Source organism: Aspergillus ambiguus (assembly GCF_047715705.1).
Source record: "Aspergillus ambiguus strain CBS 117.58 unplaced genomic scaffold BDV59scaffold_59, whole genome shotgun sequence".
Taxonomy (NCBI): domain Eukaryota; kingdom Fungi; phylum Ascomycota; class Eurotiomycetes; order Eurotiales; family Aspergillaceae; genus Aspergillus; species Aspergillus ambiguus.
The window spans coordinates 1-67,780 of record NW_027395572.1 but is presented as its reverse complement, the minus strand read 5'-3'; the positions used below and the strand labels follow the sequence as shown (position 1 = coordinate 67,780).

General features: G+C 47.5%; 17 protein-coding genes across 17 annotated transcripts; 10 read left to right on the top strand and 7 right to left on the bottom strand.

Moving 5' to 3' along the window:
* Nucleotides 1–797: 797 nt before the first annotated feature.
* BDV59DRAFT_211240 (glutamate--cysteine ligase) lies at nt 798–3,237 on the top strand (the record flags this gene model as incomplete). Its single annotated transcript, XM_073695759.1, has 7 exons — nt 798–827; nt 1,000–1,065; nt 1,127–1,239; nt 1,295–1,422; nt 1,482–1,597; nt 1,709–2,068; nt 2,134–3,237. 7 exons carry the CDS (start codon nt 798–800, stop codon nt 3,052–3,054), a joined length of 1,734 nt encoding a protein of 577 aa, XP_073543036.1. The 3' UTR covers nt 3,055–3,237.
* Nucleotides 3,238–4,216: 979 nt separating this feature from the next.
* On the bottom strand, nt 4,217–5,110 carry BDV59DRAFT_188889 (uncharacterized protein). The gene has a single exon (XM_073691523.1). The coding sequence runs from the start codon at nt 4,894–4,896 to the stop codon at nt 4,492–4,494; it is 405 nt and encodes a 134-aa protein (XP_073543035.1). The 5' UTR covers nt 4,897–5,110; the 3' UTR covers nt 4,217–4,491.
* Nucleotides 5,111–8,100: 2,990 nt separating this feature from the next.
* BDV59DRAFT_188885 (uncharacterized protein) lies at nt 8,101–9,122 on the top strand. Its single transcript, XM_073691522.1, has 2 exons — nt 8,101–8,225; nt 8,303–9,122. Exons 1-2 carry the CDS (start codon nt 8,166–8,168, stop codon nt 8,759–8,761), a joined length of 519 nt encoding a protein of 172 aa, XP_073543034.1. The 5' UTR covers nt 8,101–8,165; the 3' UTR covers nt 8,762–9,122.
* A 6,764-nt stretch (nt 9,123–15,886) lies between these two features.
* BDV59DRAFT_206257 (NAD(P)-binding protein) lies at nt 15,887–16,944 on the top strand (the record flags this gene model as incomplete). The annotated part of the gene is made up of 4 exons (XM_073694769.1): nt 15,887–15,956; nt 16,017–16,204; nt 16,253–16,575; nt 16,632–16,944. The coding sequence occupies 4 exons, from the start codon at nt 15,887–15,889 to the stop codon at nt 16,942–16,944; spliced, it is 894 nt and encodes a 297-aa protein (XP_073543033.1).
* A 2,923-nt stretch (nt 16,945–19,867) lies between these two features.
* On the top strand, nt 19,868–21,306 carry BDV59DRAFT_188862 (Zn(II)2Cys6 transcription factor domain-containing protein). Its single transcript, XM_073691521.1, has 2 exons — nt 19,868–20,208; nt 20,357–21,306. The coding sequence occupies exons 1-2, from the start codon at nt 20,041–20,043 to the stop codon at nt 20,678–20,680; spliced, it is 492 nt and encodes a 163-aa protein (XP_073543032.1). The 5' UTR covers nt 19,868–20,040; the 3' UTR covers nt 20,681–21,306.
* A 20-nt stretch (nt 21,307–21,326) lies between these two features.
* Nucleotides 21,327–22,194, bottom strand: BDV59DRAFT_188860 (uncharacterized protein). Its single transcript, XM_073691520.1, has one exon. The coding sequence runs from the start codon at nt 22,076–22,078 to the stop codon at nt 21,689–21,691; it is 390 nt and encodes a 129-aa protein (XP_073543031.1). The 5' UTR covers nt 22,079–22,194; the 3' UTR covers nt 21,327–21,688.
* A 2,557-nt stretch (nt 22,195–24,751) lies between these two features.
* On the bottom strand, nt 24,752–25,734 carry BDV59DRAFT_188859 (uncharacterized protein). Its single transcript, XM_073691519.1, has one exon. The coding sequence runs from the start codon at nt 25,637–25,639 to the stop codon at nt 24,896–24,898; it is 744 nt and encodes a 247-aa protein (XP_073543030.1). The 5' UTR covers nt 25,640–25,734; the 3' UTR covers nt 24,752–24,895.
* Nucleotides 25,735–29,210: 3,476 nt separating this feature from the next.
* On the top strand, nt 29,211–29,820 carry BDV59DRAFT_206255 (lysozyme; the record flags this gene model as incomplete). The annotated part of the gene is made up of 2 exons (XM_073694768.1): nt 29,211–29,468; nt 29,527–29,820. 2 exons carry the CDS (start codon nt 29,211–29,213, stop codon nt 29,818–29,820), a joined length of 552 nt encoding a protein of 183 aa, XP_073543029.1.
* A 2,186-nt stretch (nt 29,821–32,006) lies between these two features.
* On the top strand, nt 32,007–32,628 carry BDV59DRAFT_141010 (uncharacterized protein). The gene has a single exon (XM_073687176.1). It carries the CDS (start codon nt 32,110–32,112, stop codon nt 32,464–32,466), a length of 357 nt encoding a protein of 118 aa, XP_073543028.1. The 5' UTR covers nt 32,007–32,109; the 3' UTR covers nt 32,467–32,628.
* Nucleotides 32,629–32,956: 328 nt separating this feature from the next.
* BDV59DRAFT_196607 (uncharacterized protein) lies at nt 32,957–34,331 on the bottom strand (the record flags this gene model as incomplete). Its single annotated transcript, XM_073692739.1, has 3 exons — nt 32,957–33,023; nt 33,056–33,978; nt 34,026–34,331. 3 exons carry the CDS (start codon nt 34,329–34,331, stop codon nt 32,957–32,959), a joined length of 1,296 nt encoding a protein of 431 aa, XP_073543027.1.
* A 5,032-nt stretch (nt 34,332–39,363) lies between these two features.
* BDV59DRAFT_211238 (uncharacterized protein) lies at nt 39,364–40,651 on the bottom strand (the record flags this gene model as incomplete). Its single annotated transcript, XM_073695758.1, has 3 exons — nt 39,364–39,924; nt 40,015–40,497; nt 40,573–40,651. The coding sequence occupies 3 exons, from the start codon at nt 40,649–40,651 to the stop codon at nt 39,521–39,523; spliced, it is 966 nt and encodes a 321-aa protein (XP_073543026.1). The 3' UTR covers nt 39,364–39,520.
* Nucleotides 40,652–47,298: 6,647 nt separating this feature from the next.
* Nucleotides 47,299–48,860, top strand: BDV59DRAFT_211236 (FAD-binding oxidoreductase; the record flags this gene model as incomplete). Its single annotated transcript, XM_073695757.1, has 2 exons — nt 47,299–48,065; nt 48,111–48,860. Exons 1-2 carry the CDS (start codon nt 47,457–47,459, stop codon nt 48,858–48,860), a joined length of 1,359 nt encoding a protein of 452 aa, XP_073543025.1. The 5' UTR covers nt 47,299–47,456.
* A 1,141-nt stretch (nt 48,861–50,001) lies between these two features.
* Nucleotides 50,002–51,041, bottom strand: BDV59DRAFT_196604 (alpha/beta hydrolase; the record flags this gene model as incomplete). The annotated part of the gene is made up of 3 exons (XM_073692738.1): nt 50,002–50,254; nt 50,323–50,479; nt 50,534–51,041. 3 exons carry the CDS (start codon nt 51,039–51,041, stop codon nt 50,002–50,004), a joined length of 918 nt encoding a protein of 305 aa, XP_073543024.1.
* A 1,495-nt stretch (nt 51,042–52,536) lies between these two features.
* On the bottom strand, nt 52,537–54,220 carry BDV59DRAFT_211229 (FAD-binding oxidoreductase; the record flags this gene model as incomplete). Its single annotated transcript, XM_073695756.1, has 6 exons — nt 53,972–54,220; nt 53,739–53,896; nt 53,573–53,677; nt 53,073–53,517; nt 52,616–53,019; nt 52,537–52,559 (listed from the first exon to the last, which is right to left on the bottom strand). Exons 1-6 carry the CDS (start codon nt 54,196–54,198, stop codon nt 52,537–52,539), a joined length of 1,362 nt encoding a protein of 453 aa, XP_073543023.1. The 5' UTR covers nt 54,199–54,220.
* Nucleotides 54,221–56,714: 2,494 nt separating this feature from the next.
* Nucleotides 56,715–57,408, top strand: BDV59DRAFT_188850 (uncharacterized protein; the record flags this gene model as incomplete). The annotated part of the gene is made up of 3 exons (XM_073691518.1): nt 56,715–56,910; nt 57,066–57,147; nt 57,209–57,408. Coding segments are annotated over exons 1-2 (257 nt in total), but the record flags the coding sequence as incomplete, so codon positions are not given.
* A 1,335-nt stretch (nt 57,409–58,743) lies between these two features.
* BDV59DRAFT_211227 (Alpha/Beta hydrolase protein) lies at nt 58,744–59,838 on the top strand (the record flags this gene model as incomplete). The annotated part of the gene is made up of 2 exons (XM_073695755.1): nt 58,744–59,738; nt 59,813–59,838. Exons 1-2 carry the CDS (start codon nt 58,829–58,831, stop codon nt 59,836–59,838), a joined length of 936 nt encoding a protein of 311 aa, XP_073543021.1. The 5' UTR covers nt 58,744–58,828.
* Nucleotides 59,839–60,487: 649 nt separating this feature from the next.
* Nucleotides 60,488–61,813, top strand: BDV59DRAFT_211225 (phenylacetaldoxime dehydratase family protein). Its single transcript, XM_073695754.1, has one exon. It carries the CDS (start codon nt 60,633–60,635, stop codon nt 61,662–61,664), a length of 1,032 nt encoding a protein of 343 aa, XP_073543020.1. The 5' UTR covers nt 60,488–60,632; the 3' UTR covers nt 61,665–61,813.
* The last annotated feature ends 5,967 nt before the right edge of the window (nt 61,814–67,780 follow it).

Sequence of the window (67,780 nt, the reverse complement as noted above, 5' to 3'; positions counted from 1 at the left end):
ATCTGGTTATTATTGACGTAATTTCGAATTAAACTGTGCCCTTCACCCAGCCCTGGAGCTGAGAAGTACTCGAGCGGCTTTGACGTAAGGGAAGAACACGAGACAAGAAAGCTGACCACCTCCGCCTCTGATAATCATCAAAACCCTGTGGCATATTATGGATGAGTCCTCACGTGGTGTTTCGTTCCCTGCAGTCGGATCTATTTGGAGGTCCGTAGCGCTCGGATGGGCCGGAAACAACCCGTGGCTCATTTGGTAGAGGATTTGAGTATCGATGTCACTGTGCAACTCCACTGGGCCAGGACTCAGACGTAGTTGTGACGCATCGGCCTGGATCGATGACACGTATTTAGCGGTTCCTAAAGGATCTCCTAGGTCACCAATTATGTTGGTCATAGTAGGAGCTAACATTTTTATTCCCGACTATATTGTTCGTGTTATGACACACTGTCTATTTTAGCACAAGTAGCCTATGGTCGTTGGAAATGGGTGGAATGAAAGTATCACATTTAATATGGTGTTTTGAGATGGCTGGCTCGCCTGGGAAGTACGTTAATCATTGCGAATGCGGAAACCCCACCACTGGGAGACATGCGAATGTGTTCGGGCCCACTCTTGGCTGTTTCGGGTCGGCACGGGCCGTAGTCCATTTATAGGACGATCTTGTTCACTCGACATTTGCTCTCTTTTTACTTACCCACCAAGCTACACTTACGCTATATTAACCTTTTCTCATCTCCTGCTCCAATTCACTCGCCCTGTATAGTTTTGCGGGATGGGCCCCAGGTAGGGACTGCATGCTTCCAATACAGCATCGGTTTCTGATGGTTATTTTCGCACAGGGTAAACGGAAGCCCCTTGCCTTGGCATGAAACTCAATGCGTCGCCGAGCGAGTAAGGCAATGTGCTTCAGAGGTTTGTCGCTTATCTCTTAACTACTATCTTCTCAACCACAAATTAGAAACTTGCAGCTTACCAATGATATCGTGGGGCGATTAGCGGCTGTTGAACCTGTGGAGAAGGGAGAAAAAGAGGCAGGACTTTGACGCTTTGTGGGGCGATGAGGTAAGACCAAAATTGTCTCACCTGATTATATCTTTACTATAATCTGATTCGCTGTGATAAGGTCGAATATACGTTGATATCATTGGATCCCGATACTGGTCGGGCGACTGTCCTACTGGACCAACCGAGAATATTGGGGGAGTGGGAAAGTCAAATTGGTTATGAGAATAAGATGTAGGTGTTTACTTGTCACTATGCCATTATCTAGTAGTTAAAGAGATTGAAATAGGCAGTCTCCTGGTAATCTGCCTATCCTGCACCCAGAGTGGGCAAGTTATATGATTGAAAGCACGCCGGCGAAACCATATAGTGAGAGACCCGCAGATTTGCTCGCTGTGGAGAAAGACATGAAGAGACGTGTGTACCGAATTCCGATTGAAAAGCAAGTAAATGAAAAGCGTAATGGCAGCTGATAGTTTCTAGACGCGAATTGATCAAACAACATCTACATCCAAATGAGCATGTGATGACTATTAGTATCTTTTCACATCTTGGCATCACTGCACCCTTCACGTCTCCCTCTTTTCAGCCTGTGATATCGGAAATATATTCACAGATGTTGCCACGGGAAATCTGTTCATCTCTTACCCGGTACAGGCTAATAGAGAAGAATATCTATGCTCGTCGTTAAAATCGAATTGAGGCCCGTATTCCCGTTTTCCGTGATGTGAAAACACCGTGGCCATTTCAGGACCCGGCCTGCCCTCAAAGTACGGGACCCAATGAGTTTGGAAATCCTTCGTCCAACACAAGGGAGAATTGCATCTATCTCGATGGTGTTGGCTTTGGGGCTGGGAGCTGTTGCTTACAGACAACCTTTCAGGCGGGGAGCGAGCATGAAGCACGACGATTATATGATCAACTGATTCCATTTGGCCCTATAATGCTGGCTTTAACCGCCGCCACGCCTATCTATAAAGGCTATTTGGCCGACACTGATGTGCGATGGAACTGCATCTCTTCGTGCCTCGATGATCGTATGCCAAATGACCCTCCTGAACTGGTGAGAAACAATACGCTTAGAGTAATCTGAAAAATCACCCCACTAACTTGAATTGGCTATCTCAGCGGGCTCGTTTTTCTTCCAACGTCACTTATGTCTCCAAAGATGAGCAGTATACTAATTGCTATATGGATTCGCAGTTACCAATCAGTCCAGGGAGTAAGCAACACCTTCTCGAGGGTGGAATGGACGATGTTCTCGCTAGCCATTTCTCCCACATTCTCTCTCGGGATCCAATTTATTTGACTCGGAAGGATATCGAAAATTTGGATTCTGAGGGAACCAACGTCTTCGAGTCCTTCCAAGGTGGTGTTTGGCAGCATGTCCGTCTCAAACCTCCACCTTCTCCCAGTGATGATATAGGCTGGCGCGTTGAATTCCGGCCTATGGAAGTACAACTCCGGGACGACGAGAACGCAGCATTCGCCGTTTTTATGTTTCTCCTTTCAAGGGCCATCACTATTTTTCATCTTGATTTTCGGATTCCTGTTACCAAAGTGACAGAATCTATGGAGCTCGCCCATAACCGGAATGCCGTGATAGGGGAGCGCTTTTGGTTCCGCAATCTTAACTGGTCCCCACGTGCGCTCACCTCTGCAAAAGAGACCCGGGCGGGACAGCCCCACCAGAACCTTCCAAAAGAGCCTCCAGGGGTCGAACATACTCCTACGGTGGTGAGCATGACGGTGGATGAAATTGTGAACGGCACAACGCTTGAATCTCCAGCTGAATTATCCCATTTTCCAGGCCTAATTTCTATTATTGAAGCCTATTTGGATTACTCCGGCGTTTCACTCGAGGAAAGGAGACAACTGCAGCATTATTTGGACTTCGTTAGCAAGAGAGCCAATGGAAAAGTACCAACAACAGCAAGTTGGATAAGATCATTTGTGACGGTGCATGAGGACTATCGAGGAAATAGCGCTGTGAGCCAGCGAGTTTGTTACGATCTGATGCAAAACATCGCAGCCTTAAATGATCCCTAAAAAGGAAAAGGAGCGGATGGATTACGTGTATCCGACTGGTGACACGTCGCGCGCCGCGCGTAGTCGGTTCGCCGTTTCCTTAGACCTTGGCAGCACCCTCGAACCAACCCTGGCCTACCCTTATGCGGGTGGCACTCAGCGGCCCTTATTTTCATAAAATTTCCATATTCCTTCCTAGTTTAGCCGAAAACATTTGATGATTCATCGCATTTAAAGTACAAATAACATAATTTTCTACTGTTTTGTGCTGTTTGACCACCCCGGGTCTCCCTCACGAGGGTCGTCCCTAGACTAGACCAGACCCGCGGATCCTAGAGCTAGACCCTCAAGCCTCACGACGAGGGTTTGAGCGTCCTGGGCCCACGGGTGAGGGAGAGCTCTACATATACTCAACACCATTATACCCAGGAGGAAACCTTCGCGTACCTAGGCTGAGTATATAGTTAAGAACAAATTCCTCTTCTAGTAGAGTAAGTTTTCGAGAACTGGACATAATATCCGCTTGAGGGATCCGACCATGGATGCGGTCATAGAATATTGGTGTTACGGTATCTAGTATACAGGGTAGAAGGCCTGTTGGTCAGGTAAAAAAAAGGGTACCAAGTTCAAGTTGTGATATAAGTTGATGATGTACTTTGCTGTCAAACTCATCGTGATTAGTGCTAGGATAGAATAGGCACTTTCAGGGGCAACTCCATGACAGATTCTCCTACAGATAACAGACCACAACTCAGCCATGGACAATTTATCATAGAGACCTGCAAAAGCAGGACTGCCAAGAATAGGCCCATTGCTCCCGAGAACTAGCACCGTGGTTTTCAAGCGTCTAAGGGCCTTCCCCGAATTGTTGTGATTCAGAGGAAGATTGATTGTTCTATTCACATCTGAAAACATGAGGGTTTATATACAAGATGAATATCAGATAGGGGTGGAAATCGAATATCGAATAGTCGAATATTCGAAAATAATTACAATTTCGAATTCGAATAATCTGCGAATTCCAGCTGACTAATATATTTTCGAATAAAAATGTGTCCATGACTCCATTCGAAAATTATTCGATAAATTCGAAAGTCTAGCACGTGCCCGCCATCAAACCCTCACTTTTATATATATTTCGCAAGAACACCAATCGTCGCATAGTCTCCCATGCAAGGAGTGTCTTCGCAAACCTAACGAATCCCTACCGCTATTAAAAAGCCTCTCTACCGCTCCCTCTGATGCTGAGATTGCTAAGTAATCTCTGGCGGCAGCGGCAACGCGGGGATACTTGTGATAATGATTCCTCCACCAAGAAAATAACCATTCCTTGTCTTATATCACGGGATCCTGAGCTATCACCACTCCATCGTCAAAATACCTGTCAATATCAGATAGCTGCTGTTTCGGTGGCTGCAGTTTTTGAAGAATGCGGGCCTCTATCGTTCTTCGTGCAGGCTAACCGGGGCCACTTGAGACCGTGGAGTCCACCTGCAGCGACGGATACTGCCCATGAGGGAATTCTTTTATATGTTTGATCACCTTGTGGGCACTGACTTTCCCAAGCTCCTTTTCTAACAGTATTTTCTTGAATCGTGGATCGAGAACTTGGGCCACGTAGTAGGCATCTTGTCCGTCCATGAGGTCATAGTATTTCTTGAATTTGTTCAGGCCGCGGGACACTGCAGAAGCAATATCTGGGCGAAGGCCGGAAAATTCCCCTTCTCTTGCGCTGGCATCACTCAGGATGTCGTGAAGTTCGTAGTAAATCGGTATGGCGAGGCTGATCTGGGGCTGCGGTGGGAAACGGTGAGCGTGAACTCCTCGACTTTGGCAAGAATGGTCTCGATTTGATGGAGACATTCCCAGTCCTCCTTCGTGAATGGTGGCAGGTAAGTCTGACTATCAATCCATTTTTTGATCTGCTGCTTGGCATGTAAGGCGTCTCTAATCATTCGAAATGTCGAGTTCCACCGGGTATCAACATCGTACTCGATAAACTTGTCATTTAGCCGATTCGTCTGGCAAATCAACTTCCACTGCTCTTTTCTCTGCGGCGTTCTTGCGATCCACAGACTCATGATTCGAAGGCGGGACAGGGCAGAATGCATCCCAATGTCTTTGTTCTCTTGCATAAGATCACATGCAGTCAGAGCCGTTTTGTGATCACCGGACTTCAAAGCGGAGAGTATGTCACTAACTATCAGGTTGAGGATGTGCGCAAGGCAGCGGATGTAGTTGTCAGCCCCCTGGGAACGCAAGGCGTCGGTCTCCCCAGCGCCGGGAAATTTCTCTTTCAAGCTGAAATATAGTTCGGACACCATGGATTCGTTATTGGTCGCATTGTCGGCTGTGATGGCGAGGATTTTGTGTCCAATTCCAAGCTCCTCAAGCCTTGAGTCAAGCAGGTCCGCCATATTTTCTCCCGTATGTGCCCCGTGCATTTCGGCAAACTCAAGTACCCTTTCATGATAGCGGAAGTCACTATCCAACCAGTGACCAATCACCCCTAATATCGGCTTTGAATTCTTACTTGTCCATACATCCAGTGACAGCGCAAGGGTCTGACAAGTAGAGCCCAACAAGTTAAGAAGCTGTCCTCTAAAAGAAATGGATTCGGCATCAATTCAACTCGCGACCGCTTTGCGGCATGTGAACGGCAGCGTGATGCCGGGAATGTCTTTGAAGATTTGCTGAAATGCTGGGGACTCGATTGCGGTAAAAGGCATGTTGTCCAAGACCGTCCATCGTAACAAATTTTGTTCCAGTCTTTGAGACGTTTCCGTCTCCTCCCGTTTCCTGAACAGGCTACTTATGGATTGTTGCGTCACTCTGCCACCATTCCCGGAATTGTCAGTCTCATTGAGCAAAACCCCATGCTTTGGAAGATGAATCTTCATGTTGGACGTCGATTTTGCCCTCGCAGAGTCCGAGGTTTGCCAGTTACATCTTTTGCATTGGATCTTTCGATCCTCAGCCGGTCTCTTGGCCCCTTTCCGTGACCAGAAATTCCCTGGAAGTGGAGATACGATGAACTGGGACCATAACGCGTCATTTTGTGACCTGCCGCGAGGTAAAGATGGAGTGGATCGCTGAGAGATTTCGGATGATCCCCATTCAGAAAACTCGTTCTGCGGAAGTGATTCTACAGGAGAGCTTCGGTTCTCATCGAACTGGCTCACTGAGTCATCAGGTGATATAGGTTCCGGGCTTTCTTTGGGCTTGTTTAAAGGAGGTCTTTGAAAATCCGGTCTTCCGGTGGCACTTCATCGTCGCTTCCATCATTTAAGAGATGGTAATCTATCCTCTGAGACCGTTGAGAACGTCTCGGAATGTAAGGAGAAGCATCCTCCATTGTAGTTGAGAAAAAGGGCACTGCTGTCGCTCGTTGTGATAAAAAATAGAAGCTTGAATATCCCACATCGTCAGAAAATCCGTCAGGAGACGAAGTAAACAAAGCTTACGCCACGAAACCAGGATCAGACGTTTAGGATTCATTGGGTGTCAACCAATGAGTTCACGCGGCCGAGATTCCAACAAAAAACGAATACGAATAATGGACCCCATAAGGATTTTCGAATTCGAATAAGTCTTTACCAAAATCTTTTCGAATTCGAATGACGGAAATCTCTATTCGATTCCACCCCTATAATGGAGCCATGGTCCATCCAGGACCCTGCCTCCATGATATCAGAGCTAGCTATTCCAACACCGAGTAGTACATGTAGTGTAGTACTTTCTGGTGTCTTCCTGATAGTGCAATCCTTGCTCTCGGCTATTTCAGAATGGAGACACTAAAAGTTTAGTCTAGATAGTGAATTTGTGCGCAACAGACCCAATCTGGATCCGGTTTATTTATTTGCGTGAAAGCACTGAGAACCTTGACTCGTGGGTGGGGCATGTTGAAGATTAGTTGGGCGCAATATCGACCGCCGCCAATCGGAGCAAGATCTATCTTCGGTCCTCGCATGGAGCTCAGGGGCTGGCTGGCCGTACCGAAGGAGAGTAATCCGATCTCCGATTGCTTGGGTCGCACTAACTAACGCGTTTACCCGCGGCACCGTCATTTCTCTCGTCTTAGCTAAGCCAAAGTTCCTCTCCTCCCATTTTCGGTGTGCCTTGGTATACAGTCCACGCAGCGTTAATGTACTAAAAAGACACTGCACATTAATATTTCAAATCACCACACAGATATACTAAAACCGATGTTGGGTCCGTATCGGTATTCCCAAAGGTCACAATTAAGGAGTAGTTAGGATGCAGAGACACACACAAAACCGCTGACTTCCCTGAGCTGCGATACGTTGAACCTTAAGGTGCTTAAGGTGGACGTTGTGAGTTCGCTGCCTGCTCGCAGGCTCAACGGATACCTTGGGCGGATACATCTCATGGCACATCGATGGAGTTCGTTTTCCTCCTCTTTCATTTTCTCGGGGCTGTTGGGGCGTGCCATATATAGACTGCGGCATCTAGCGACACTTAAGTAGCCTGTCAAGTGTCATATATTGGATAACAAAGAATCACGGGTTTGTGAACTGTAGCCTTCTTCCAGTTTAAATGACAGGGTTAGGCAATTTCTGTCAAGCGTGTTGATAACATTCTGGAGACACATAGATCCCATGTGCGAACTTCAATTTGTCAACGTAAGTCAGTTGAAGCAGGGGAAGTCACGGAAAGCTTGGGCTTGTGTCCAATCACGTCTTTCTCCAAAGGCTGAAACGAATACCTCCATTTAGGAGAGTCCAAGCTCTTTTGCTCAACTTTGCTGAGGATGGTAGATTTTTTTTCTTGTTCATTTATTGGCACTGGAACATACTTCCGGCGAACTGCTAGAAGTTGCCGTTGACTGCAAGGCTGGTAATGCGACTTGATCATGTGCAACTGTTTCCCAGCCGACGAATGGGAGTCCTGTGCATGGGGTTGATTCGGCAACACGAACATATGAACATAGCACACGTGACTATGTTCAGTCGGCGGAGCTATGTTTTCCCGAAAAATAACCAGCGCGCTCTTGGCATACTAAAACCGACCGGACGGTGCCCTTCCGATGGGAATTAGACTTCGTATTTCGCATCATATTCCTCTAGACAATCTTGGTCTCACATGTTGGACACCGCCTCCCGATAGCGGCAATGGCTTCGTTTCCATCTTCTCCACCGAACCAGAACCCATCAGAATTTAGAGTTAACCAGGTTAGATTACCTTTATACACAGTGTCTCTGATCAATCAAGTATACCCATTTTGGATAACATTCATGCTGTTCTTTAGCTTTCACAAAGACTCCAACTTTGCTTGGGACTTGCCAGGATTAAACTGGAAAAGGGTCATCTGGCAATTCCCTACCCAACGGGTAGAGAAAGCAATTCTCTACGTCAGGGGGATTTTGCACCATTTTCGCCTGACTCCCTTCACCCTGAATGTGAAACTCCTTGTCCTTCAACATCACGCGGCTGTCGGAAGCAATTCTGGTACGAGCCAACACAGTGTCGCCATCTTGACGTATCTGGCATCCTACGTGGTAGACCAGGGCTTGGGGAGCCCGTAGGTCTGCAACGAACGCCTTCTTTGCCAGAGAAAAAGAATAATGAAGATGAACCGAAATCTTTCAGTGACCACGGGTTGAAAAATGGCAACGACTGGAACCGGTGTCCTTCGCCGCCGAACGAACAGATATCGCACATAGAGAACGGACAAAGATCCAAATTAACGAGCACATTTGTGGACTGACTACGCAAAGCCCAGGCCCTAGGGTCGTCTCCGCTCACGCCTGGCCGCTGCGATTCATTCGAAATTGCTGATTTTTTGAACATCACCCCCAGCCCAATTCGAAATACATAAATGGCATTTGGTCTGAATCAGCTCAATTGGAACAAGACATTATGACATGAGAAACCAGAAACTATCCTCAACTGGCTTTACTCCATCGAAAGACAGGTTTTCAGGGCGAGACTCTAGTTACGAGGGGGTTTAGATGGGACTCGGCCGGGAGGGTCCAGTAGCAGATCAGCTTCCTTGTTCATACCGTGCGTGTAGATTAGACTCATCTTAAGCTGGCAGGGACTCAGTCTAGTGCAACATAGAGTCAGCGCCAAGAAGTCCAATATAAGCTTGGTATGCCACACTATTGTGATGCGAGCAAAACAATCTTTCTAATTTCTACTTTTTGCTGTTCAATACTTCTTATTGTGTCTACGATGGAGCTTACTGCCTAAGACCTAGTCTACTCGCCCATCCCCACCCAAAATCAGACTTTTCAGGACAAGATCGGATCCAACGCATAAACTAGAATTCAACACTAGTACACTAAAGTAACTTGAGAACGGGGTCCGCGCCTTGCCGATTGAAGTAAAATGGGCTAACTTCTGTTCTTGCATAGGCGAGCCCGAGACAGCCAATTAGCAGGACAAGAGGCAACGGAGCGCGGAATGCGCAAAATAACAGACAGGACGCAAGTTCTTCGACTAAGAAGGGAGTGCCATCATGATGCACTACCTGTTCCCGCCAAACTTGGATCGATCAGGTCGACCTGACGCAGAATAAACGGCCAGACTTGGGTCCGTCACCTAGTGAAAGATAGACGGTGGGAGTACTATTAAGTGGCTCCCGCTGGTCCCCAATATGGGGAGATGGAGTAATAACTGGAACTTGGCCCAGGGCGATAGAGGCAAAGACGGAAACATTAGTCATGTAAGCTCTAAGTTTGGGGTCAAGCGACGGGTCCAATCATTCAACATTCCGTACTGGACGACCTATTTAGCCAGAAAATGTGGTTCTAGTTTATCGTTTGTTGGTGTGTTTGTGACTGGTGTACCAAATCTTTGACTAGACCCACTAAATAATATACACACACACAATTCATTAACGCCCGGCGGCTAAGCCGAAAGGGCAACTATCACTGATCTATCAATACAGGTCCTGATGCGCATAGCCATATCCTCTTCGAGCCTATACATAGAGCCTTGCAGTGTATGTCCTCTCAGCTGTCAATTTCGTAGGGGTCCCCGTGGATTAGTAATTTGGTTAGTAGACTGGCTTGAAGGCGCTTCTTCAAGTGTTCAACATCCTATCCTCGGCCGTTGAAGCGCGTCCACCATTTTTGGCACAAGGTGATTGGTGTCGGTTAGTTCGCGGAAGAGTGTCGTTATTGTTAGGCGACGTGGTTAGGCGGCGTCGAGTCGACCTGTAGCGATCGCGAATCGTATTGAGGCTCGCACGGCTTCCAAGTTTGGCGTCCATTTCTCGTTATCCGAAGGCGATTTCCCGCCTAAGAAAAAGGATATATTGCCTCGATGAGTATGGGTATATTGTAACATTTCTGTCCGGTGCGTGGTCCACTTCCGACATCGAAAGAGGAAGTGTTCTACCGTCTCTCTTGCTTGTCTACATGCACACTGATCCGTCTCTGCAACTTTGATCCGATAGAGGTAGCCATCGAGTCTGGCCATGCCGGTCCGGAGTTGGGCCAGCACGCTCGCTTCTTTCCATGATAATCGATCATACAGCTGTCGAGTGTGTTTCCCTGGGAGTGCTGCATCTACTCGTTTAGAATGTCTCCCCACGTTCTCTGGCGATTCCTTGCTGGCAACTGCTTGGGACCGAGCGATATTCAGTGTTGTTGACTTCATCCTGGACACTAATTCTTGAGGGATAGAGTCTTCCTGGGTCGCGGCCCTGGCCTGCTCTTTCGCCAGGCTGAGCAGTTGGGTATCCTCACTGCTTGGGACCCACCGAATACTGACTTCGTTCTCGCGTCTCTATAGTCTCTTGATCAGCTTGTATATCTGACAGATGTGTCCTTGGCCAGATTGTTGTCGCGGATTCCGCAGCGTGAGAGCCGCCGCTTTGTTGCTCGTAAGCAGTGTGATTCGGTACTGTTTTAGTCCCGGTGGCATGTCTAACGCATGTGCTATTGCTGCCAGCTCTCCGAAGTACGGACTCTGTTCTGTTCTGGCGCCTAGTGTCACGGAAGAAGTCTTTAGTTTCAGTTTTCGATATCGTGGGGGCCGCTTCTCGATCGCCATCCTAAATCCTACGAGCCCGTTCCGCGCTGAGCTACTGACCGCAGCTTGTATCGTTCCGCCCGGTGTGGTCTGTGAGTCCGGTATTGCTTCAACGTCGGTCTGCATGTGTGTCTCCCAGGGTGCTAATGTAAACGGATGGATGGTTTCCAATGTCTCCGTCTCAATGCTTCTCAGCGCATCTGCCACCTGGTACAGCGGCGAACGGTGGAACCTCCTGAATTTCTTGATCCGGCCTGTGTTTCGGCGGAGAGGATTGGTTTCGGGGAGAGTATGGAGGTCAGTCTACAGTTTCACGGCCCGTCTCCAAAACCGGTGTTGCGCAGAGGCGATGTGAGTCTCTGCCTCTGCTACGCTAGTCGCGACTGTGAGAAATGTCCCCACAATTGCCTGCGCTCCCACCTTTTGGACTCGGTTAATCGGTCCGATTGCCTTGTCTTTGCACGCGTGTATCCAGACACTCGAGGCGTAGTCCACTACCGGCGCCACTGTCGATGTGAACAGCTGCCGTGCCGTTGCTGGGGATAGGCCGCGGAGTCGCCGAAGCTCCATCGCTGCCTCTAAGCCTTTAGACGCTGCCCTCGCGATATGTTCCTTGTATTTGAGTCGCGTGTCCATGAGGACGCCCAGAATCTTGACATGGTCTTTGGGCTCCACGATTTGTCCCTTGATGGTAAATGGCTCCCGGTCCGATTTGCGGGCCTTAGGAGAGAAGTGTATGATGGCTGTTTTGTCTGTCTCGAATGTCGCGCCGCTTCTTTTCTCCTATTCAAGAGCTTCATTGATAATTGCCTCGATACCTTCCCGATTACTCTGCGCAGTTGGTCCGGTCACCCATGCGGTGAAATCATCTATAAACGCGATTGCTCCGCCCTGGCTGTCGATCTGTCGCTGTACGAGGTCTGCATTGAAGAAGAGAAACAGGATCGGGGACAGCGGTGAGCCCTGCGGCAGTCCGGCTTGAGGCAGGCTCTGGACCTCGGACAATTGCCCGTTGATTTGAATAGACGCCGTCCGTTCCGAGCAGAACGCCTCAACCCACCGGAGTAGATCCTCCGGTATACCTCGCGCCTTCATCCTCCGAAGCAATCGTTCTTTGCATACTCTATTGTAGGCTCCCTTGACATCGAAGCTGATCAAGCTTAATACCCGTCGGCCGCGCCACGCCGTGAAGATTTGCTCTTGCAGGAGCACGAGTGCTTGCTCCGCGGAACGCTGCTTTCGGGCCCCAAAGTGGCTGGTCGGGAGTAAACCATGAGTCTCCACCGCGTGTGAGATCCTTTCTGCTACCACTGATTCCAGAATCTTGCCTAGTGTCGCGAGGAGTGAAATTGGTCTCCACGCTTTGGCAACGGTGTAGTTCTCTTTATTCGGCTTCCTAAGCGGTATGATCTTCGCATGTCTCCACTGTCGAGGCAACGTGCCTTCCTCCAACGACGCTTGGAATAGATCTAGGATTCTATGCTTGACAGTGGGCCACGTCATTTTCCAAACGATCGCCGGTAGGCCGTCTTCCCCAGGTGCCTTCCATGATTTCGTTGCAAAGAGCTGTCGTTCGATCTCCTCTAGGGTGATGGCAGGCATCTCCACCGGCGCTCTTTGTGGTCGGCCTCCTTCATCGTCAATGTTGTCCGGTAAGGGCGGGAAGAATGTGGCGAGTAATTCATCGGCTTGTTCTTTGTGATCGGTGGTGCTAGTACCATCCGCTTTGATAATCTGCGGTACCTTCCCGAATGCCGCATCTTCTCCCGCCTTCAGATATTTGGCGGCTTTCCATATGTTGTCATTATCCGCTAGGAACTCATGCCAGAGCTTTTTCTTTTGTTGCCGGATGGCATTGTGGTATTGCTTCGCCGCGCGGCCGGCTATCTGTTCTAGGTATGGTGCGTTACGCCCTGCTCGTCGCTCCGAGCGGGCATGGTTTCTCCAGTAGGTGTATATATGACGGAGCTAGGTTAAGTCGGCTGTCCACCATCGCTTTGCGTATGGTGACGGTTTGGCCTTTGGGGTCAAGGCGTGTACCGCCTCCCCTACCGCCGACATTAGCCGGTCGGTCTTCTGCTGTACTATGCCCTCCAACGTAGTGGCAGCTAAAGTTCGCGCGATCCTGGCGTTTATCTCCGTCTATGGTGCATTTTAAGTAGAAGTCGCTCTTGGTGTTTCGGAGCAGGCCACGGAGTATCGAACACGGTCTCAATTACACGGTGGTCGGACCCGTGCTCTGTCTCATGTGCTGTGTACTTGACTATGGAGTCTGTTAAGTTCTCGGAGGCAAGGACGAGGTCGATAGTGGACGAATAGTCTCCTCCTAGTCCTCCGCCGTGCCACGTCTTGGTGCCTCGTTGAAGTAAGCTGCTAAGAGTAAACTCGTTCATAAGGTTAATAATGGGGTCTGCTTTGTCTTGCCTTTCTAAGGACACGTCGTCTCCTCCCCAGAGTTGGTCGTGCTGATTAAAGTCCCCCAAAATCATAGCTTCCACTACCGTGCCCGTGTCTCGCCGAACCTTTATAATTACTTTACGTAAGTGGTTGCATGTATCGCGTAAAGCTTGGGCGTCTTCTCCCTCGACGTAGACGGATGCCATAAACATCAGTCGCTCGGGGAGCCGGATGACCGCCGCTGTCAGATCCGGGGATTCGATCGACACTTGCTCCGCTTCCACATCCTTATTAATCCACAGCATGCTCCGAATCGCCCATCTGCCTTCCCTCCATGTGGAAGGCACCATCTTCGTCCATTTGTGATGTCCCATTGGGGTCGTCAGGAGCCGGCCTTGAATTCTTCTCGCTTGGGGTTCCTGAATTGCTAGCGCCACTGCGCCCTGAGTGTCTTCATCGTTCATTAAGCTCTCATGTACTGCACCCTGTTTTCTCACATTCAGTTGGATGATTCGGAGGGTTTTATTCATGGCGTATTGGGTAGACCTTCGGACAGTTCTTGCTATACGATTCATGTGGTCCTCCGCATGGGATACACTTAAAAACCGTGTTGTCGCAGTGTCACTGTGTCGGTGTCCTTCCATCAAGCATTTTGCGCACTTCTGGGTGTTCTTACACTGGAATGCCTTATGGCCAATCTCTTGGCAGTTATAGCATTGGGTGGGTCGTACTCTCGGCACGCAATTCTGATCCGGTTGGTGTTCTTTGGGTCCACTGTGACAGCGCGGCATCGCCAGTTGAAATGGTTCTCTGTTGTCCGTATCTCGGTCTCAACCGCCGTTCTAATCGAACCTGCCGATAGTCTCTCAATTCCATTGTCTTCCGCCTTTGAGGTGTCAATCGTGCAATATAGCGTGTCGGTGAAGGTAGTCGGTGTCGTGTTCGACGATGGAAGAGTCCGTATATTGCTCGGTTGGCTGGTTGGAGGAGTGCGGGCAATATCTGCGTAGGACGGGGAACCTGTAGGGTCTGATGGGCTGACGGAAATGCGCAGGGATTGGATTTCGCGAAGAATCTCCTCGTGGTTCTGAACGCATGACTCGGGATGGGATTGCGGTGTTAGGGGCCTTTCGATCAGGGTCTGAAGCTCCTGTCGAACCTCCGTGAGAGCGGCACTGAACTCTGCCTTAACTCCCTGGAGCTCTTCCTTGTGCAAATCATCTCGACGTCTGATTTCTCTTCTAAGCTTGACGAGTTCTTCAACCAGGTCGAAGTTATTTGGGTCCTCGCTGTCCATCAGGGAGTCGTTGGAGGCCACCGGTTCACGTTGGGTCGCGGGCTCGCCCCGGAGGTTCTTCGTCCGCTGGGAGCGCGTGATTCTCCGCTCGGTATCGATCTCTTGGTCTCGAGCATAATGAGCCGGTGGACTTGTGGTGCGTTTCGGCCTCGCCAACCGTGGCGGTGAATTTTCGTGTTCGTCGCGGTCGGGCGGTTCAGGGGTTCGCGTCTCGGCCCGTCCCGACATTTTTGCTTCAGAATTCCGACGCCGCCTCGCTCAGTCGTATCAGGCAATGCTCCCTCCGTACTATCGCCAGAGCCACAGCTGCCAGTTTAAAGTACAGTCGAGTAGAGATCTCGTCAAAGGCTCTCACTGACTGTACAGTGAAGTCAGTAAAAGATGCAGTTGGTTCGGCAGTGTGTACTGTACTGTACTCTGTGGGTTCCGCTTCTTTATGCTATTCATGGCAGGGCTAAATTAAACGAATCACTGTCGGGGAAGCTTGATTATATGGGCAAGAATCGAAAGAATACGCCTTAGCCGGATGTACCTTGCCGCCCTTTCAGCTTGCTCTGGGGCCATTGCAGTCCGCGACTTCAAGATCTAAAGTGTGAGCATGTTTGTGAAATCCGTACTGTACTGGTGATTTCCAGTCCCGGTACAACCTGGGGGCTGGCAGGTGTGCCCGAAGTAATATTTGATCGATCGACAAGCACCGGAGCGGGAGCACGGATACTGAAGCATCATGTATCTGAGAACCTCGATGATAGTCTCAGAAACATCACCATAGTCGTACATACAATTCGTATGAGCACATTGCCCGGAAAGATGGACGCTGTTGCAAACCTTATGCGCCTGCTCCCGATGATGGTATTGGCGTCGTCTAACATAATGTATATCTATCAGTGACCCAGTACCGTTCGTTCAGTAATCGCGTTGGATAACGCATAGTATCAGTTAATGGAGTGAGATCCAACCGAACAGGGAGCACTTGTTGCTGCTGAAGTTCAGCAGGCTTTGATTACCCAGATACCTGAAGGCTGAAGCAAGAAACGCAGGAATCCACCTTGATGCACGTGATTCCATGGTGGGGGCGTTTTTGCCGGTAGGCGCCCATAATACCTTCTGGTGAACTGGACGTTTCAACGTGTGCCTAAATACATGGTGAACGTCGACATGCCTCAAGGCCCGGTTGCGGACTTCGACGTGTGTGGGAAGATTGTCGCCATCACTGGCGGAGCTTCCGGTATGAGACGTTCCTTCGATCTGGGTATGAGCCGGCCTGACAGCCACTGACAGCAACTAGGGATCGGCCTCGAACTCGCCAAGCTGGTAGTCACGAAAGGCGCCAAAGTCCTCATAGCCGACTTACGACTCACCCCGGAATCTGAATCCTTCGTCGACGGGGAAACAGTGATTTACCTCAAGACAGATGTTGCTAAGTGGTGTGAGCTTGAGAATATCGTTACTGTTTCAAAGAATGTTTTCGGCGATGTTCCCGATGTCTACGTTGCTGGTGCAGCAGTATTTGAGCCTGTATAGCTATACGATCCGTTACTCAAACTTGATGGGACTGATGATGGCTGGGCCTGGTCTAATTTCTGGGACGATACGGAGACGGAGTCTTATGGCTCTGTCCAAATCAACGTCAACCACCCATTGAAGCTCACGCGGATTGCAATAAGGGCTCTGCTTTCGCGGAACAAGAAGGGCGTCGTTCTGATTGTGGCCTCGATGGCAGGATACCAGGGAGATTTCGGAGCGACAATGTACTGTACTACCAAGCATGCCTTGGTGGGATTCACACGCTCGGTCGGCCAGCTGGACAACCACGAGGGCGTCAAAGTGGTCACCATCTGCCCAGGGTAGGCACCTTGCTATTTCCTACCGACCATCTGCACATGACATACTGATTGCGTAGGATCGTGGACACACCGCTCTGGGACAGCAAGCCAAACCTCAAGGAACAATTCGGATACCACCCAAAACTTGCAATCTCCGCGCGGGCAGTTGCAGAAACGCAGCTGGAGCTGATTGAGAGTGGAAAGTATAAGGGCGGTACGGTCTACGAGATTTCGGCCCTGGGAGGGCGAAAAATCCCAACTTACTTTATGAAGCCCCCAGGGTATGATCCAAAGGATCCGAAGCAGGGGTATATTATCAGGAGGAATGACACAAGGGCATATGACCCGATCTGGAATGTTTTGGCGGCGGAGAGGAAAGCGAATCTGTAGTTAACTGCGTTCGCAGAGGCGTTTATAGCACACATTGCAAATGACTTTTTGGCGAGATTCTTGGGAGATAAGCAGAAAGAGAAGCCTGCCGCGGGCGCCTTTAGAGACCTAATGTATTCTGATAAACATGACACTATAAGAGGAATCTTGTGTGCATATCCTTCGCATCCAGGATAATCACATGTACGCCCCTTTGGGGATTTCTGCTCCAAGTTGTGCGTTTCAAAGTGCCTCTGCAACGTATCCTTACGGGCGTAGGTGTACCGTCTCGCGCGTGAATGCATACCGGGGCGACCAAGGTATACTGGGCATTGAAGTCCACTTTTGCTCTCAAGTGGAAAATCGTCCGATAATTCCAGACAGCGGGTCATTTCAGGTCAAGGTTCACGAAAATTGATGCGTTTCCGCAGTATTTTCGGTACCTCCAGGTGATAGAGAGCCAGTCGCATCTCAATCGATCGGATACGATCCTCTATCCAGGCACTCTCCCTAAAAGAAGATCATGGTTTCTTTGGGTCGGTGTCATTGTTATTTCTAATCTCCTAGTGTTCCTCCTCACATTGCAACTTCGACCAAACCAAGATGGGGTTTGTTTGGAACTCACATCCACATATTGTAAGCCAAATCAATCCTTATTTTCATACCAAATAGCCAAGAGTTATCATGATGGCACTGGCACTGAAATCGATGGACCCGGCCTGTCATTGGGTCCAATTCAACGGCTCACTTGGATTCAAATCAGAGTACAGTAGTGATCCTAGCCCAGAAGTGGATGCGGTGTTGAATGCGTTGATACCAGGTATACACTAACACTCTAGAGTCAACCGACTAATGAGATGTGAAAGATCCCGACGACCTACTTCTTCCGCGTCAGGAATTTCTCAAGCTCCGTGGCGTCGATTAAGCCCATGCACGATTGACGGAACAATATGGAAGCGGCTACCTAGTTGAAGTGGAGGGGGGCGCACCAGCTTGACGTTCGTTGCCTTCCTTAGCGTCCATTTAACCACTGACGAAGGCAGTGCCTGAATCTTGTCCGACAAGCCACGCATCCAGAGTACTACAACGACCCATCCCATCCCGAAAGAAGACCACTATCCTTCATTGACGATCCAAAAACTGTAAAATAGCATGTCGGTCTGTTATCCTAAGGTTCCATCTGTCGTAACTGACACGCAGGCTAACACATATGTTTAGACCATTGCATCCAGCAACTTCGACAGTTTATTATATACAACACTGACACCAGCATTCCTGCAAATATATGGGTGAAGCATTGTTCATATTCTTATACAGACTTAAACGTGTGGCGCATGTATCGGGATTTGAGAGTATACGGGCCTGGACTCAAGAGCATATGATCCCAAAGACTCCTGAGTCGTGGTGATCAGCCATGCCAGAAGGCTCCAAGTTGCTTGAATATCCTCCATAACTGGTTAAGTGGGGAACGGGGGGCTTTCTGCTGGGAAGGATATCGAAGTCGGTATCTAAGCCCAGCATATACCGATCCATGCCCATGTTGGGACAATGCTGGTTGAACTTAGGCGTAGGGAACCTAGCTTGAAACACCCTGTTATGCCTTATTAACTGTTAGGTCTAATAGGGGAAGATTCGCGTTAGGTGGTACAAGAAGTCTCTGTCTTCAGAAGTCGCTAAGGCAGTTTCGTTTCTATCGTTTTATTTTGACATTACCCACTCTAGAGATACAGCCGATGATGATGATGACGATGATTTCATACTCTGACCCCTCGCTGTCGGCGATATGCAGGATCTCCCTATCCTAGCTCTAGAGATACTGTAGTTATTAGAAGACTTGGACGGGGTTGGATTTCGAATTTCACTGTAAATATTATTTGTAGCTTAGCAACCGCCCTACTCATAAATTCTCATGCCTACGTGAGACAGAACCCTATTTCCTACCGAGGGACGATCATAAATTTTCTAAAGCTGCAAGTATAGGAGGCATCGTGTGAAGGAGAAGCATGTATCCAGTCTGTACTGTATCTTGGTAGGGAATGGAAATCCCTCGATCACGCCACAGTTTTGACAATGACCAAGGGCCCAAGCTTTCCGCCGCTACACTACAACCCTAGTCATTCAGACACGGACAACCATCCCCTATACGCGATATGACTTAGCCCGGCAGCCCTTGTATGGTATCGTGAACGGATATATTACATAAGGGACCCAGGCCGCCGGAGAATTTGTTTCGCCGTCGAGGCCAACTGGCGGTCGGATGGGTGCGGTATAAAGAAATATGTGGAAATAAAACCGGTCGGACATTCTATACAAATAGCTGCCGTAGTGAACGGAGTCATGATATCCCCAAACCAGGGGCATTTCCAACCCGATAGAATACTCACTCTCCATTGTCCTCAGTCGATGATTTAATTGGTTTATCTTAATCCATGCTCTACCTTAAGACTGGACAGTATAGGAAATCAGCCCCATCGGGCCCGAACGTTCTCCGGACATAGATACGCTCGCGTGATCAGTCTGGGGCTAGAACAGCCGATCTTGCCACACGGGCTCTGGCCTCCCCTCGGCCCTGATCTCGAAACTGAAATATCGTAGTTTTTGGTGTAGAACTTGCTTGTGTTAGATCTACTGGGTAACCAAATTCAGCTATCTTATGGAGAAAGGGCTCTTATGATCAAATCGCCACCGCCTTTGCAGGCGCCTAGGAAGTTTATCTTCTTGTAACGGGAAATGCGAGATAATCCCCGGTTATTGGCTTATCTCGCAACGCTGCCAGCGCTCTACGTCACATCTGGACCTGCGCCGGCACCTCGTTGACGTCTCATTTGTACGTTAACACACATGGACAGTAACTGGGCGGAAGAAAATTCCGCCCAATCTGACCTCATAAAAGTCCAGACCTACATTACTGCAGCCCTTTCATCTACGTCTTATCTGATATATAATCCGACAGACGACATTCCTTCGTCTATCAATCAATGATATTAGTATACTCGTACGTATAGTACGCTGTATTTTCGATAGCTCTTTTCATAAAATTCATCTTCGGATTGTCCCAAGTCCCCTGGTACTTCATCCCTTTTTTTTTTTTTTAGAAAAATTTCTTCCAAAAATATTATGGAGAAATTATTACCTGGTCAGCGCCAACTGGCCCCTAAGCCTCCCTCCGGGCTTAGTAAAAACAGCGAAGAGAAATTAGTGAGCGGACCATCCCAATATCTATCTAATAAATCAAAAAGACGTGCACCGATGGCATGTTTGAGCTGCAAGAAGTTGAAGCGCAAGGTATGGAATGACCGCTCCTCTTAGAGTATAGCCGTACGAGTCGCTGTATTCTAGTTTACCTTAAGTTTAAGAAAGACTTAATGTAGACTATGTCGCACAGAAATGCAAGAAATACTTTCTCAACATTTTCATGATAACAAAACGATAGTGCTCGGGATATCCTACTTGTGATACCTGCCGGGTTTACAAGCAGCAATGCATTTTCGACTCAACATCAGATCGGCGACGCCGGGTTGCTGAAAAGCAAACGGCTGCTGAGCTTTGTTTTTACCGGACTATGCTCAATGACTTAATCAAGATACTCCGCGCGAAAGACAAATCGCTTGGCTCCAACTTACTCCAGATCATCCGAAAAGACACGTCGATGCGACAGATTCGCGAGGCTATGGACGATTTCCTAAGTCCGGTCACTGCAACAGAAGATAGGGATAAGAAGGCTCTAGGGACCAAGTCTCACACAGATACGATATAATAAAAACTCCCACTGGAATATTTTCCTAAAAGGAGTATAGAAAGTGTTGTGAAGCTTACGACTGCATGGTTGAGTCGGTTATATCCAAAATAAAACTTGCTGGATTACACGCATGTTTTCTGAATTATCTGCTTGCAGATAATCGTGAACATAAAAGCAGAAGCGGAAGCCAATAAAGGGTACCGAAAAGTGCGTAATGACTCAAGGCTTGCCTTGAGCAGAATCTCGAGGAAAGCAGAGACGGTCTCTACAGCACCATAGCATGATTAATAATACAGTATACTGGATTATTAAATCCAGAACCGAACCGGACATAATTTAACAGGTCTAGGCTCTGTAAACCCATGCGCCGTGTGGCAGACGCTACGCAAGACTACTACTGGCTTGCATTTATGTCTAGAGATAAAAGTTGTCAATTTGGCTAAACACAATTGAACTGGCCTAAGTAGAGTACTATTCCAAGTGGCTAATTGAAAGTAGGGCCCATTGATGGGAAAATTGGCTGATACCAACGTGATTGGGGCTTTAGAGCGGAAGTGGTCATGCCTCCCAGCAAATATTTATGCCATACTCACTGTGCCAGGTGCCGCTCTGAAGAAGCGGAGTCTCGGCGCCAAATCAGCGCGATCAGTGCAATCACTGTATTCTTCGTAAATCATACTTATCGTGGATGATTCCGTCAGAGACGACGGGAGGATAACGGCGTTTTCGGCTTCTTGTTCGCGTGAGCGCTTGGCTAATGCAAATTGCCCATTGCTGAAGCGACCGGCATACACTACTTCAGTTCTGTCCGCACATTATTGCTGCCTCTAATGATCACGGCGCAGGGAGATCGATTTTTCAGGATAATGCCGGATATGGCAGGATTTTATCTGTTTCCTCGGCTCTCCAGCTCTCCTTATGGAGACTCCGTAGACTTATCTACATATCGTGGCGCTCCTGGCGACCCTACAAGAGGGGACATCTCATCTGAGGGACACTCGCTCAGTTGGGCGTCTCCTCCCGATCTCAACAGCATCTCCGGAACCTTTCGGTATACACATCATGGGCCTCGCTCGTAGGAAGGCTAGCGTTGACGATCAGAACAACTTTCCGTATGTCATCTACACCCCTCACTCGTTCGATGATGCCACCGTAGCGAGTTGCGTATCGGTTAATTACGCCTTGCGTGCGAATGCCACTCCCGGACATGGTGTTTTCATATCTGGCCAGGTATTCTTTATGTTTCCACTGTTGCGCGCGTCGAACGATGGTGGTGAATAATCGATAAAACCATGGAGATGGGGAGTCAGCAGGGAGTTTAGGCTGGGTTGTTGGTGGACACGGACCTGCACCATCAGAACCACCGCGCAGACGAGTAGCAGCGCACCGCAGAATACCAAGATGTACCAGTTGCATGGCGAAATTTCTTTCTAGGGATGGCCTATACGTATCACGGAAGAGGTCTTTAGTTTTTTTAGTTCCAGTTTTAGATATCGAGGTGGCTGCTTCTCGCTCCCCACCCCAAATCCTACGAGCCCACTCCGCCGCGGGCTGAGCTGCTGAGTCTAGGGCTAGAGAGATCGTAATATATACACTGATTGATTGCTTACCCAAGGTTACGGGCCCTAAGACAAAAACTACGGAAGGATATGCGGGATATGATCACCGATATTATAACTATTCTAGGTGGAAAGGACCGTCTGGAGAGGGAAGAGACACCTAGAATATCTCTTGAAAAAGCACACCCTCAGAGCCGTGAAGCCCACGGGACAGGGGGACCGCCAGGAAGGGAATCAGGACACAGAGGCTATGATTGGCCCTGACGGGGCTCAAAGTTTGTCCTTAGAAAAAAGGCGCATGTATTGGTTTAAGACGCAATAGATAGCGATAGTAGTTGGCGGCATATGACGACGCCGATAGGGACGGGGGATCAGCCTATGAATAAAAAAAAAAAAAAAAAAAAAAAAAAAACCAACCACTGTAGTCGTTTCTTTTCTCTATGTATAGTCCCCGAATAATCCTACTATAAACGATCGTCCATACTCCACTTGGGGCTAGGGTTTGTAGGCCCAAGCCATCCGGCGTAACTAGCTGGGACATCTCAGTGTTCTCCAATCATTTCAGATGCCACGATCTTATTGTTTATTTGCACCCGCCGATGCAGGCCTATTTATGTTTATTCAAACATACCTAAATCATAATCCCGGGAGATCCTACCAGTGCTATCTTAAATGAAGCTTGATAAGAGGCCTGCTCCGTAGTGGCTGTGACAGAACGAAGAAGAATCTTCACGAAAGGCATCTCCGCTAGGATGGTAGCACGACCGCTAAAACGGTTGCTCCATGTGATATAAGAACACAAGCAACCCCTGCAGAATTGCTCTCTTTTCCTATCCTGAGCTTTAGCAATTTAATTGATTCACATCAAATCTTCTGCGTACTGATCCTCACAAACCTGAACTAAAATATATTGACAAACTGAGAGAGTGCTATTCGGCCACTAGCGTCCTTGGGGACGAAATTGTTCATCGTCCACCCGATTCCTCCTAGTATGCGCTATAACACGCCAAGAGTTCGATTATAGAGATCCTTGATATCATTAAACCGATGTTGACACCCTCAAACAATCAACTAATTCTATTGGACATCTTCAGTGTGAGAGATTACGTGGAGCCAGCGCTAAGAGCCACACTGTTCAGGCCTGGAAGCTCCGGAGGTTCCTATCATATGCCGACTCAATGTCACCCACCGCGGTCAAGTGTACTACCTTCTCAGAAAACGAAACCAGCGGCATTTCCTCGTATCTATCGACTATTGAGTCATCGTCAACAATATTCTATGACTAAACAATCTTCTCCCAGCCTACCGGCTTCACCGGCACACATCGGCCACTGGCTGCTTCCACTTCCTCCACGACTACCGCCGTTGCTCCCGCTCCCACGACGGCCCACCAGCCGTTGACCTGCCCCGTCTGCCACAAAGTCTTCTCCAGACTGTCGATTTTGCGTACTCACCCGTAAATCCACGTGGATGAAGCCCTTCCGCTGTTCGGACATCACCTGTGGCAAAGCCTTCAATGTAAAGGGCAACAGGGTGCGACTCTGCCACTGCCATAGTATATTATTACATCCCTATATATAGGCCACCGGAAGCCGCACACACCTTCAATATTACCTGTACTGTCCGTTGCTGCTCCCAATAATCCTCCCTTGTTGACTGTGATATCGGCTTTACCACTTCCCATCACTTCCCTTGGTATTTACCGCTGCTATGCTACACCCTAACCTCTTATCCCATCACTCCCAAAACCTAACTCCCTACGCTATACCATTATTTATTCTATGGCTTCAATGCGTGGACGCCGTATATTACTTGAACTTCTGTTAGGGGATACTTCTAAGCTATAGCTATGTAGGGCATGAGAATCAAAAGAAAAGACCGTCTCGCATTCAAACTACGGGAGATTATTTTGTCAACCCCACACATACATATCTATATATCTATATATATGTACACATACACGTATCTTTCTCCCTTTCCTGGACTTATCTACTATCTATTAGACCCTCTTCTTGTAGTAATCCCTTCGTCCTTTGCTAAGTTCCCTGGGGAAGCCTTCCTCAGGACATTCTATTCACTCCCTGCAAAATAAGTACACACAAACACCCTAGTTAACAGGAAAGACGGAAGATGAGGTTGTCCTATGGCGATGGTGATGCATGCACGGCGCCTGATTGATCAGACTCAGCCAAAGTAGGATCATGGCTGATGATTGGTCGGAAAGTCTCTCTGGAATGATCAGGGTAAAGAGCGGCTCTGCAGAGCGACCGGGAATACGAGTCATCTTTGCTGTTGTTGGTTCGGCATCGGCGAAAATTTCGGTGATGCTAGATAGCTTCCGAGGATGTTGAGTCCAGAAGAAACTGTCATTGGAAATCCACGTAAAAGCATTGAGAGATTTCTCGATAATCAATCCGCATTCGATTCCATCTCCCCAATTTATGACCGATGTCAAACATTGAGCTACAGACTTGTTTCTAGTGTTATGAGGAATAGCCTTGCCAAGATATGCCTGCGTACGGATACTGTACTGGATAACATGGTATAATATAATATGATACGTTAAAAGTCCTCACGTTACATTATGAATCAATTGAGATGCGTTCCCGATTTTGTCAACCCTACTCTCATACGCCCATTACCTGCCTTATCAGTTCCAGACAAAACAGTAGTCTTATTGTTGCACCGACCGACTATTGTCGTCAATCTCGTTCACCCGATGGCTGTCACTCATCTCGATAATTCCAGAATCTTCTGCCAGTTCTACGACTTGCTTCACTTTTCTCTTCGGGCGTGCAACCGTTGCAGGTTTCATGCCCCAAGGATGCTCATCAAGTTGAGTCATAATTGGATTTTGAGCCTGCATCGAAACAGCGACACCAGAGTCTGCTTGCCTAGCCGGTACAGGGGCAGCAGCAGCATCAAAATCATTCTGACGTTGTCTAACGCAGTAGAAGACTAATACCGCGATGAGAGCCACACCTGCCACGCTACTAACGATAACACCCGCAATCACACCTCCTGACTCTTCCATACGTGATGTTGCAGTTGCCATTGCCACGGTCGATGTGGACCTGGTTGAAGACGCCGTGGGGGACGTTGTTTTGCTTCTGTCCACAATTCGGAATGAACCAAGGAAGATACTTGCAGGCTTCGACTGGTAGTTTTCCGCCCAGCCGCTAGGATCCCCGGAGCAATTAGTACTGCTGTAAACGTAGAACGTAGTAGGATCACCGTCGGAGTCGTACTCGAACACCATGCCTGCTGGGTTGGCAATCTCGGTGCATGGGTAATCAGAGGAACCGCTCGGGACGAAGGAATTATTTTGCGCATCACGCCAGACCAGAGTCCAGGCATGCGACCTTTTGGGGAGTAATGAAATCGCGTATAGTCTGGGAAGTAAACCACGCCACCTCATGTTGAGGGTATGTGCCTACACCTCACGACGGCTTGCTTTTATTTGTAGTTGGCTCGGCGAGACAATAGCCCTTCGATAGAAGGGAGGGAGAAAAGCTTCGACTTTAAGATAGATTAAGGTGGGCTTCCCTATCGGAAGTCTCGCGATAAGTTTCTTAGGTGAGGCCGGTATTTTTGAAGTGCGTATGGCCAATCAAATGGGAAGATCCTCCTCTCAGCTGGGATCATTGGGGACCGGAGTTCCGGTGTGGTGGTGAAAAAGGTTTCCACTTGGTGACAGGTGGCCATCACTGCTTGCCGAAGAATGCGGAACTTGGGAAACGAAACTATCAAATCAAAATCTCGCCTCACGAAACATAGAAGGTTCGAACAATACATAATTTACACGGAGCATGAGCTGAGAGTAATAAGTCATTGGATAACCAAGGCAGCCAAGAACGAAAATCAACAGCGAACATCTCGGGGTGGAGATGCCTTATATGTAAATGGCAGAAGTGAATGGGCGTAGGCCATTTCATTGCATACATGGGCAGCTTCGTTAAAAGGGCTGTATGGTACCTAGTCAGAGGCTGATCTCTAGCCAAGACTTATGTGCTCATAGCGGAGGTATCTGCGACTCGGGTAATTGGCAGGAGCTGCATTGACTCGGCTCTTTATTAGCTACACTTTGTGGAGCAGCGGCTCAATAGTACATGGCCCCCATATGTCAATCACAGCGGGACGCGTACCAAGAAAGGGCGAAAAGATCGTAACATATGTAATTTTTACACAAGGAAAGAATGCAGTACAGTATCCTCATATTCTCAAGCACTCTAGGTGTATCAACAATACACAAACTTCAGAATACCTCCTAATTGGACTGACGATCACAGAAATGAACATGGTCTTGCTATCAGACCTCGGCCATTCCCCGATATTTTCAAATAGTCCAAAAGAATGCTGCCCCTCCCCCCGTGGGCCGCCAGGAATACTTGAGGGCCATGTAGAACATGTTTGGGAATATGCTGCCGTCGGTAATATTATGTAATTTCCGCTATATTCTGAACTGTAACAGGGACTTGAACTCCCCTACATCTACTACTAAAATGGCTATCTTTATACCCTGGATTCCAGTAATGACTGGTCTTTCCGGTTGACAACATGGCACGGGATATCAAAAATATCGTTTGGGAAAAGCTCAGCTATATTGGCCCCGTATTAATTAGACTCTGATTTATACTTGCTGTATTAGGTGAGTAAGATATGAGAGTACTTAGATTTGGGCATGTATACCCTCCCCCACCCCCCAGCGCACAAGGTGCCAAGTCAGTCGAAATAATCCGTTTGACGCAGTCATATGAGACTGGGTATTTACAGACATTTTATGTAACTTGAGGATAGTAACTACACTACTCAAACGACATATATGAGCCTATACATGAATAAAATATAGGCAGCCTAATTCCTTGCTAATATCGTTTTCTAGAAATTGGTAATGTTATGCGATTGGATATTATCGATTCATTACGCCATTAGGTAGTGCAAACGCATAGACAATTAACCGCTATAGATATCCTATTTACGTTGACACTCATGTACCCGCCCAAGTCTTCCTAGTCACCATTTACGCGATACTGCGCATGGTCTGAATTGTATGAATGGAGGATGTGAAGAAGGACGGAAAGACAAATGGGAAAGGGAAAACCTTTGCGACCGTAGTGCGTTTGAACTCGAACTTGCAAGGTCCACGCCAGGTTACGCGACCGAGCCATTGCTAAATCAAACTGTCTGCCCTTCAAAGAGACCATTTAATCATCTAAAGTTTCCAAACCAATGAAGTGTGTCTCTAGCTTTTGATGTCACACTTGGCATCAAAGCATTGCGGGTACTGAAGCCGCTAACAAGCGTGAATATGCTGAGGCAATCGGCAAGTACGGCTACGTTCCAATCGGCGTCGGTTTTATTCAGTTCGCTAATTAGAAATATGACGGTAAGAATGGCACCATCAGAGATACTATGATATTTGGGCCTTTCATCAGAAGTGCGGTTTTCTTCTCCAGACGGCCACCCCTCTGCCTCAGTGCTGACTGAACGCAAAAGTTGTAGGCATTTATACCGCTCCTAGCTGCACTGGGATTAGGAATATAGTCGATGAGATGATATGGAAGGAGTTTCCAATTCCAGTTGATGCTCGCTTTCTGGTATCTTGATCTAACCTGCCATTAAAAATCTCAAATTATGGGACAGACAGAGTCGGAGCTTTGTAGACCATAGGCACATAAGAACACTGCTAAGGAACAAAAGATAAAATGTAAACATTTGATGTCAACGTACCTTCGTCTTTGATGCTAGCTAGGCTTTTCTGACCGCGGTAAGTGGGTCGCAGAGTGTGTAGAAAACCCATAGCAAATGTAGTGTATCGAATGAAGAGCCGCGTTATTCTCGTGGATCTTAGCTACCCAAAGATAAGTTTCGAGAACGGTAAGGTAACCAACTGGATTTCGCATCTATTTGATCCGTCCTCCATATTATATCCCATGTTTTCAGACGTAATATTTATCAAGCAACCATCTTATTTCCTCTGAAGTATAATTGAATCTAGACCCTATACGGGTGCCCTTGCGGCCCACAATATCGATATTACTAGACGCTCCGAGGCGGGAAAAGCATCGAGTGTCGAATTAGATAATTTATATATTTATACTATGCCTATCTCCTATTACTCGCATTAATTTCCTGGGGATATATCCCCAAATTCTTATACAACTTTTCTAGGCCTTTACAGATTAAGTAGATATGGCAAAAGATGTAGAGAACATTATTTGATATACAGGAATAGGGAACATCCCTATTTCAACCAGAACAAGCTTAGTTTGCGGGTGATTAAGATAATATAGAGAAGAGCCATACGATACCTAGGTACCGATCCTCTTGGTTTCCTCCATCTGATATACAAAAATAGGGAGTAAATCAGCTCCCCTCGTATTATCTCTCCAATCATGCCATGCATTCGAAGTTTTCAGGCAATGGTGGAGGAACAGCGAGAGATTTGCGCAATACGAGTGATCAGCATGAGCGGCGGCAGCGGGCCTGAGTGATCAGCGTATCTCAACACGAAGGCCCACTAAGCAACGCCACATTATAGCTAAGATAGACCGTCGTAGACAGTCCGTATACCCGTACTGAGCAAATGAATGGTTGGATTATGCAAGAGATATTGCAAAAATAACACGGAGCCAAGAAGATCGTTGCCGAAAAATGGCTGATCAGCCCAAGTGTGCAAAAATAGACAGCACATGGGGCTATGCTAATGCTTATTTGTTCATCCTCCATGATAGTGATAGCCTCTTTATATATGTTACTGATGGCCATTCCTATTCAAGAAATCTGCCCGGCCGTCACGGACATAGGGATATTTCTCTCCCCGTATTTGACAAACAGGCAACTGAATACCGAGACTAGCTGGCGACTTCAGGTCTAGATAAGACATAAATAGGGCCCCTCAGATAACTTATGGCCTGCCGACCTCAGACATCGCTCGCCACAACAAGTTCTATTTCCACTATTATTTGCAATATCCACACCTAACCATGATGCCCTCTGTCAAAGTCCTACTCTCGCTCATTCCTGCTCTGGCCGCTGCAGCTTGTGTCGGGCCCCCTGTGAACACCGCTACATTAGACTTGATTAAGGGCTTCGAGGGCTTCCGCCCGGACCCCTATGATGATGGATACAGGAACCCGACTATCGGTTATGGTCATCTCTGCGCGGACTCCACGTGCTCCGATGTACCATATCCTATCCCCTTATCTGATCAATCTGGGACTCAGCTCTTAGCTGGGGATTTAGTCGTAAGGGCTTGGTTTCTATAGAGGGCGTTAACGAGACACTGACACAAGATCAATATAGAGCTTCCAAGATGCTGTGACCAATGCGCTGGCTGATCCCGTTACATTGAATGATAATCAGTACGGAGCCTTGGTTTCCTGGACGTTTAATATCGGTGAGGGAAATATGCAATCCTCATCGCTAGTTCAGCGGATGAATGCCGGAGAGGACGTCGTTGTCGTTGCAAATGAGGAGCTGCCGCAGTGGGTACATGCCAATGGCGAAGTAGTTGATGGCCTCGTTCGGCGTCGCCAGGCGGAGGTGGACTTGTTTAATACCCCTAGCAGCGTTGGGGCTCTTCCTGCTCCCTGCTAAATAGGGCTAACTGGCAATTATGGATCTGCGTCAGATTGCATTGGGTTGCTTTAAGTTTGGTTCTTGCCACATGCTTGTCGAACTTTAGAAGTTATAGCTCTCCGTTTCTCAACTATACTTTCGCATGATTCAAATATACTGTATGTATATCTGCACTTAATGGTACTCTTTAGAAACTCAATCAAGGGACAGAAGCAGTATTCGCACTTACCAGCTCGGGATTTCAAGCTACATGGCTGGTTTGCGTCTTACAGTTGCAAACTTAGTATATTAATGGTAGGAGGATAAATACATAGATTCTCACGTCCACCTATACCAGCCGTATTCGCAAAAGCCCGGTGAAGATGTCTGGTTGCGCAAGTAGTATATTGGGTGAGATGAAGGTATAGCCAGGCCTCGACCTCCCGTTGTGGTTATTCGTTATACTACGCATCACGGATATTTATTGTTGGGTCGGTAGAAAAGACAGGCTATGGGCAAAAGTAAAAGGGGAAAACCTCCAGTGTCGGACTGGTCAAAAGTGTGGCATACGCCTTTATCCCTTTTTTTCTTCTTCGTTCATTCATTCATTCATTCATTCATTCTTTTTTTTTTTTTTTTTTTTTTTTTTTTTGGAAGGCAGGGTACTAACTATTCTTTGGGAAGTTGATTAAGTAGGGGATTCAACTTCTGGGGTCGCGAAACCGCCCAAAATTGATATTACGAATTTGAACTTCATAGTTTCTCTCCAGTGTTCACGTATACGGGGCTAATGCCTTAATATTTCCATCGGTATGGGACTGGCTATTATACTATATACGGAATTACATTTTAGGCCCAGTAAGAAGGGAATTTGATGGGGACCGGTTCCTTCTCCACAGAGAGAAAATATATAAAACTGCACAACGAGGGTTTTGGCCGCCGTAATTCTATTTATTCTATATTTCGACCAGACATGATAATACCACAGCAACCTGCCTACTAATATCATATACGGGTTAACACAATAACCACCGGGTGTGCATTACAAGGCTTCGAAGTCAATGGCGATATCACCAGAGGGTTCGTACAGTAGTACAGCCACATCGATAACCCCACCAGCAAAGTGGTAACTTATTTGTTTCGTCTATTAACTAGAGCCGAACTTCCCATGTAGTTAATTACGTAACCCACTTCGAGTGTGGAAGAGCGATATGTATATCGCTCGTGCATTATCTAGTTTCCGGGTTTGGCTCATGCACTTAAGCCAGCAGATACCCATAATCTGCACGCTGACAGAGTGTGGACTGAACAATGTTCCTCCGGAACGGGCGTTTCGCACGTATAAAACTCACTAACGTGATGACGACGTTGGAAGCATTTCGGTTACTAATTTGCCTGTCCAGTCATTTGCCTTGGTCCGTGCCAAGTGGTGCGAGTATTATGCAACAAGGCGTCCCGTGCCACACACAATAAAACACGCATTCAGAATCCAACGCGCCCCAATGGGCGATTCCCAACTCCCCCAATTCCTCGCCTCATTAACCGGTGTTGGATCGCGTATCTTCGTTCGACCATCAAGACGGAGATCAGTCCGTTCTTCCACTTAGGTCTACACAATGTTGGATCATCTGGTGTTTCTGTTGTTCTGTCGTTCCTTTCCCTGTCTATACGGCAGTTCGCGAAAGTTGGATGGATTGAAACAGTCGCCAGATTCCCAAGCGAGGGCACATTCGGCAACATTCCAGGGCGACTCCGCAACATTAAGCGCAACAAGGCCGGTACCTGCATCTAAGATAGAGTTCTGACAGTTGACCTCTGACACCGAGACTGGGCCTTGGTTCCAAGTGGACCGCGGTTATACCAAAGACGATCAGTAACGAGATCCGGTGATTCGATGCATAGAGCCCGCCTTCCGATACGCCCATTTTCGATATGCGTTGGGAAAGGAAATACCTGGTTGGAGGATTGGGCTTCTGGTTGCAGCATTTGCCTGCCGCAAACACCAAACTAGCAAACACCAAACTGCTCCCCGAATGGCAATGTCTGTGTGAGACTAGTACTGGTTGACCGCCCTCTATAGACTGATAAATCCAAACAGTGCTCAACACATAAGAATGGTTCATTGGGTCCGTCTATCGACACCGCAAGTTCTGAATGAACTGGTTAGGCGGTATCCATAATGGTTATGGTTCCAATGCAAGCTCGGAGCGCACACCCCTGAGCCTCGAGGTACGTGTGATCTCTCTATCAGAATAGTCGCGGATATCCAGCCTATCGCAGTTGGCGCCCCAGTTCAGGGTGCTTCCGCGGACCTCCCAAGCGACATATATGGTGCGATCCCCTGGTCCAGCAAGCGGCTTGCCCAAGCCATCGTCGTGCAAACGCGCCAAGGGCCCAGTTTCGTCGGCTGCGATGTTTGAATCATTGCGGTGCCAACGATGTGGTGGCGCTCGCTCGCGTGCGTGTCTACCATCAGCGACACTACCAGGAGCCGATGATGTTTCCCGTCGCGGGTATCCGCTCTCGCCGTCCGACGGGTTGTGCAAACGCGCAACTCCCCACAGAGCGTTACAACATAGGTGGCTCGACTGCGGAGCTGCCTGCCTAGACGTGGCAAGAAGAGTGTTCAGTGTGAACGGTGTAGATGCCTGTGGCCTTCTGCTATTCGGGAGGCAATCCACCTGAGGTGGTTCTGAGACGGCTCGCCAGCCTCCGTCGTGTCCGTGTCCAACCACGTGTGATACGGCTCGACCTCGATATCCATTAGCCGGAGTTCGTCGCTCAGATTCGGCCGTACAGTCATGTAGACCTGGTCACGAATGGACGGTCGAGCGCACACTGTAGGCAAAGAAAATAGTTAGTACGGCTCAGCCAGAAACATCAGCCCACCCTGGGCCTGTGTCCATACCACCTATTAGCATGCTCCCACGGCGCAAATATAGATAGCCCTTGGTGATTTCTTCCACATCTAAAGCCCATTTAATGAACCCTTGTGCCCGGGTTACGAGAGGACTCGTTCTTGCGGTTTCGACGATAGTAGAGGAAGAACTGGAGATTCTGCAGCGGTTTAGACATGAACTACGACCAGTCTGACTGTGTACGGTACCTTGAATTCTTGACGATCGAGGTCAGGTAACTGCTGCATGTTTACCCACCGGCGATTGTCTGATCGTGGTCAGCCTAGTCTGGTGTCTTCTGGGGGGTGACGAGGGCAGTCTGTCGAATGTGGTGGAAGCTTTCGGCTTTATAAAGTGCAGCCGTGAGTTTCAAAGACTGCAGGCGGGCTAGCAAGTGTAGTGTACGTTGGCTCGTGGCATCAGTCAACGTACGCGTCTCGCCCGATGTTCTCCCTTGGTTGGTAGGGTGCGCCGCTGCACGGCGTTTTGCCACCGTCTCCGCCGGTTTTGATCCTTTCCCTTGTCTGGCAGGGTAGATGGATGCACCGACTTGCAGCAATGTCTGCACCTCGCTCAAAGGATCCTCCTGATCCATAGAGTTTCCAGATGTATCAATTTGGACCAATACGTCGTCGAGAACAGGCGTATCTGTCCAGGATGAGACGTAGAAAAGCGACAATTGGCAAGCGGCCCGCAGGCCTGGATGCGGCAACCAGATGTACACGTATTGGCCGGGCTCGATTTTCCACCGCGAGGGTACGGTGACTACCATATGCAGAAGCTCGTGGAACGGAGTGATTGTGACAGACGGCCAGGTGCGCCCCCAGCGTCTTGCGAGGGGAACAGCAAAGGCAGCGACACTCAGCACCGTCCATAGGGCGGCCGCAGCCACCAGATACCAGAGACATGGCGATCGGTGCATCCAGACATGGTACGACAGTGAAGCCAGGCCGGTTGTCCCCAAGAGGTAGTGGAGCTTCATCGCCAGCTGCGGGTGGCGGCGAACGACCGCCTGCAGCGTCACAGGAACGATCAAAATTATTGCGCCTGCTGCCTGGATTCGCATTAGAATGATCGCACATGTTTGCCCACGCAGCCCAGTCGAGCACGGAATCTTGCTACGCACCAGAACGGGAATGTAATGCCGTCGGATTGCCCCCACTGGGTTGTCATCAATCAAAACCGCGACGGTCCCGTGGAGGATGGAGTCGATAACGGATAGACGGCCAATCCATCGATGTAGCCATGCCATTGTCGAGCGGCTGACGCCCAGGAGGTGTGCGAGAAATCCGAAGGTCAACTCGGCCCACAACGGGATGAGATTAATAACGGCGAGGTTGGCCGCACGCGGTGAACATCGGCCCAGGAACGAGTTCGCGCGGCTAAGCGCACGACATTCACCGTGAGCAGAAGCGTTACCATCAAAATCTCTAGGACAGTGAGTAGGTCGAGTCGAGCGAATAGGCTGGGCAGGGGGTAGCAGGAAAGTTGCCGCATATGTATCACGTACCATCGAATAATCCAGCGGCAACATCGCTTGGCCAGACGCCATAGGGACCATCCTCCTAGGGCGGTCGCCGCGCATATTGCATAACAGTCAGTCTGTGAAATGTGGGCAATCCGATCGTATAAGGGAGATGTTGCTGGGGGCATCCTGCAGGGAGGGGTGATTGTTAGGGAAAGGAAAGAATATTTATATTCAGCTTGTCGGTGTCTGGAGTCTTTATATAGACGCTCCCTAGGATAAGCACATACCATGGGTGGAGCCAACTTGAATTTTCTACCTTTCATCTTTGCGTGAGGCCTACAAGTGAGGGCCGAGTCGAGGTCGGTGTGCGACAATACAGCTGCGGAGGCAAGAAACTGAGGGGTATTCTCCATCATCTGGGCGATTTGGAAGGGACGAGAAACTAACGTTACCTAGTATACTTTAAAGCAACGTATGGGCAGAGAGATAGTTTGGGAGGTTAAGAGTATTTATGTTCGGCCCTCGCTGTCCTCTGAGACCCTCACCTAGATTCTTACAGAGACGACCTAGTATTGTTAGCAATGAAGGCAATCTGGTCATCGACCCTCTCCCTTCGATTTACTCTACTCATCTGTGAACCACGCGCTATTACATGGCAGCTGAAATCTAAGTTAGCGACAGACATTACGGGTAGATACTGAGAAGTATCTTCCAATAAGTGGGCACGATGGACCAACTCGAAAGATAACCAGTCAGCATTATATATGTAGATTCACTATTACTCCCTAGCAACCCATGACCCAACTTTCTGTTGGGATTTTAGACCTTTAGAGACTTGACACTTTGCCGGATATGACCCGTTACTGTATATGTACATGATTTATTCTCGTACTGTAGATGATGCATCAATGGTTAAAACACGTTGATCAATCGGATGCAGTGACGTTGTCTCAATACCGTACAGTAGTATATAACACATGTCACAAACTATACCAGAAAACTGCGGATACGCAGTCATGGGTATTATAGGTAATTGGCCGCTGCAATTTCCCTTCATTTCCAAAGTTCCAAGACTATAAAATGCCCGTTTCCATCATAATTGTGGTTGCGAACGATAGGGGGAACACCCGGGTGGGGGCTGATGAGCAATTGCCCACATGAGTCTATAACCCCTTTCAATGCTACAGTACCTGTGTGCAGATCCTTATAGGGCTTTGGAAGCACCATGATGGATTTTATGATGCTTAGACACACAGCTTAAAAGGCCCCAGTGCTGGACCGGAAAATGCGTCAGATGGCACCCCAGAGCCGCATTAAGCAAGAACAACTTCGAAAACGCCGCAACAATCTTCTCCGCCGCCATAACGATTTCTGGCGCCTGTATGCCATCCGCAGCTGGCTCGTACTGGAGATGCCAAGTGGCCGAATCTATACCTACCGGTCCCATCCTCACCTTCCTACCCCAATTGACGAGGAAATGGTCGGGCCTCCAATTCATTATGTACTGTACATATGGGCAGTAGACAATACTGACAGTCTCAGGACAAACGGTCCCAGCCAGTAGTGCATAAGACGCCGGCTGACTATCTCTCCGCCCTATCATTGATCGACCTAGTGATTCCCAAGCCACCTGCACTTGCAATTCTTGGACGGCAAAGCAAGATGTGGGACGCCCTATTCTCGGGGGTGGGGTTGATGTGATGGACGAGCTATGTAACTAGTTCTAGTACTACAAACTTGATGCTGTGTGCACTGTATAATTCAACGTGGCAATTTAGGAAGACAAATGATCGTCTTACTACACGCAGGAAAATGAGGGGCTATACTACCACCCTTTCCGTAAAAGCGCTGAGCGAAACCTCCTGACTTGGCACCTATAGAGTCATGCTGGATTTATCATAACCGGATATCCATAATAAATCCGGCATGACGTGTCTCGCCATATTTCACTAATTCAGGCTTGCGACTGCCCGAGCCCATGGATGGCCCACTCAGCGACCAATTGCTCGTTAAGGAATTACTACGCCCTTCAGTGTATGTCAAAACCGGCCAGAGATGCAGGCCATGACAAATATCTTTTCATTTGAATCCGTCTATTTCTGCCTATTTCCAGTTTAGCCTAGAGTTATAGGTACAGTAGACTTGCTTTTTTGCTGCAGAGGGAGTACTACGTAATTCCCGTCGATGTTTGCGTGGGTCTAAATTGACACGGATCGGATGTTACTGGCAATGAGGTACAGAGATTGTGACGATGACCGTAGGTCAGGAGCTAGAAGTCAAACTTGGGAATAACTGGCCGGGTTTGGGCTCTGCTGCCTGTGGCGCGCGTACGGAGGCCGTATTGGGAAATCCGACCGCTAACAAACGGCCTCTACTGGGCCCTAAGTGTCTCGGCGGCCATTCGGCTGGCCCACCCCCTGCACAACTAACCACTGGAACACTTGAGTAGCGCCCTAGTGACTAGTAAGTGTGTTCCTGAGACGTGGGTCTATGCTGTAGTTAGGTGATCGCATCTTTTGTTCCCTACGTACGGTGATATATTGTCATGGAAACTCTTGTGCTATCCCACTTTAGGCGTGCGTGACGAAATGAAAATGAGAGGATACAGACCCGCAAAGATTGGGCGCACGACAAACATCATCACAGCCTAGACTTTTTATAGTGCCCCCATCGGAAGACTAGAAACGGCAAAATATATTGTCTAGGATACGGTTGTAAAAGGGTTTTATACATGAAGGTTGACTCCGGCGGAGGTACTGCGTTTGATCCTGGTGTAGCCAGACAACAAAATGTAGGCAAATGTAGAAGAACATTCTTATGCACGTCTTTCAATAGTGGTGACTTTGATCTTGAAATTGTGACGGCTATCTGGCAGAGGATGCAGCACTCTGCAAATCTAGGCCCTGACCAATTTCCGATTAGAAATCTTATTTTGCAATAGAATTTCCTAGCTGGACTTTTGGGATAGCAAATTAGGATTCTTCCTTAAACAAAAATCGTCGCCCGGCTTGTGGCTTCTGCCATGGTAGTCATCTTCATCAGTAGTAGTGGTCAGGTGGCCATGGTTATAGTTATTTCCATTGTTCCGGGAAAATTATTTACAGATGATCCGCGTACAAATATGAAAACATAGATCTACTATGTATCTTATCATCTTTGTGCGTCACAGCAACTCATCGGTCAGCAATTATTGAAAGATCATGTAGGTGAATTTTAAACAGCCTTAGGTAGGGTTCAGGCAGAGTACTATTGGGGGTGAAGGAGGTCCTGAAGGAAGAGCAGCAAGGGCGCTGAACCCAACAAATCAAAAAAAGCTGGTGAGCACCAACATACAACAGCCGGGATTCGCTGGTGGTCACCCACCAAACTACTAACCGGCCAAGTTCAACTTCATCATCAAGAGGTTGATACAACACCATCTCGAATTCGCCTGAAAGAGCGTTGTCATGGAGGCAAAAGAGGTATATGATATAGAGTGGTCCTGAGATCTTGATTCTTCTGGCCTATTGGAGGTGTCAGATAAGGCGAAAATGAGCTTGGCGTCATGTATCAAGGCAAATGAACATCCTTAAATATGATAGGAATTCAAGTCTCTTGGACAAGGAGCAGTTGAATAGAGACACAGACCCTCCGTGAAAAGAATGTCTCTGTTACCTTAGTTGCTCAAATATGCTTACGTCTTGGTTCCAGTCACGGCCTTACACTTACAAAACGCTGATGCTTAGAAGGTCCGGTGTCAGTGGTTCTGAAGGAATGCCTACATTTCAAATAGTTTTATATGCCGGTGAGTGCGACGAAAAAGCTGAATGCATGTGTAATTGCTGGGCGTGAGAGGAAAGTGAGTGACCATCAAGTCAAAGAGATCAGAACGAAGAGTAATATTAACGAGAGTAGTAGATTGGCCTAATATGATATGATTAGAAACAGATGTATAGAGATTAAAAGAGATTATTCTTCCAAAGATAGTGAATGATGGCCCATATTTATTCTGAATTATCCGATTATAATGGATCTAAATGAATATAGTTTTTGAAAAGAATGCAGATTTCAATTGGATGCAGGAAGTGAACGAAGGATTTGAGTCAATAGGAACGAATATGAATGGCTAGTTTAAATAATGAAGCAAGTGAATGATTAGCCAGGTAGGCGAATAATCACAAGAACTCAGGCTAAATCACTAATCAATATCTCAGCACCACTTAGCAGGTTGAGCCTCTGATAAGTAATTTCAGCAGGTAGCCAGACATAAGTTGAATCAATGCCTCAGGCGTTGAAGTTGATATCGGACCGTATTCCTGACAGTTAGTGTGTACAAAATAGGAGTGTCAGATACCAGTATATGTTAATAAATATCTAACCCGAGGTTGTAAGAAGGCTGCTATGGTACAAATTCAGAATTCGATTCATGACTGGTAAAGAGGCATACTAAGAACATTAAACTGGCAGGTGTAGGTCAGCCGCCTGTCATTCCAGGTGGGATTTGGTTAACAAACTTGTTGGCTCATATAGTCTGTTCAAATATGCTCACGAATGACCATCATATAGGGAAAGTAGATGATTGCACGCGTAACTGCGTAAGACAAGAATGTATTGTAGGATTGATTATAAGAGTAGCTATCCTACATCCCTGTTTAGCACAATAATATGCTAGGACAATAATACGCGTCTTGGGCAATAGTGAAGCCGAATTGTCCTCAATTGCGCACAATGTTAGATCGAATAGAGGATTTATGCAGCAGCAGAGAAGGAATGGAGTAGACATATTGCGTTTATGCTCTGATGCAACCTTGCACATTTATCCAAACATGGAGATTTTTTCATGTGACATTGGCACTTACAAAAAGAGCTGGCGACTTCCATAACAGCAATTTTCTGTTGTTCCCTTTAAATCGACCACGGAAGTGCCAACGAGGACTAGCTCACTTAAACATCTGGCTAAGACCAAATCATCAGCGAAACCGACGAGATATTAGCTGGTACTTAAGTAGCAACTAGAGGTAATATGCCTGAAAAGCCCTGGCACATCCAGCCAGGAAATCGGCTATGTATCACTTATCTTAGATATATCATCTCTATGTGAGGAGCACTTCCACCATGCGTGATCTTCAAAGGAAAGGTACATTACATACAGAGAGTTGATATTAAGGCAGGAGCGTACAACACAGTTGGAGAAGTGAAACTAGAGATCATAAATAGAGTACTGATGAAGTTGAGCTTCGCTTGCTAAATCATTTCTTTATTACTACCATAGATAACTTTACTACTGGGAAATACCACCTACTATTTTTAAAAACATCGAGTCGACCGTGTCGTCTCCACGGTGTTAAATAAAAAAGAAAGATATAAAACAAGGAAGAAGAAGGGACCAAATCAATTAAGCCCCAGGAAGTTTACTCCTCCGTAGATGTATCCGCCTTACATGATCCTTCATATTATCGATGCGACTGAACATGCGTCGACAGTCGGGCTGCTCGCATGGTACTTTGGGGTTGTGCTTCGTCTCGTGCCGCTCCCGATCCTTTTTACTTGAAAATCCGCCCTGGACGCCCTGCGCACACCCCTTGTAGCGACAGAAGAGGTGTTTCTGGTGACGATTGTGGTGTTTGCGCAAATCGCAAGCGCGCCGGAAGGCCATCTGCGACTTGCAGCTTGGATAGGTGCAGCGCCAGGTGCCGTCTGGGTTTTGGGTACCATAGTTTCTGAAGTCTTTTCCTTTTGTGCGGGTTATTACTGCAAAGACAGTGTTGGCAGTGGAACTTGGGGTACTGGCAGTGGTGGCTATGGTGGGTTGAGGGAGCAGATAAGGGGTAGTGGGAAGAGGTTGGTAGTGGTAACCACCGTCTTAGCGGGAAGAATAGAAGCAGTTACTAGAGGGGGAGTCTGGGCGAGCGGATGGAATCCACTGTCCAATATGGGGAGAACAGAACTGGGTGCTGGTGCTGGTAGTTGTTGCTGTTGTCGCTGCTAGGGAGAGGGGGTTTAATAAGTCGACAGCGCTCGCGAAAGCCCAGTGTGCGTCAACGTAGGCTTCGCTCTGGTCGTGACAGGATACCAAAGATAGAGATATCGTTAGATGAAGTTGCTTTGAGATGAAGGGGGTGTCGATATGCATTCTGCTTGCTTGATCCTCATGCCTGAACGAATAGGACGAGACAGCGTCGGGACTACGCGCGCCCGGCGTACTCTGGAAGTCTGAAGGCAGATAGCTGGGGTAGGACGCGGAAGAGAGAGAGCCCCACTGTCCACCGTCCGCGAGTGACCACATGGGTGTGAAACTGGGCTGACTGCAGACGGACGCTATACCCCCACTTCCGCTGGCTGCGACACACTCTGGAGATACAACAGAGTAGACTCTACCGTTCTCGACGATAAGCGCGGAGTTGAGCAGCATTTAATGTTTAGATGGAGGTGTGTTCATCCCCGAACAATCTGGATAGTATAATGTCTGTCCACGACGAGGTGCGTAGGCATCATCAGCCAAGATCTCATGCGGGCTCCTAGTCATAACTGTCACGAGGAGAGATCTTTCATATTTTAGATGCTAGCCAGGTGGAAGACCATGTGATATAGAAATGAAAAAGGCCGGTGTGGAACGCGACAGAGAGATGAGAACTATTGTTCCTTCGGTGGTATTGTTGCTGGCTCCTAGTGGATTTGATTATATATACAGGTGTTTGTGTCGATTTGGGTTGAGCTGAATATATAAACAACAGAGGCTTGACTGGGGATTTATTGGGGTGTGGGGGTATCCGAAAGGAGTTTCAATGGAAAGAATGCTTTTCAACTTAGGCATTGGCTTCTTGGCTGACGAACACACTTAGCGTGATAGCGGTTCTGTTGGCATGCAATGGTTATTTGTTCGCTGGAGACGCCGAAAGACCAATGACAGCAGTACGCCATCAGAGGTTTTCACTGTCTGCTGCGCAATTCGGAGGTATCCCTCGTCCGCTAGTGTGAGAGCCTCAGTTGCTGACTATTAAAAAAAAAACCGAAATGATCTTCAGTTTCAACCAAAGAGAAGATAAGGATAGTACCACCTCACCAGTTGACATGGCGGATGATAAACCGTCTGCACAGCCAGGTGCCCACGCCGTGCTGACAGCTACAAGAATTTCGAGAGACCCCGGCCAGATCCACGGACCAATCAAATGGCAAATCCGTCAACATGGGAGGGAATCTCTCGGGCAATTCGTAGTAGTAGTAGTAGGGTTGTCAACCCGCACCGCAAATCCGCGCGGATTCTGTATCCGCACCGCAGCGGTGCGGTGCGGGTTTAAAAATCTATAATCCGCACGGATTTGCGGTTACCCGCACTATCCGCATAGCTTTTAATAGTAATTATAGTATTATATTCTATTATATTTTAATATATATATATTATATAGACGCTAAATTTTCTATTTTTTATTATAAAATCTATATATAAATAGATTTATTTTATAATTACTATACTAAATATAGTAAAAATTACGCGGATAATCCGCATAAATTTTTTAGGAACCCGCAACCCGCGCGGATTATTTTTTGACCCTGCGGATTGTACCCGACCCGCACCGAGTGCATCCCTAAGTAGTAGAGCTCGCATGCAGGCACCTAGGTGGGGAAAGCAGCGAGAGACATACCGCCAGGCGCGAAGTGGAGAATCGGCTATTAATTCAACTTTTTTCGGCAAAGCTAAAAAGTACCCTGCATAAACTATCACACCAACTGACGAATAGGAGAAGGCGGGGTCTGCCGATCCGGTGATGGGCGAAACATGGAATGACAATGTGGTTGAGGCGGTGCGAAGGATATTCGCCGTCAACCAATTATGCGCCAACACTTCAGGTGAGGTGCTTTTGAACTATGGCAGATCGATACAGACTGGTCCAGTTACAAGTGGCAAATAGCTAGAAGCTGAGTGCTGCGACACTTCACGACGGGCAAGATAGTAACTAAAGTAATCACTGCAGTTGCATGTACGGGCGCCTATCAGCTCCTCACCGTCCCAGTCTGGTTGCCACATTACAAATCTCGCTCCGGGTAGGTGGTATCCCAAACCCCTGGAGAGATAGGGCTTGGCCTAGACGGTCAATTCCGTAGAATAAAAGTTCTGATAGCCGCTCCCGTCCACATGGTGTGTCACAGTGGCCAAGAAATATTGGATGGATTCGTTGCTTCTTGGCCGTTGACATCCACGGAAGAAATGTGATTTGATCCAACCATCTATCTGTGTTGACGTGCCCTGCGGCCTTTCACTCACGTCGCCGCCCTTCGAACTGGTGCGTAGAGAACCGTGGAACAGCCAGTAAAGGAACCAAGACATCAGTGTCACGTTGTTCCTCTGCTGCAAGTCTGTGGTAGAGCCTTCCCCATTAGATGTCATGACTGAAGGATCTGAACTTTTCTGTTCCTCAGACACCAGAAAGCATATTTCTCCCTGATTCTGGAACTCCGTAACTTGTAGTTCGCGCCTTGGAGGCTGAGGTCCTAGCACCTGGCCTAGGTCAAGAAGCTCAGATGCTCTCCAAACTAACTCCGCATAATGAATCTCAAAAAGCTCTGTAGCTTTTCTAGAAATCAGTCCTGTGGGACGATCCTGATCCCTCCACATCGAAGCGCCTGGACCGAGCACTGCTTTCCTCAAACATTCCGAACTTGACAAATTTAAGGACCCCAACTGTACATGGACTTGAAAATTTAGCTCTCGATTATAGATCCCAATATCAGGGAGAAGCTCAACGAATAGACCAGGTATATTATCTTGCTTCTCCTGTTCGTTGCTGAGCCAGTCCCGGGCCGCTCTCATCTCCTTGTCTGCATCTTGCCAGTTCTGTTCGGCAAGCGCTTAATTTAATGCCAATACCCCCCTCATGGGACGGTACCCATCATTGCATTGTTTTATTGGTGTGTCAAGGCATACGTAATATTTGCGGCGGTGGGTATAGTCGGACAGGAGTCCTAATGAGTGAAGATGATCCAAGCAAAGGAGGGTATTTGAAAATTTTGAAATGTTTTCCATCCCTGTAACATAACCCTGGTTTGCATCTAGGATTATATCCGCTACAATCCTGATGTATTCCTTCTGATGGTAGAGATACCGAAGAGCGGGTGTTGACCACAATCTTCGGAGAGGCTGTTCCGGAGCCATTACTGTGCATACCAAATGAGCAATGTACTGCGTAAAAAGCATCGTGATCTCTGGAAATCGATGGCTGGAAAGGTAATAAAGTGCCATGTACGTGTCGAGGACAAGCTCTGGTCCCGGGTATCGGAGTCTAAGAGTAAAATGATCGACACAAAGATTCAAAAGGTGGAAACCTTGCTCATTCATTTTCGCCCCAACAAGGCCAATGCCAAGGCTTAGGAGTTCCCACCAATCTCGATTCCGTTCTGGGTGGAACTCGGTAGTCCGACGTGTAGCTCTGACATAATATTGAATTAATGATAGTGACTGTTCAGGGACGTATATGTCGTTTGGTGCGTCAAGTACTTTCGGTATTTGTGCTTTATCAGGCGTCCACATTCGCTTAGGTCTGGATCGACACAGTTTAGTTCTGTTTTTAAATACCCCCCATTGCTTTAATCGATCTTTGAACGCTTTCTCCCTACAATGAATCCTTGTTAGATCTTTCAATGTCATAAGAAGATACCATACACAGTGAGGGCATAGTGGCATGGTGGAGCTTTGTCGCTGTAGCACTTACGTGGCAATTAGGCCCTGCTCCTCGGACATAATACGCATAACCTGACGAAGGGGTCTTTGCTCGGTTATGTAGAGAGTAACGATGCGCTCCCGGTGTAAAATCCAATCGGCAGAAGTGTGTCTCCCATGTTGAGGTATGCAATTGACTTCCACGTCGGCGAGGACTTCTCGGATAGGGAAGAAACTGCTGCTTTCGTTCTTCTGCATGATAGCCAGGATAGATGGATTCGATATGAGCAAGATTGCTGAGATGGGGCTGAATGGAAAGTATGCAGGATTGCGTTAATTATGCGATGTAAATTTATTATAACGTAATCAACGGGCGAGCCGCGGATACGACCGAGCCGCGGATTTTCACCGCAGCTACCACTGTATGAAGCTATCCAAGCACCATTGCCATGAAATTTCATTAATAAAACATATGAAATGATAGCTATTTACTAGGGCAATTTCGAATCGTATGTCCTACTGTTCCACAGCCACTGCAGCGTTGCGGGGCTCGTCGACGAGGCAGAGAGGTTGCTTTATTAGGCTGCTCATTAAGCTGCGTATTTAGCTGCTGAACCCGATTGCGGCCCTCCTGTACAGATAAAAGGATATCATTACCTAGTGTATCACGTCGTCTTGCCTTTTTTTTATATTTCCGCTCATTTTCTGCGCGTAATTTCTTAATTTCTTCCTATAAAAGAAGATTGGTATGCATAGCCATTTACGCTGCCTTCTCAAGATGCTAAATATGAGCAATAGGACTGCTAGAAAGCTTCCGTTTTATACTAAGACTTTTCCGTAGACTGCGTACTTTCCGATTTAGCTAACGAGTATTCTGCGGAGTCTAAATTACAGAAAAAACTGAGCTTTCAGCTAGTGGTGGTGTTAGCGTACGTAGTTGAAAAGTAAGCTTAGAAAGAACGCGTTCTTAATCGAATGGCTTAAGCCGTGTTCCTGCGAATCCACTATAGATATTCGCTATAGTAAATGCTTTAGCGCGTACATCTAGATATAGAGATAGAAAGTCCTCTTTATCGATATAATTATTGCCAGCACACATCCGCTCTTCAAGAAGCTTCCCGTACGCGCCTTTAAGTGGTCTAAATACACCCACATCAAGCGGTTGAAGAAGCTGTAAAGCATACGCAGGCATACAGAGATAAATAATTACATTTAGCTTGCAGTAATTATCAAACTCCGCAGTCAGATGGCTACTATGGCCATCAAGAATAAGCAGTCGCTTAGCACCAGTCATATAGCGCTTTGAATATGGTTCAAAGACCTCTTATAGCCAGCGAAAGCCTATTTCATCTGTAGTCCAGCCATTCTGACTAGTTGCAATCCATCCATCTGTAAGTTTAGGTTCTTGGAACCAGGAAGCTTGTTGGTTGCTCACTTTAAGTATAATAACTGGCGGTATATGTACGCCTCTTGATCCGATCGCCTTAATAATTGTGACCCATTCGCGATTGCCTTAGATAACTCTACGCGGTCGCTCACTACGCTCCACTGCAGTAATTACTTTAGAGCTAGAGCAGAGTCCCATAGCGAAGCCAGTTTCATCAAAATTCCATATATCATCTTCGTGTATGCCGTATTCCTAAATAGTTGCTTGTACAGTCTAGAACCAAGGTATTATAACTCTTAGATCTTCTTATTTTACGCGTTAATAGGTCATTTATCTTATATATCGTGTACGTATCTCAGGATAGCGTTTCGTAAAAAAATAAGCCCAGTTAACTCCTATAGTTGTAGTTGAATTTTGGAGCCGTTCGCGAAGTAAAATCTATACCATTTCACGTAGAAACTCAGGTCTAATTAGAAACCCGCGTTTATCTGCCTCTAGAAGCTTTTGTATAAGTAATTCCTCTTCAAGAACAGATAGTTTATAACTATTGGCACGTGTTTCTGATCGTAGATTTATTCCGTAAAGCCGATCGCGTAGAATAGTCTCAGGGACTGAAAAGACATTCGCAGCGCGCAATATTGATTTAATTTGACCTTTCTAGTAGGCCTGCATCGCCATCTGAATCCGGGATTCTTTAGAAAGAGGCATATTCGACTATAATAGTTGAATTTTGACGCGTTGAATGAAGACGATGGGAAATCTGGTGAGAATCCGCGGCTCGGTCGTATCCGCGGCTCGCCCGTTGATTACGTTAGTTGAGTTAGAAAAGTTGGCACAAAGAGCTTGAGACTTTAAATATTTTGTGATGTGGCGACGATAGGGCGGCCAGCGTGCTGGCTCTTACTTGGCGGAGGTTACGTACACAGTTATTTGCTGCAAAAGTTCCAGAATATGTTACAATACCATGCACTAGTGCGAGTCGAGACAGATTATGATCGTTCGAAACCTGATAAGGAACTCTTTTTTTTATCAAGCCAGCTGATCCTCAATTTATACTATGATGTTGATCCCTTGAATGGAGAATTTGTTCGGTGCTGATATTTCTTAACTAATTCTTTCTCCACTAACGTAATCAACCACCGAGCGGCGGATACCAGCGAGCGGCGGATTTGTATCCCCATACAAAATAGCAATTTTTAACCTAAATATCTCAACCATTTTTACATTGCGTTGATAGATATTTAAAATATGGAAATTCTTACACTACAGTAACAAACAAATTAATTGCCGGACAGTTATTCTAGACAATTGCCTATATATTATAAATTACACTGTATTATTAGGCCACTTTACGCATTTAAGACTATTATAGATTATTTTGCTCAAATTGAAAGACTACCACTTTATTCATCTATATAGAGTTGGTACCTTCCATATAAGATATCAAAATGGAGGTATGGTTGAGATATCCCAAATTGAAAAGTGCTATTTTGTATGGGAATACAAATCCGCCGCTCGCTGGTATCCGCCGCTCGGTGGTTGATTACGTCATCACAGATGAGCACATAGCAGGATGGGGTGTTACCCTGTCAGAAGAATATGAGTGGGGATTGACTTACAGACTGCCTGATTGGACGTTGAAGCATGCAAGATACACAAGGAGAACAACCAGAAAAATTACAATTGCAAGATATCTGTCAATCGGAAAGACCAGTAATTACTGCCAAGGCTCAACTGGCCATACAAAATCACGGTGTGATTCAGCCTCCGCATCTCGCAGATAGTCACACCGCCGGCCCATGAATCAGGTCAGAATAGAGTTGGAATCCAGGGTATAAAGATGGCCATTTTAGCAGTAGATTTAGGAGAATTGAAGTCCCTGCTACAGTCCAGAATATAGTGGAAATTACATATTATTACCGACAGCCGCATTTCCAACAATATCCAATATCTCACACACCAGCAAGTAACTTTAACTGATAACAAATAAACCATGGTCGCCTAATAAGTTCATAAAAGTATCATCCGGCCCGAGATCGGCATGCGCTAGTCAATCCCTCGTAAAAAAAATTTTACTAGGTTATATGTATGTAGTTCACGGGCAACAACACGAAAGTAGTTGAGAGCGCTTGGCACGGTTAGTGGTCATATATCCTGTCGTGATAACGCATTAGGCGCCCCATCGTGCCATACATAAAAAAGTGAATTCGTGCGTATGACCATGGCTTTTTGTCCAGAGCCCCAGATATTTCATGTATAGCAAGAAAATTTGCGCATAACTTAAGGACTATGGATTCTCTCATGCAGTTTTTAGACCAGAATCCGCATATTCCTTATGCAAAAATCCAAGACCCCCGGTACGCCTCTCTACGGACATCTTTTATTGAAGATGATTCTGTGATTCCTCAAATTATAATCCGTCCTCAGTCAGCTGCAGATGTTTCATTACTTATCCCAATCCTGAGAAATGAAAGTACTCCTTTTGCAATTCGAAGCGGCGGCCATGACCTCTTCAGTCGCTCGCAGGCACATGATGGTGTTACGATTGACATGCGTGATATCGCGCATGTCCATGTCACGAAGGACCGAACGTCCGCCCATGTTGGTGGAGGAATTGTATTTCAAGACCTTGCGACGCGTCTGGATGATGTTGGTCTGACCACAGCTTGTCCTGTCGCTGGAGAAATCGGGTATGTTGGCTGGGCTACGCATGGCGGCTATGGGACATTGAGCGCTTTGTATGGCCTCGGGGTCGATCAGATCCTTGGCGCTAAGCTTGTGACAGCGAATGGCCTAGTGATCGATGCTGATGACGAGTTGTTGAAGGGTATTCGCGGTGCAGGAGGACTGTTTGGAGTTGTAGTTGAATTGACGATTCGGGTCTACCCTATCTACGGGGTACGTATGACGCACTTCATCGAGGTACATGCTAATAGTTGACAGTATTTGGGCGGAGTCATTCATTTCCCGTCTCCGTCTGTCAGCGATACAATACATATTTTCCACAGAAGCTACTCCGCCCTCTGCAATGAAACGACCGTACCTCCAAATCTGGGCATGTTCCAGGCGATTGGGAACCCAGAATTGCCTACATACTCGATTCTCTTCCTCTGGGCGAGCCCCTCGGCACACGATATGGCCGAGGGTGACCTCTGGCTGAAGAAAATTATTTCCTTGGCCCCCAGCGCTGTACACACCGTCAACAAGATTGTACTCTCTGAGTTTCTCGGGATATCTCGGAACTTTCTCTCTGGCCCATTCTACGGAAGAGTTTACACTATAAACATTCGCTCCCTGACCCCAGAAGCACTAGATATCCTCGCTCGTGGAGGGGAATCTCTGCCCCGAGGCACGCACGCCAGTATCTCCCTACATCAATTACGCGGAAGTCATGCAGAGCCCAACTCCACAGTGTTCTCGGCGCGGTATCCTCATTATGTAGTGGAGATTGTTTCCGTTGCAGAAAGTGAATCCGCGGCAAATAAGGCAGAGCAGTGGGGGAAGGATGTGCTAAATGATTTCCGTTCGGATCAGAGCGATAACGTCCTTCCTGGCTCATACATTAACCTTACACCCTCGGATGAAGTGGATATAGACGCTGTCTATGGAGACTGTGGCGTTTCTTTGCTCAGGCGGTTGAAGACGAAGTATGATCCTGCAAATGTATTTCAGAATGCGATCGTACGGTTTTAAGAAGCACTTATAGAATACATGCGCGTTATTATGGTTACCCCTACACTATGGATGCTTGAATAAAAAAAAAAAAAGAAAAAAGTGGCAGGGTTTCTACAGCTAATGGGTTAATGGATTCCTAACTCTCAAGCTGAAACATGCCTCATAGTCTGCAAAAGTAGGCCTCTGGAGTAATCCATGCCAATATCTCAACCAACAACCTATAACTTGTAGCGAATCGCTCCTGGTCGCTTTCCCCCACCTCCCATTGGAGAATTAGGGAGTAAGTACCCACGATATGACTTTTCTGAATGCCATACAGTGTCTAAAGTACGGGCATGGGTCTATTTTACCCGTCTCTTCGCAGAGGCCGGATATCTATGAGTCCAATTGATTGATGGAGTTCGATGGCTGATCATCTACTTCTCAAGAAGGACAGCTCTTCATACAGATTAATCTTTGATTATATATTGAGGTATGAAAGAATGACTATGTATTATTGATCTATCCTAACTGAAGTCATGCTCATAATCTAACCATATCATCGTCCACCCTTCTAATTGGAAGCGTTAAGTATGGTCTATCGTATTCCAGTAGGAGTTGGTAGAGCTTCTAATACAATCCCAGTAGTGCCTAGGTGCCAATCCTCGTGGATGAGAATGCTCTCATATGATATCCTCGCCGCATTAGGTACAAGAGGTTTAATAGGGCTGTGAACAAACCCCTAAAACACTGTCAATATTGTATTTCTCCACATCCTCCGCTTCTCGATATTGCCACGAGAAAACTGTAAGAGGTAGTTTACTTTTAAAAATGCACTAGGTTGAAAGTGCGCTTAATATTCGTGGCAAATTAGAGGCCTCGACCCTTAGATTACTGTATAGGTTCAGCTACAAATATTCAATAAGTATAGCTTCTAAGTCCGAGAATCTGAAGTTGGTTACGCAAGAGTATATACAAATTGCTGTTTTGTTACCTAACAACAGAGTAACCATATCAACCAATAGAATATAATGGCGAAACTTCTGCCTGAATCTGTTAGGAATTCCAAGAAAACATCACAACGTACTATAGCTCTATTCGCCTATAATAATGGAGACATTTTACCCTGTTGCCGTTTAATATTATTCTGAACAAAGCTCAGTAGTTAGTTAACCAGAAGTTATCTAACCAAATGCTCCTTCAGAAATTCCGCTTGCGCTGATACGTTGCGTTCGAATCCTTCACCGGTATAACCATCAAAGTGACCGCCGGGGAAGATGTGCAATTTCTTTGGCTCTCGGGCCCTAGAATATGCCTCCAGAGCAATATCAGTAGGCGTCACTACATCATCTTCTGCCACCGTCAACAACAGCGGGGTTGGTGAGATATGGTGGATGTATGCGCCAGGTTTGTACGCGCGAGCGGCCTCAAGGCTAATCAAGGATCACCGTTAGGAATCGGCTTGTATTTTAGGTTAACCATAGTGGGAGATAGAACGCACCTTTTCAATGTGATCTCATTTTTCCATTTTGACGTACCTCCCCACGCACTAAAGAATCGATAGCTATCTGGTGTAGGAAGGGCACATGGTTGCAGAGGATCTTTGCCTACTACTGCCATCATTGTAGCAGGTTTCCCCGCAGCTCGAGCCAATCGGTCTAATAAACATCAAAAAAATGTTATATTTGACTTCAATTTGAGGAGATTTGAACCTTCTTGAAATGCTTTTTTTACTCCATCAATCATGTCAGACCGGAGGAGTCGATTCAAGTTCTCCCATCCATCTACGAAAGGAGCATTGGATAGCACCACCTGCACTCGCCGGTCGACTGCTCCAACCAACAGCACATGTCCGCCGCTGTAAGAACTTCCCCAGATGCCAATGCGATTAGGGTCGACATCGGCTCGAGATTGTGCGTAAGTGATGGCATCTGAGATATCGCTAGTCTGTTGACTGGGAAGAATCTCCTGCCGAGGCTGGCCTTCCTTCGTGTCACTGTCGCCAAATCCTCGGTTATCATATACCAGACAACTAATTTGTAGGTTCGTAGTAAAGTATTCCGCAAACGTGACAAGCTCCATTTCTTTTAAGGCCGAGAACCCATGAGACATAATCAGGCAAGGCAGCCGTACTTCCGATAACTCCATTGATGGGCGGAAGAGCCAACCTCGCAGTGTGACATGGTCGGCCGTTTGGAATTCAATATTTTCGCGAAGCATGTTGTTTGGTACTTCAGAACGGCCTGTCGTATTTGAGTAACCTCCTAAAGGGGAGAACAGGGGCGATATTGGTGGGGGTTAATATCTAATCCCTGATGTACGAAGAGTGGTTTAATGCTCCCAGGAGGCAATCCTTCGGAGGACTCCCCTAATCCATCCGGAGTGATTGCCTTATATTGGGCGCCTGATGACGTAGCAGATGTCCGGTTGCAATTTATCTTTTTTGCTTGTGTGCTCGTATTTTAGCCGGTGGGGCAAACAAAAAATAGGCTTATGCCCAAAGCCTAATGCCAGTAAAGCGGGGGCGGGGGCGGCCGGATAGCCCGTTTATCAGTGCCTCACTTTCAAAAGGAAGTCTCGTTTCTGCACCCTTAGTGAGAGACAGAGGACACGGTTGTTGTCATCCTTGGCGAATGATCACAACGAGGACAAGAGGCTAGGTAGCCGTCCCATGCTCTAGCGTTTCGAGCTCACACCCTAGGATTCGGTTAGCCGACAAGGAAAGTTGTTAACCACATACCCTAGTGCTTACTTGTACCCATCCACATTCCCATACCATAAGCTGTTGGAATTCGGCCTTTTCAACATACGGCAATCGATTGTATCAAACTAGCTGTCAATGATTCACCGGAATTTATCCTCATCATTCTGCAAGACATCTTCAGGTACGGAATCACTGGGTGATTCCCAGGTCTATAAGCTATTTGCCGATGTTGACGGTTTTCTCTTCGCATGCGAACGAAGAGTGTAATCTGGTGCTTTGAGTATCACAATCAAGGAACGGCCTGAAGTTAGTGGTGCTGATCTCTGTGGATCCCGGTAAAATGCCGTCGATCACATACACATATTATTGGTGCTCATATCCTGCTTGGCTTTTCCATTCCCCACTGACTGATCCACGCGGAGAAGTAGCAGTCCCTTTCCAACGTCTTGAGTATAAGGAAAAGTGAAAGACAGACAGCCAAGATATGGTACAGATATTCTATTAATACGGATGTCACAGCAACACGCAAAATCAAGTCTTAACTACATTCTGTCACCAAATACTGCCATTATCCGCGTAAGTGTTCAACAAGTTCAAAGAATCTCCTTGTATGGCATAAAGCTGAGAAATCGTCATTCTGTCTTTTCTCTTCTGTTCTTCTGTTCTAATAGCCCTGATGGCAGCACACTCAAGCTTGGGTAAAGAGTCGTGAAGTGGCATCTCATGTTTCGGAAGCTTTTGATGAATACGAAGTGGTACGGGGATATTCACAAAATCACACCTTAGTGTTACAACTTGCGCCTTTCTGTCATGCTAAAAGGTACGGTGCATGCATTGTACCATTAAAGTCGTCAACACAAGTCCGCTCTGGCGTTGAAAAATTGTTATGACAATTCATTCTTTGTATCACCAAGGTAGTTGTATCGTTCAAAATTACTGGAATCTGTTCAACCTTGGATAAGTAACAAACTATCTCTGCCTTAAATTCAAGCTATTTATCACTTGATAATCTTAAAACCGCCGGGCACTCTGCTCTGGAAGACACCAGTCGGGTCATATTTAGAAGCTGCAGCGCGCATTTTGAGCATACTTTCCTCCCCATAGCTCTTTAGGGGTTCCTGCGAGCCATCACAATAATTTAGGAAGCGAAAACCAACATCACCACCGACTGAGGACGCATATGCCTCAATGTCACTGATAGCAGACTTGAGGGCTGGAAAACCAACAGCAGCGCTTATCTCGGGTGTTTCAACCTCAATAGCCCATACCAGCAATATGCAGTCATCTTTAATGTGGTCCAGGCCCAACATATTACCGCCTCTTGCGATTGAATGCTGCCCGAAGGACAACGGCAAAGGTTGCAATACCATCGAAAAGTAAAAGTTATGGTCGGGAATCTGCTTCTTGACTTTTTCCACTGTCGCCTCAAAAATCTCTGCAGCCTTGAGGATAATTCGCAGATCGGACTTGAAAGTCAAAGTAAACCACGCGTCCCTGGTTGTTAATTTAAGCTGACCGTTACACCTAGGGTTGGAGATTGTACCTACTCTCTTCCCGATGGTACAATAAAAGATTCCATCTTCGTGGCGACTGTCGTAGGCTTCAAGTCCCCATAACCTGGTATCTGTGTAAACTTGCTCAATGACCTGATCTTCGGCGGTTCATCTAAGCCTGTCAACATCAGGTTTATGCAGTGGTCTCGAGTTTGAGGAAGATACGTCCACATGGCGAGGATATGGCTGTCAGCATGGTCTGAAATTATCTTCACAAAATCTACCAATGCCTCAGAAATCTCCTCGGTAGACTCTTTGCTGCAGGTAACGATACCATCCCAGATATTGTTGGACGGAAATGTTACAATATCAAAGCGTGTCACAATGCCAAAGTTATTTCCTCCACCTTTCAACGCCCGAAAAAGATCCGCATTAGCTTGATCATTGGCATTAATAATGCTGCCATCTGCAAGTACGACTTCGTAGTTGACCACCTGGTCTATAGGTATGTGCACATCAGTCGGCGTTCGAGGCTTTTCAATATTCCGACTTACCACAAGCAAAACCAACTCGGCAAGTGTAAAAGCTAATACCACCACCGAGCAGCAGGCCACCGATACCTACTTTTCCTTCCCGGCCACCAGCAACCATCCTTCCATCTGTCATTAACCCAAGTGTTACTCTGTATCACGATAACAGTAGGACAATGATTGAGCATACGATTCTCCAGCTCCTTATACACTCTAGCCCAAGTGCCGCCTGGCTCCAAACTTGCAATCTGAGTTTGGTAATTGTAGGTTGTGTCTGCCATTAGACCAAGGTCAATAGTAATGCCATTATTAATATTGTTCGCACCAGCCCAAGCCATATGCCCGCCACTGAAATTAGTTAGCGAAGCATATTCCGAAGACGAGCAGACTAAAGAATACTTGCAGGCCATTTTTCCCACTAACCTTCGGACAGCAAATTTACAACCAGGGATTCCAAGCAAAACTTTCACTGCCTTTGAGACTTCCGCGGTATTCCGAGGCTGAACAATTGCATATGGCTTTAACTGTGCTGTCAGCGACCAATACGAGGCGTTGCGAGCCTTATATGTGTCCTCGCCGATCACGTAGAGGACGTTATTCAAACCCGCTGCTCTGAGAGCGGCAATACATTTTCCCCCAATAGTTTCCATCTTGTTTGTTGGGCAATAGTGGTTCATTCTATGATTGCGAAGGTGTAAGCGACTTTTAAAGGTCGGACGGCATCGAAGGACGCATTAGGCCCCCCACGTATCTTGCGCTTACATATGTTCTCCTCGTTGCATTGCTGATCGTCGTAAGGTTGGTCTCACCCTTTTAAAATTATAAGTGGATAGAAATTGATGTATCCCGCATCCTTTTGATGCAGATCACTGCTCCGCCCCGGGCCTAATAGGCAATTCCCTGTGCTGCAATTTATACCCTAGAAAATGTTGGAATGAACGATCAGCTCTATTATCAGTCCCGATCCCCGCAATAATGGTCTGTACTTTTTGGCGCTTAGTAGGATTACTTCGGCAAACGGTTCCGGCCATAATCACTACTGTCGCATGTAGCTAGACGACTTGCTGGGCTATCTATTGACGTATCGCAAGCACTTGAAGTACAAGTACATTAGCGCCACCTTGTCCGTTTCTGTTGAGCTAAAAAGTACACTGCATCCTCCACTTTCTTCTACCCTCGCCAATCCATTTTAGCCATGTTCACAAATCGACATGTTTAACGAACGTGAAGTTATTAGAGAAAACCTTTCTCCGTGACAGGGTTGGGCGTTTCCAAAGCATATAAATACGGACGTCAAGTCAAAAGAAATACGTCCTGACGACCATCAAGTCACCATCGTTCTCTCAACTCTTCCTTTACAACGTTCATCCCTTTTCGTTTTTTAATAGAAGTAAAACAAGCACACATACCATCAAAATGTACGCCATCAGCTTTTCCGCTCTGACACTGCTTGCATCCGTCTGCACCTCTACTTTGGCCACCACCCTCAAGGCCCGTGATGCCACCTCCAACGTCAACATGTTTTCTGGCAATATCTGCAATGGAGCGTCCAGCAGCTTCTCCGTATTCGGATCTGGGTCATATCGATGTGTTCCAGTCAGCCAGGACCGCCGCTCAATCTCAGTGACTGGAGAGTACGTAACATCATCGGAAAGATGCTGAAAAGGTGTTTTCTGCAGCAGCTGATAGAACCTTTTTACATCAGTGGTTGCAAGACTGTCACTTGGAGCGGCACCAACTGCCAGGGAGATTCCTTCGTGATTCCCGACTCAGCCTGCCACTCGGTGTTGTATGGTTCCGTCTCAGTTCAGTGCTAGAAATCTGGCACTACCGTCACTAAAATTTTAGCGAGGTGGCTTTTGGTTTAAATGGAGAAAGGCACTATCGCAGGATGTTTGGAAAACGACGACGGTTGAGGAAGATAGAGGGAGTCTTCTCTAACAAAAATGGGCATTAAGTGTTCAACACACTTAAAACTGTTCGGTAAATTAGAATAAGTCGACCACCCCTTTAATGAATATCAACTCTTATCACATTTTCACTGGTATTAGTGGCCTATCTCTGATGACAATACTGTGCTTTCCAGGCTTTGACGATATCTTCCGTAACCTCCAAGGCTAGCGAAGTGATATGCGTCATAAGCGTGTGCATACCATATGGCAAAATGTGAGTCTCATTTGAGGTTAAAGTGTGAGGCAGTGGATATCTGTCATTGGTATCCGCGCATGCTGCCTAACCATAGATATATCCCTTTGTAGTAGCAATTTTTGTGATAGCCAAGCAGTACTTCACTCTAGTCTCTAGCGTCCTAGTCTCAGCTGGGGCTCATGGCTTTCTTGAAACCACTGGAACAATGCTCAGGCCTCTTGTGGATTTTACAAATTTGTGGTTCCTCGCGAGAAACAGCACGACTCTTTCGATATTGATCCAATGGAAAGTGGCTACTTGGGTTATCCTTTCTACGAAGGTAGTTCCTGGGCATATTCCTGGGCCAGTGTCCATAATATAAATGAAGCGATGTGGAAATAATGGAGACACTCAGATGGCCTTGCAGCTGCTGGGTGCCATGTTCAAGGCCGGAGCCAGTGGTTCCAGCGGCACCTTGTTTGACGCCACAACGAGCCGTGAGTACCTGTCTCTTGTCCTACGATCCCCAATCCTTGCTTCCCCACACCATTAGTCTTTATGTTTGCGGGACTAAAATTGTGTCAGTATGTTGCGCGCTCCGCGCAGTATGCCTTCGGCATCGCATTGAGGCCCGATGTGATCGTATTCGTGGGACCGGTAGCACTGCTTGAGCCTAAACGAATGATCGTGAAGCACACAGTCGTGGTGTGTCACGGTCCCCACCAGTCCCTCCCTAATGATCCGATTCGCGTGATATTTAGTGGTGAATTCCACAATAAAGGTGCCAGTTTCCTCTTCCTCCTTTCCTGGTCAGCCAGCCTACATAAGTTAGCTTCGCTCCTTCATGGAGTACCACATTTTCAGATTGGAATTTTTCAACAGCTCTTTGTTCGTTATCAATGTCGATGGGTTCTTTGCTGGTGCGTACTCCGTGGACGGTTAGTCTCGGTGGCCTGTAACCGAGCGGTGGGCCAGCTATCTATCATGTCGATCCGGATCACCCCATGACCTCATCTTAGTCTGGAGGCCTTCAAGGTTAGTATCCCGAGCCAGTAATGACATCTTACAGCATTGACATCACCGCCATGTTTGCTTGTCGATTGGTCAAGCATTTGTCGGAGCGAAAGGCTTTGGCTGCTACACCTCGCATGCAGGGCCCGTCAAATCATCCTCAACAACACCTTTGGGCCCTCAAGCCCACCTACATGGCGACTGCCGAAGGCCATATTCCCAAGGCAAGTACAAAGAGGCCGTGGAAGTCTCGGTCCAACTACATTCTGGACTATCTTCATGCTATGTATGGATTGTTGGAAGAGTCTATGTAATTTCATGCGGCCTCCTCAGCCACAAATACTTGAAGTGGAATCATATGAATTCTGATTCTGCACAGTTCTCGCCTGTTTTGGCAGTAATCCGGCGAGCATGGGCTGTGTCGATGTCCAATCAGCGCAGTTCTTGGTCAGATAGTTCATGTGAATAATAATTTGTATTTTCTTTTTGTTATAGTACTCTCTATCTAACTATTTCTGACAGGAAATGGGTGCCCCCTGACAGCCTGGGACACATCAACCTATGGTGCACCATAGAGGCAAGATCCCATACGGTAGCTCCAAATTTACGCCGAATCGATAAAGAGCTTGTCGCCAGCGACTTTCACCGTCGCCGTGTACGCCACACGCTTGTTGATATTCATTTCATCCGTCAGGCTGTGAAATATTACCCGGACAGTATCCTGGCTGCCCTGAGGATCTCGCTGGAAGCTTGCACCGCCAGGGCCGGTGATCTTGCAACAAAAGGCATCTGTGGTCTTCAACAGCGGCTTCTTGACGTGCGCATAGGGGCCCATTCACGCTATTCGCCGTCGCGTATTGGGCATCATAGTGACTGCTGCCGGTGAAGTCGCTGCTGTAAGTCAAAAAGTAAGTGTCGCCGCGCTTGAAGATATACGGAACCTCGAGTACATTTCCGTCACCGATGCCTTGGCCATTTACCTTGAGCAGCTTTTGAGCGTTGCCGACCCACTCCACACCTTAAGGCCCCAGATAACCACCGATTTGTGAGCCAAAATAGATGCCCTTTAGAATCGGCAAATATGAAGGTTATCAGTACAGGACTGATCGAAAACATGCTTAAATACTTTGAAATGATTACTATCTACTTCGATACTTCGGATCAAGAGGCCCCTTCCGAGATGAAAACAGCATTGGAACTCATGACTCAGCTGCTGTAACACAGATACAAAGTGATCAAACCGGGCACAATCGTGCCTCTTCTTCTGACGCATTGTTCTCATCGTTCTTTTCCACAGACGAAAAGTCAAAGTATGTGAAAAATGCGCTGAAGAGTACGATGAACATTTATATGACTGAGGACTCCACTTATGCGCACTTGTAATGCGCTGTCGGAGCTTCCCAAGACAATCGATTCAGGGTTTGATGACATTGTTGTGTTTTATGTGGTTTGTATGGAGCCAGTAAGCATCACGGAGATCTAGGCATGCGCGCTGGTTGATCCCTAGCTACTTCTTCTGCCTACATACACTGTCTCATAGTGAATCAAGGGTTGCAATCGTTTAACCTGAAGAACCCCTGATGAAAGCGAGATCGACCATGCTCGCCAGTGTGTGGGGATGACTAATGCCAAGCTTCTTGGAGTCTCCGAAACCTGCACCTGAAATAACTCCGTCTCCTCTCATCGACCTTGGCCCCAGAATGTTGACGCTAGGTTGGCCATACTTATTAGTGTGTTGGGATGGTCGATGCCATGATTTATCTTATGGGTCTCTATGACCTGCATTCAAGCTGCTCCGCTTTCTCCCACCGGCCCTGGTTATAGATAGTAACAGCTAGATTTCTCATGCTCGCATAACTGCTACTAGGAATAATATTCATTTGTGAACCAAACCTGAAGCTACAGACATTGAGTTAAAAGGTCTCTTATTGCTTATTTAAGAAGATCTGACTAACCATAAATAGTTTCGCAATCGCGGAAGTTTGCCGTGGGGGCCTTAAATGCATGCACTTTCTCCTTTGGGACCCCGATTGAATCCCTAGCCCCAGCCCTTATCTCCCGCAACCAAAATTTATATAAAGCTAGATTATATGCCTCTGTGGACATGAGAAGAAACCTAGTATAAGTTCGCTGGCTTGCAAGATGTGGCGAATAACACTATTTTTCAGAAAAATCTACCTTCGAATTACGGTGACTCTTCTGCGCAGTCTTTTCAAATTGGCACGCCCAGAAATAGCCGCGAAAAATGTCCATGCTGCATTACGAGTTCCAAGTCGCGACGCCAGCAGAAATATCACAGCACATCTATACACAAGAGATACTTCACCGTCTCGTCCACAGCCAGTCTTGATTAATTTTCACGGAAGCGGAATGATTTTTCCAGCCTTTGGCGACGATGACGAATTTTGCCATCGCATTTCCCAAAGCACTGACCATGCCGTGATCGACGTCAAATATCGACTGTCGCCAGAGAAACCATTTCCTGCCGCGATCAACGATGTGGAAGATGTTGTGCGATGGATCATGGCCCAGCCAGAAAAATATGATCTGACAAGGCTGAGCATTTCTGGCTTCAGCGCTGGAGGAAATCTTGCTATTGTCGCTGCTGCTGTACTATTTCCAAAAGATACATTTCACTCTGTTCTCACTTTCTACCCCGGAACCGATCTTGCATCTGATCCGGCTGGAAAGATCGCCCCCGATAACTGCGGGAGGCTGATTCCTCCCTGGATAGCTAGCTTCTTCCATCGCTGTTATATTCCCGTTGGTGTTGATGCGCGCGATCCTCAAATCTCGCCACTATTTGCGGACTTCTCAAACTTCCCTTCGAAGCTTTTGGTGGTTACTGCTGCTCGGGATAATATGGCACCAGAAGCGGAGGAGTTTGCCATGCGCGTCAAGAAGCAGACTGGTCATGAACCTGTTTTGCAGAGAATGGAGCAGTGTGAGCATGGCTGGGACAAATATCCCGAGGGAGGGCCTGTACAAGAGGAGGCTAAGAGGAGGGCTTATTCAATGGCCGTCGACATGCTTAAGGACTCATGCCTCAGTGGTACTCTGTCGGAGCAAACTGTCATAAGGAATCGGGGTGTAAAGTACAGATACTGAAGGCTAGCCCCCGCATAGGTTTATATCAATCATGGTTTACCTGAATCTAGGGTCGTAGCTGAACACATATACCGCGTTATCCAAACCTGCTGCTGTGATAGCGGCAATACCTTGTTTCTTAACAATTTCCCTCTTGTTTGTTGGGCAATCATGGTCCGTTCTTATGATTGAGAATGTGTAAGGGATCTTTTTAACAGTCACACAGCATCGAGAGACGCATTGGGCCTCCCACATATCTTACGCTTACTCCTATTCTCCACTTTACAATGCTGATCATTGTGAGGTTGGTCAAACCCCTTTAATTCTAGAAGCTTGCTGCATATTTCAAATGCACATCACTGCTCCAGCCCACGCTAAGAAGCCCCATGAGAAAATTCCTTTGGCTGCATTTTATACAATACACATCATGACCCAGGAAAAATGTAAGATTCAATAGCCTTTATGTTACGAAGATGGCCATTTCACCAATTCTCGAATGAGGGTCGTTGGAGCTCAGCTAAACTTTAGGTCGTTGCGGGGTAAAAATTAGTTTGTGCTCCATTCCAATCGCAGGGACGACAGTTGGCAAACTATATGTCTTACCGCTGATGTCAGATAACATCTGCCCAATTATACGCCGGTTTATACTGACTTTCCGCCTTTCAGGTTCCTCAAACAACTCACAAATTTGAAATTCTGCTGAAAAGCGGGACACGCATAAAAGAGGAGGAACAGGCAATCCCGCATCGCGACGGGAAAGGTATAAGATACAGCAAAAGGTCGTATCAAATAATAACCAAAGTCAAGGTCAATTCGTTCATCAAATGGCCATCCTCAGACCTTTCTCCTCGGAACCACCATGTACACCATCGAGAAACCGTTAGAAGGGACGTTTGTCTACACTCTCTTTGGCATTCAACAGCCTAATGATTATCAAGTACATGCCGTTGAGAGCCTTATAAATATATTCAGTCACCTCATGAATGGTGCCAACTGCCACCTTGATCAAGTAACCCAGGATGGGATTCTTTCCCCAGGTTTAGGGAAGACACGGATATGGATTGCCACATGGAAATCGATCGCCGACTTCGAGGCATGGTGGAAGTCAGGTATTGTTGTCAAATTTTGGTCGTCTCTCCCTCGTGACGCAGGCATGTGGCGTGAGTTTGTCAAGGTTCCATACAGTCGATCCCAATACAAAGCCACACAAAACCGCCAAGAAGGTCAAGGCGTCCATTTCCCCCACACGCCGGCCGAAAAGAACGGCTACTGGGGCTGGATCAGAGATTCAATCGGAGAACTATCTAAAGAAAACCGCATGGATTCCCCTTTGGCGGCACCACCAATACCGGAACGAGAGGCCTCTCTCAAAGAAAAAACTTTGGGGCGGATCACAATCAGTGGATTTCCTGATAATATCTGCTTTAACCTTGAAAGGCAGGACCTTTCCAAGATGACAGGAACTGAAAGAGGTGTTTGGTTTGACCTATTTGACCAAGCTGTCTGCAAGTGGATGGACGATCTAGCTCAGGCAGCCCCAGAAGCGGGAATTTTAACATCCCGTATGTGCTATGACGAACGCTTGGGGACCTACAAGGAAGGAGATAGCGAGTTTCACAAGTACAACAGAAAGGTTGAATTGTTCTACTTCATGGATCTTAGGTCCATGGAACGACTGGGTCGTTCTAACAAAGGCCATGTTGCACTGCGTAACAATGTTTTGAAAACATATGGACCAGGCGGAAGTATGTCGGAATGTGGGAAAATGGCCTTGTGGGTGGAGACCAGCATTACTAAGGCACCTGAAATTGATGCTGAGTATGTGGGATGCGTTCCGGGCACGGGCTTTATGGCTTACCAGAACCATGAAGCATTTCGATATCAGAAGTAGACAAGAACTTGCCGACATGCAAAGGCGTGAGAGGAATTTTGGCTAGTTAGTAAACATAACGTTGAAAATATCGGCAATCAGGCCCAGAAGCATGTTGTTGGAAATGCGGCTGTCTTTAATATTATGTAATTTCCACTATATTCTGGACTGTAGCAGGGACTTTAATTCTTTTAAATCTAGTGCTAAAATGGCCATCTTTATACCCTGGATTCCAACTTCTATTCTGACCTAATTCCTGGGCCGGCGGTGTGACTATCTGCGAGATGCGGAAGCTGAATCACACCATGATTTTGTATGGCCAGTTGAGCCTTGGCAGTAATTACTGGTCTTTCCGGTTAACAAAATACTAATCAGCTTACAGCATATTATTAGTTAAGGATAGCCCTTCATTTACCTGTCCCAGTACACATGAGTCTCGTCTAGTTTATCCTGGGTGCGGTCGCTGTACCGCTTCTGCCGCAGCTAAGACATATGTAGATTCTCTGCTTCAGCCAGATAGTTTTCTGGAGATAGCTGGCCCTCGTCGTGGAAGAATCCATCGTCCTGCTTATTGTCGTCATCGGACTCCTCGCTGTCGAGTTCCAGGTCACTGTTAGAGTCACTATCAGACACGTTTTCCGAGAATATTTCGCCGAGGGCGGAGCTAGAAGAATCAATCTTATTCTGGCCTTCACTCGCGTTAGGGCCAGCCGGTTGAAAGTGAGGCATCATCGTTGAGATATAAGTCTAGAAGTGAAGGATAAGACAAATAAAACAGAGGATATTAGCGTCACGACGACAGAAACGGTGAGACGATAGATGAAAGGCGATAGTTGATGCTGGGATGGAGGATGGCAGCGCTCCTTTGGGTTGGCGGAGCCGACATCGTCACCTTACGAACGTAGGGTAAACCGGCCGTTACCCAGCCGAGAAAGGGGACGCGCTTTCTCTGCGACAGCCGTTATGTGGGTAGGCATGGAGGCATGAAGGGACCAATTGCGTGACCAGGAGGAATCCCATCGCGAGCAATACTTCACGGGGCAATGGTTTCTCCGGCCTTTGGGTGGAGCTTAGGAGCTGGGAGTATCAACAACCGCGATTCAGCTCCTTGTCGAGGAGCATGGAAAAATGGCCCCCAATTGAAGATGACATCATGCAGCGACGATGATCGATCCCTCAACGAGTCACGGTAGACATCGACTCAAGCCTGAAGTGCTGACCAAATTCATGTATCAAAGCATGGCCACTTGTCTCTCCTTGGCGTTCCATCGGTCTCTGCTCAGCCCCGGCTGGGGTGTTACTTGTCGGATGCTGAGCGGACATCATAAGACATCAGACGCCTAACTTTGTCTTGTACCGTGCTTCGTGTCATCTCGAACTTACCCGGCCAAGCATTGGCAGTCATAAATATGAGAATAAACCCCATCGCTCGTTTATTCATCAATCTGGATTTCAAAGCAGTCAGCGGGCTGCCTTGGCGTTGAAGCTTATAAATGGCGAGCTTGTCGCTATAGCTTACATATAATTCATAAAAGTTAACATTCACGACCTTGAAGGACGGACAGTCTTCTCCCTCACTCAAGAAACTCAAATCCCAGCTCTAACCCCTTTCGGTCACGGAATCATGTCCCACCTCGAATACTTCAACTACAAAGGCTTCGGCGAACACATGCGTGAGGTCCTGTCATACAGCCAGGCCGTGCGTATTGGAGACCGTATTGAGATCGCTGGCCAGGGTGCGTCGTCCGCCTCTGCTCAAGCTCTTCTCCCTAACCTACTGGGGGTGGACGAACAAGGGCATGTTCGGCCTAGGGTGTCTCCACTTCAAGCCTGCTGATTGGCTGTAATTCCTTAGGGTTGAGTCTTGTTCGACTAAGTATTGGGGACTTGTTCGTTCTAACTTTGATTACTTACTGTTACCGCAGATTAGAAGTAGAGAACTCTAAAATTTACCAGTTGGTATATTAGCCACTTACATATAACCAGATATATTTTTAGCTTACTAGCCCAACAGAAGCAAGCGCAGTGGTAGTTTAAAAAAGGTTACTTTATCCCCGCTAATTTTGATGGGATGCCGTCTGTTAGTAACCATGGCGCCCGGCTCCCGTTGTTTATATATATCAGATAGGGGTAACTGTTAATTTTCCCCAGTATTGTTCTCTTGGAAACTGGAATACCACGATTCCTAACCCCCGATTATAGAGACAGAGATCTTCCAGATATTTAGCCCACTAAAGGTTCTTATCTGCCGACACTGCCGATATAGAGTTCGATTCTCTGAAGTAGAGAACCACCTCAAGAAGCAGCACTAACTATTACACGCTAAGATAATATCTATTATCTAAGCTCTGCAGCATTGGCCGCAGATTAAGCACTACTATACTAATATCTAGATCCCCACGGCGTTAGTTAATCCACTTTCTATTCTTCCATGCTATTCCAACGGATTTCTCTGTCAACGTGGCCCGGAGCCATACAATCATATCATATCTACTATCGAATCTATACGTATCTACTAGCGCCGGGTCCATTAATGGTCCTAACAAGGCCGTCGCGGACGACTAACCCTATCAGAGCGGGCTTACAGCGAGGCGGAACTGCAATAATCATATTAAATAGTTTCGTGGCAGTAGGTGTTCCCCAGTAGGCGTAGATCCCACTATATCTATATCCGGTTTCCAGACGGCCGTTAGTCCCCCCCACCGGCTTCCGATCAGGCGTAGCAGGCGGTCGATACCGTGATTTAGATATAGGAGGCGGCCGAGCGGGCGCAGGCTAATATACCGATTTAACCCGATTTGATCACTGATACGAACCCATAGCTACAGGTCACGTAGTAGGCGGTCTATCTCCGCGACATCCCGCCTAATAACTTACTACGGAGTATGGCGGATCCCGACATTGACAATTTAGCCCAGAGACAAGATTCTGCCTGTAGGTAACATTGCGTGGTCGACCGCAATAGTAATAAATATAATAAATCGGACGAGGAGACATTTCGACCCCCATCTCGTCGATAGGAACAGCCCCCGCTTAATACGCCCCCCGACCTACTAGAAACGGCTATCTAGACACTCTAGGAGACTGTCGACTAGTTGGCGCGGAAGAGTCAGCGGACGGTACAGCACTGCGGGTCGGTAATCCGGATAGAGGCGGTGCGTACGCAGCAGAAGGAGCTACCGTACCACCCGCTACTGGTGTATATAGATAAGGAGAGCATCCAGCGGCACGTGTATCCATAGCAGCAGGTACTAACATTCTTTACGCGGACGTAGAGCCCGTACGACTAGCAGAGTCCCTAGTCCCTAGGCGCAATTCCACCCAGCCCCCGATGGCCTTTCTCGCCCGCTGATTGGCTGGCCCCGCCCCGCGGCCCGCGTGCCTGTGCCCCGGAACGCACGGTCGATCTTGGCTGCTTTCCTTCCTCTATAACTATACCAGATCCTGGAAATATGACTCGTCATGATAATACGTCCAACTAATATATATACTAGGATTCTCGTGTTATATCGCGTCGCGTCACATCGCGTTAAATCTTAAAGAGTTTATATATTATTCCAATTTATTCTTATCTCTCTCCTGTTTTTAACTCTCAACCTCCCTGAAGAAGAATCTATTAATACTATCTGGCTAGTCGCTTCTCGAGTAGCAATGGATCTCTTTCTATATAATCCAACCTATCAGATTTGGATCTGCACCGCACCTCGCTGTCAGTTTGCAGTATCGCCGACTGGTTTAGCGCGCCATCTCCAGAGACGCCATTCAGATCACCCCGATGCGGCTACACCGACCCAGCGTCAGACTATCTTAATGGCTATGCTCCAGCGGACCTGGATTAACCCAGAGAAGGAGAGTATTCGATATCCATCGCCAAGTAGCCCTCCAATTCCTGCTTTGCCAGTTTTCCGTGGCTATGGCTGTCCGCACTGTAATTATATCTGTTGTTCAATAAAGGGGATGCGTGAGCATCGGCGCAAAAACCATCAAGATCAGGATGGCTCCAGCACCCGCGGTAGACAGTCTATTGTCCAAGCCCAGGCCCGACTTCAAAACCGCTTAGTTGACCGAATAGTTAGCTGCCAGCGCTTATTTCTTAGTGGATCAGGCAGTCGATTCTTCGAAGTTACCTACGCAGACGTCCCTATCGATCGAAAAGCCGAAAAAGTAGCCTCTCTAACAACCCCGGCCGCTATTATTCGGGCCCGCGTCGAGCAGGCCCTACAGGAGGGCCAGGCCGCAGCCGAGCGGGCCGACGGCCAGGTCCCGACTATTGATCCGCATCCGACCGCGGTATCACCCTAGCTGGACTTACACGCTGGCCCGAATACCTCCGCGGGCAGAGCCTAACGGCTGTCGCCCTATTAGGCTGCCTGCCCGATTCTACGACCGAGCCTCTACTCGAGCAGTTCGCTGCTAGCGTCCAGCGGCTGATCGATCAGGCCTACCACGCGATTAAGGAGGGCCGTATTAATGAATTCGACCAGATCCAGATTAATACCTTCTTCCGCCGGCCAGGGATCTGGAACCGGCCGATTCAGATCTATCTTCGGCCGGCTACGTATCGTCGATACAGCCAGGTCTGGCAGCACTTAATCTGCTTCGCCTACCGCAGTAGCCGGACCGACCAGCCGATCCCGCTCCGCCACCAGCTGACTACCGCCCAGTTTGCCGCGCTCGATCGGATGGAGATCTATGGCCAGCAGCTTATCGGGCTCTCTACCCAGGAGATTAAGCTAGTGCAGCGTACGAATCAGCAGAAGCAGGTACAGGAGTAATTAGATAAGGCCTCCTTGGCCTTTTCGATTGCCCTACTCGACCATATACTACAGGGGGATCTCTTCGAGAGTACTACGGTTTTCTCGCGATTCTCGGGATTGATGTAACGCAGTAGACCTTTTGCGGGCCTTATAGCTATACTAGCTATCTCTCCGGACTCGTTAAAATAGCCCAGATGCTCGTAGCCTTTAGGCGGTCCATCTCGCCGAGACCGGTCAGGTAGCCTATCCGGCAGAGGCCCTAGATGAGATGCGCGAGCGGTTCTTACTGTTTGGGGTACGCGCCCCCTTTGGCTGGATTACCCGCCTACGGACGTACGGTAAGAAGATCCAGAATAGTACGACGAGTATAGGCTATATCTACTGGAGCGACGATGAGCAGACGCTCAGCTATAAGGAGCTCCAGCTTAGCATGTCGGGATTCCGCCAGTTTATCGCTAAGCAGGTCCAGCTGGCCCAGGCTCAGCTAGAGGGGCTCTTTCTACTACACGAGGAAGAGATCCGCGAGGAGATCGTACCACGTCTAGCTCTCCATAAGCTCCGGGACGACCCTACCAATAATCAACGCGGATGGAATTTTCTAAAGGATCCCCGTACACGGGCTGTACTACCTACTACCAGAGAGCGATGGTTGCTTAATCGGGTCCTTGAGACGGGCTAGCTACGGGATAAATTCCTAGAGCTTCGACGTATCGGCTAAGAGAACCAGATACTCTAGCAAGAGGGGGTCGTGAAGCGCTACCATCAGGATATTAACAAATTTCTCGAGCGGCTGCTTCTGCTCGTCCATATAACTGGCGGCCAACCGGGTCGGGCGACCGAGCTGCTCAGCCTCTGCCATAGTAACACCAAACATGGCCGCTATCGGAGCATCTTTATCGAGCACGGTCTGGTTAGCACAGTTACCAGCTACTACAAAGGCTATTCTATCGATAATACCACGAAGATTATCTACCGCTACCTCCCGAAGGCCGTCAGCGAGCTTATAGTCTATTATCTCTGGCTTATCCTACCTTTTAGTCAGGCGCTTGAGCGGCTCGTCCGGAATCACCGCCAATCCGGCTCGCCTTATCTATAGCCGGCCGGAGAAGGTATGTGGCCGAGCGAGCGGCTCCGAAAGGTGCTATAGCAGGAGGCTCAGATCCATCTCCAGACAAAGCTAAATATTATGTTATATCGGTATGCGGCGATCGCTATTTCGCGCGTCCATCTAAAGGGCGGCGGCTTTAAGCGGGACTACGGGATGGACGACGCGCCTTTTGACTAGCAGGCAAGCCATGGATCTTGGATAGCAGGCACGGTGTACGTGCGGGGGCCCCAGGAGGCCCCCGGGCATGTCGAGGCGCGCCGGCGGCAGTATCG

What these genes read in the sequence shown, in the direction of transcription:
- BDV59DRAFT_188862 (XM_073691521.1), top strand. Translation starts at nt 20,041, where the DNA reads ATGGAGAAATTATTACCTGGTCAGCGCCAACTGGCCCCTAAGCCTCCC. An exon ending in GCAAGAAGTTGAAGCGCAAG is followed by an intron (nt 20,209 to 20,356) that starts GTATGGAATGAC and finishes ACAAAACGATAG; the next exon opens with TGCTCGGGATATCCTACTTG.
- BDV59DRAFT_188889 (XM_073691523.1), bottom strand. Translation starts at nt 4,896, where the DNA reads ATGTCTCCATCAAATCGAGACCATTCTTGCCAAAGTCGAGGAGTTCAC.
- BDV59DRAFT_141010 (XM_073687176.1), top strand. Translation starts at nt 32,110, where the DNA reads ATGGTGCGATCCCCTGGTCCAGCAAGCGGCTTGCCCAAGCCATCGTCG.
- BDV59DRAFT_211225 (XM_073695754.1), top strand. Translation starts at nt 60,633, where the DNA reads ATGTACACCATCGAGAAACCGTTAGAAGGGACGTTTGTCTACACTCTC.
- BDV59DRAFT_188885 (XM_073691522.1), top strand. Translation starts at nt 8,166, where the DNA reads ATGGCTTCGTTTCCATCTTCTCCACCGAACCAGAACCCATCAGAATTT. An exon ending in CAGAATTTAGAGTTAACCAG is followed by an intron (nt 8,226 to 8,302) that starts GTTAGATTACCT and finishes GCTGTTCTTTAG; the next exon opens with CTTTCACAAAGACTCCAACT.
- BDV59DRAFT_188859 (XM_073691519.1), bottom strand. Translation starts at nt 25,639, where the DNA reads ATGAGGTGGCGTGGTTTACTTCCCAGACTATACGCGATTTCATTACTC.
- BDV59DRAFT_188860 (XM_073691520.1), bottom strand. Translation starts at nt 22,078, where the DNA reads ATGCAACTGGTACATCTTGGTATTCTGCGGTGCGCTGCTACTCGTCTG.